Source organism: Polyodon spathula, chromosome 12 (genome assembly GCF_017654505.1).
Source record: "Polyodon spathula isolate WHYD16114869_AA chromosome 12, ASM1765450v1, whole genome shotgun sequence".
Lineage (NCBI taxonomy): Eukaryota > Metazoa > Chordata > Actinopteri > Acipenseriformes > Polyodontidae > Polyodon > Polyodon spathula.
In genome coordinates, this window is record NC_054545.1 from 15286665 (window position 1) to 15352001 (window position 65337).

General features: G+C 38.2%; 1 protein-coding gene across 2 annotated transcripts; it reads left to right on the top strand.

Moving 5' to 3' along the window:
* The first annotated feature begins 6850 nt into the window (after positions 1–6850).
* Positions 6851–47333, top strand: LOC121325045 (cysteine-rich motor neuron 1 protein-like). Of its 2 annotated transcripts, none has more exons than XM_041267348.1 (15): positions 6851–7794; positions 8611–8772; positions 9851–10027; positions 30342–30584; positions 33130–33309; positions 36299–36502; positions 37091–37219; positions 39601–39754; positions 40360–40481; positions 41523–41741; positions 42389–42607; positions 43883–44104; positions 45138–45257; positions 45740–45918; positions 46790–47333. In XM_041267348.1, exons 1-15 carry the CDS (start codon positions 7497–7499, stop codon positions 46979–46981), a joined length of 2820 nt encoding a protein of 939 aa, XP_041123282.1. In that variant the 5' UTR covers positions 6851–7496; the 3' UTR covers positions 46982–47333. The 2 variants fall into 2 exon arrangements, with proteins under 2 accessions (XP_041123282.1, XP_041123283.1); XM_041267349.1 differs by having other exon boundaries at positions 9854–10027.
* The last annotated feature ends 18004 nt before the right edge of the window (positions 47334–65337 follow it).

A 65337-nucleotide genomic window follows, 5' to 3' on the forward strand; every position in this document is an offset into this window, starting at 1 on the left:
CTGTGGCTGCTGATTTTCGTTTCAACCAATCTGTTACTTAATTGAACCAATTATTGGCATAATTAGTCAAGATTAACAGATGTTCCAGATCTTTAGCCACTGATGTTGTAAAGACACCTATAAAACCTGCTGGATAGGGGCTGTCCAGGACCAGGGTTGGAGACCCCTGCTGTACATTGTTCCTTGGCCCAGGTTAGTTAAATTATAAAGAAATAACTTGATGTTCTTTTGTTTAGCCGCTAGATGGGGCAGTTGTACTAGTCTGTCTAAACAGGAGTTTGGTTATTGAACACGTCTATTAAAGCCGCAAACTACCGTATAAACGAAATGGGTGTTTTCCTTCCTCAGCAACACTACAAAAATATCTTGCAGATTTAAGTACAAATGTGTGCAATACAATCATGAAGCACGAAGTAAATGTCGTTTTTAGCAGATTCAGTTCATTGTTTTACCCTGTCTGTCCTGAAAGGTTTGAATTGTTTAATTAAACTGTTTGTTTTGTATGGTTTACTTCAGGATATATTCTCTGCATTTTGTGCCACTCTCTATAATGCAATGAATGGTATGTAATTTACAGGAAGCTAGAAACACTTTCGCTTTGATTGTTTTGCTTGAGTGTTAAATTTTTTTTTTATTTTTTTTTTTTGAGCTGAACCCAAAATAAAGTGTTCGTCTGCATTTGGGTTTGATTTCTGCATGGTAAGATTGGTTATGGTTATTGGTTATGTCTTAATTCTAATAATTAACTAAACATTATTTATCCATTACAGTACAAAGCTGTTCTACAACAAGTAATGGTTCAGCCATAAGGAATACCAAATAATTTTCATGGAATTAAACTATCAAAAAAATAACTTCTGACATTTGGAAATAGTTACATTCTTGAGCTGTAAGTACTGTAAATCCTAACTGTTATCATATTGTTAGTTTGTTTTTATTCCTTTCACAAAACATGCCTTTGTTGCTAATATATGTTTCATAGCCACTCTTTTGTGTTTAAAATACATTTATATTTAGAATAATTAAAACATATTAAATATGTTATATATTAAACAAATATCTCAAAGATATTGGAATCACTGGGATCACAGCTTGACAAAGTTTGACAAAGTTTTGAGACCAATCTGCTACTAGGAACCAGACAGTCACAGGTAGACCAAATGGCCTCCTTTTTGTTTGAAAGTGCAGTGTCTCTATACTGCAGAAACATAGTCACATGACCTCAATATGGTGCCATATGAGGTCAGAGATAAATAACATGTTCACTAACACATTTAGAAAATACGACGTCACTTCCTCAAATGATTTGTGAGATACAACTAAGTCTCTGACCCTTTGGTGCTACAAAAACGAAAGGGTGAAATGGTTTATGTGACACACTAACAGCAGTTGCACTGTAGAACAGTATATTATGTGTACATTCATGCAAGCTCTCCTCACAGGGATGCTTCATTAAAGTTGGTAGAAGGAATATGATTTGCTTGAGTGATGACAAATCGCTTCCAGTCACATCTGTATATCCTGGCTCAGAGTCTGTAGCTTCCTTTTCTACACACCCACAATCTGCAGTTGCAGGTGCTACAGGGGCACTCCAAACAAAGGTCTGCCAAGCAGCCAAGTAGCAGAGAACTCCTTCTGGGATAAGTTTCAAAACTATCAAAATGCTTCTTTTCTTTCAACTTCCTTAACTTTACCATCTTAATTTGTTCTTCAATTTGCTACAACATGCCTCAGTGACAAATGAAACCATAGCATTTCTAGCACTACAACAACACTTGACTTTAAGGTCTGAAAAGTGACCAAAGTGACAATGTATCTTCTGTATCAGTCTTTGACTGATGCTCTGACAGTGGAGCATAGTGATCTGGTCCTACTCACAGCAGTGTTAGTGTCTGTGGCTTGGTTCTCAGTCTGTAGATCATTATTATTTATTTATTTATTAGCAGACACCCTTATCCAGGGTGACTTACAATTGTTACAAGTTATCACAGTACAAAGAATTGCATTGTAAAATATCACATTACAGTATATCACAGAGATAAGAGCAGATATGAAAGTACAATAAATTCAGAGCAAAATAAAGCATACAGTAACTTATAAGTAAGAACGAAATTGACTAAGTGCAGTTAAACCTTATAGTAACTATTTGCTTATATGGTGAGGTCCAGTAAGAACACATAGTAAGTACGGAAAATGGATGAGAATGATTTCAAATAAGAGCAATTACAGAAAACGTGAGTACAGATACCTATAGAGTAAAATCAAATACAAGCTATAGTAAGTAGATATAGGTAGGCGCAGTAGTTGAATGCAGCAAGGTATGGAGCAGTTCAGTGCAAGTACAAGCTGATGCAAGTACTGGTACAAGTGGGTGCCATATAATCCAGCATGGTTTGAGAGTTGTAGTGTTTACAGACGCTGTCTGAACAGATGTGTATTGAGGAAGCGCCGGAAGGTGGTCAGGGACGGAGCAGTCCTGATATCTGTGGATAGGTCGTTCCATCACTGAGGTTCAACAGTGGAGAAGGAGCAGGCTCTAGAGGCGGGGGAGAGGAGAGGGCGAGAGGGGGTGTAGGGAGAAATTATATTCTGGAGATAGGAGGGAGAAGCATGGTCAAGACAGCGATAGGCAAGTACAAGTGTTTTGAATTGGATGAGAGCAGCGATAGGGAGCCAGTGCAGAGAGCAGAGCATCAGTGTAGAGTGGGAGAAACAGGGAAGGAAGAAGACAAGGCGAGCAGCAGAGTTTTGGATGAGCTGGAGAGGACGGGTAGCAGAGGCAGGAAGACTGGCCAGGAGGGAGTTGTATTAGTCAAGGCTGGAGAGTACCAAGGCCTGAACTAGGAGCTGAGTAATCGGTGAGGAAGGGTCGGATTCTGTATATGTTGCTGAGATAGAAGCGACAAGAGCATGCCAGACAATGCTGTATGCTTAATAAGACTTGGGAATCTAATTCTTCAACATCCTCTTCTACCACCACTGTATGTATGGGATATTGCAGTCACAATCTAGGGATTACTAAAAATTAACTGGCTCCAACTTTTAGCACTTGACCCATCGTCAGTACACTAGCTGTCTTTCTGTATCCATCCTCTGCTTCAAGGGAAATTTCTCTAACTCAGATATGTGTGTTGCTTCATCCAAGAAAGCTTCCATGCTTGATGGTAGCAGTTGCTTTTACCCTGTGATGGCTGTCGCTTGCCCCTGCACCTTCCTCAGTTTCTCTGTTTTTGCCACATTTCTACTGCGGGCTAAGTAATGTGTCTTTAACTTAAACTGTTCCTCCCCTACAGCTGCATGAAATATTAGTAAACCAACAGAACTATGTGAATCTTCATTATGACATGCAGCTGCCTCCTCTAGGTTGCAATTGGACACTAGAGTCATACATAACAAGACACCAATAGTTAACAGATTCTTTTTCATTTTTTATTTCTCAAACAGTTTTTCCTGTGATAAGCATACTCCAAGTCTAGAGAGTCTTTTCCAATGTGGAAGAACGATTGTTATGTTGAAACTTCAGGTCTTTTGATGCAGTGACGTGAGAGAGGTTGGAAGAGCAGCAATGTCAGATCAGTTAGTGATTCTTCTACCTTTTCATTATGAGCGAGATAGAGAAAGCCAAGGCTTCTGTGCATGGTGGGAGGTAAGCAACAATGCCTTGTATTGTACATCTGCAAGTCATGGCAGTTCCAAGGGAATGGAACTTGAACTCACACATTTCACTAAACAACGCTGAATGACTGGGACTGGGGCATTCATTCTCTATTTTACCCCAAAAAACGTTTTTCCAGAGTGTTGATTGACAAGTCTGGTACAATATTCAATGTAGTGTTCTCCTTGGCAGTCAGAAACCTATTTTTGAGAGTAAAATGAAGAGAAAATGTGATACCCTGATGAGGCTAAGGTTTAAATAGCAATTAATGCTGCATTTTCTGTAATTTGACAGCATTTTTTTTAGCAGTTTATGTTATATCCTATTACAACTAATTATACTTAAGATTCAAACATCAAAATATTACACATTCCTATATAAGAAGACCCTGTAGGAATCTTCCAGAAAGTTCATAAGCCACACAAAACGACCTGTTTAAATGTTTGTTCGGGGTATCAGATCGGCCTGTAACATAAATGATTCTCTTTATGTTGGAGTAAGAGATTAGTTTGGTATTGTTTGAATTAATGACCAAGCAGTGTATGGATTTGTTGAGTAGTCTGTTAATAAGGCTACATGTGAAAAACAATACATATGATGAAATGAACAGGCTACATTAAGACACCCAGTGCAAGATTTATTACATTATTTTATATGCATGTACCATTGTCACCAGAACAAAAATAGTTTAAACTTTGTACTATAGGAAGGGTTGCATGGGACTCAGGGCATGCAACATAGGATTACATATTATAATCCTATTACATTCCCATATTGCAAATACACTCCCACCCAATATATAGGTTATACACACAAAAATACAACATACAAAAACAAGTGTGCTTGTATTACAGTTCTTAGCTTATTTAAACACATCTGGACTTACAGTACATACCATTTGTGACTGTTCAAGGTCTGAACGTCATCTTGCATCCCTCAATTCCTTCAATGCTTTTCCATGTTCATGGTTAACTGGACTTTTATTTCCAGATGGATTTAATAAGTATCCAGAAGCAGTCCACCAGCCAAGCAGATTGTGTGCCAATGTTAATTTCTCTTTAGTTTTTCGCTTTAATCAGTCTATGTTTTTTTTTTTTTGTTTTGTTTTGTTTTAGTTTATTTTCTGCAATATTAGTCTCCTTGATTATTTTGTTCCTGGACTTCAAAAATGTAATTTCATAGTTAGTAATAATCTCTTCAACTAAATGCAATTCAGCTGTCACAGCACACATGTTTAATGAGAATCCTACAAAATCCAGACTAAGAGAGAGAGATGAGAAACATCTTGAAAACTATAACATACGATTACTGTAGTCCATATATTTTAAATAATAAGTTTTGCCTTGGTCCAGCTTTCATCCACTCCCTTTTTTAATATACATGTATTACAGTAAAAAGAGAGTGCTGTATTAATTGTAGTGTGAAATTGCAATCCCTTTAACTAAACCAGGTATTGTTTGAATGTTTTCTCTGTACCTCAAACACATAACCCCACCCCACCCCACACCCACCCCACCCTACCCGGGGGTTAACATTTGTTTATCTCACAGCAAATGATTAGTCTCAGAAAGTCGTACATTGCATGTAATATATGTCACATTACTGTTGCTTGAAATTAACAGAAATACAAGTTTAAAGGAAAAAAAAACTTAGAACTAACTCATGTAGCACACTTATTTATATTAGAACATGTTTAGTTAAAGCAAATACTTTTAAAATACAGGCTACTGTCCTGATGTGCCCTAGCCAGCTGTACTACAGGTTGTGCGTAGCAATTTATTTCATGATGATAATAAGGTGAGAGTTCCACTGTCATGGTAAAAAGTGTGTTATTAATGGAAATGAATTATTCATGTGAGCTGATCAATTCAGAGCACAACTTTTAATTGGTGTGGCACATAAACCAGAAGACACAGTTGGAAATTAAGTGGAGATAGATAAAGTGAATACAATGGGCTGCCTAGTCATGTTGTTGAGGCAGAATCACTTGGATTATAGTTCCTTGAGTTCTTATGTAAAACAGTATTCTGAAATGACCACCAGTAATCTTCCCAGTAGACCCCCAGCACCCCCTTGTGGCCAATAAATCATTTGGCTTGGCTTGAAAACCACTAAACTAGCAGATGTTTGTTCACAGACATGCTGAATACAGTTTTCATTTATACACCAAACTCAATTTTGTCCAGGTGCATGTGGGATGTAGCTGAACCACTGTCGTTTATATTCGACCTTGACAGTTAACATTTTGCTAATCACTGGGACTCAAAATAGCAACAGTTCTGTGATGCACTGCCATTATGGATTCTGTGACCTGATGGTGAGATGAGATTATGTTAAAAGCTCTCTAACTATGAATGCATGAGGGCCAGGCTTGTTTGCACAGGGGTTAAAACGCTCCCTTGCAGTGTTCAGAGCTTGGTTCATTTGTATGTACATGTTTTATGCAACACTGATACAGGAATACACCAGACCACTTGCTTTTATAAGCACATTTTCACAAAGTTAATAGGAGAAGACAAAAACACAATCAAGCAGCAAAATGCCAGATAAAGACAGATAGCTATTGAGAGAGATATGGGTCCCATTTAAAAAAAAAAAAAAAAATTAAAAAACTAAGACTGTTATTTTTCTTAAAAAATAGCTTTGGTTAAACATGTACTTGGAAATGAGGATTAACTAATTCTTTCTTAACAGCTGAAAGTGTGTTTGGTAACCTGCAAACTGGATTTATTTAATCAGATATCTTTAGAACAGTACGAATTATTCATTAAAATAAGGAAAAAGGGTCGTATAACACAAATACACCATACATTTGATAAGAAGATTCCATAATTATTCACAATAAATCGTAGTAAACATTAAATTAAAATTTAGCTACGTATCTTTCAAATCCTTATTGTGATATTTAGGCAATCTATTACGTTTTACAACACTAACACGTATTTAGCCAAATGTTTTCCGCTACAAAGCCCACATAAATAGGTTGCGACACTACCCCCCCCCCCCCCCCCCCCCACCCCCCCCCCCCCACCCCCCCCCCCCCTCTGGCAAACCAGCTTTTGTTCCGTCGAAAACAAAGTGTATGTCAGATTGACATACAGTATATTGACCATGTAGTAGGACGCACTCTTGATAACCATTGTATTTAATGAGGGAATATATTGGGACATAAATAACGCCCCAATCCCTTGCATATCCTCAGACGTTAGTTTCGTCTCGTCTGCTTCCAGTGTGTACAGAGCACAAGGTCGCTGTGACCATGATTACTAATCAAGAACAAACCCAACTTTTAATTGTTTAACATGTAGCGTTGGGAACTTGTAGCGGAGAGCACCCATTGCTTGATGGAATAGTTGTTAGTGGACAGAGCCCCTGCCACTCATAGTAAGGGGCGCCCCTGATTTCTCTTCGTCAGTAATGTCAGGTTAGGTTTCAGATTGCATACCCGTGCAGGAGGACAGCGCCGTTCACTCAATGATATCTCCACTACAGTGTACAGGCTTGGATTGGATGTGTTGATTTCCTGCAATACTCTATAGATTTAGTTTGGATATTTCTTTACTATCTTAAAAAGCACTGGAGTATTCAACGAAGAAAGTAGAAGCTTATATAAGGTGCTGGCAATAGACGTTGTATTCAGTTAAGTATCACTTGAGTAAGCTGGCTTTCTCCAAATTATAAAAATATAAAGTGAAAGTGTGTGTTTTACCATGTGTGCTTAATTGCAACTTTGGAAGTAATTAGTTTGAATTATAAAAAAAAAAAAAAAAAAAAAAAAAAAACATTTATTCATTCGCTTGGAAGAAAGACTTGGCTGTAAAAGCTTTCAGCAACTTTGGATATGTACAGAAAGTATTTGAAAATCGCGTTTCTGAATTTGACATTTTTGGTGGGTGTGCTAATGGCTTATGAATGCACGCCATGTGAGCTCCGGACGTGTGTGAAGAGCCCCTCTACCTGTGAGGCTGACCGGACCCTAGCCCGAAACCCATGTGGATGCTGCGATTACTGTACCCGGCTGGAGTGGGAGCCTTGCGGGGGGAAGAACTGGGATGCGGGGTACTGTGGCTTAGGCTTGAGTTGCGCAACAGTGAATGGGACAGGACTTGTGACAATACCTGATGTAGGAATCTGTAAAGGTAAGTTAATTCTAATAGAAAAGTAATCCATGAAAAAAGTCAGTGTGTTCCTGTGCTTTTTCACAATGTTTTTTTTTTTTTGTTGTTGTTTTTTTTTTTTGTTTGTTTTTTGCAACCGCTTTACTTACGCGGAAAATAAATTCTTCAGTCAAGTATTTTACTTTCCAAAATACTTTATTTTATTTTATTGTAGTCTATTGCACATTTAAGCAAAGACAGTTTTCATAATATTTATTATTAATAGCATGTTTATTGTGTCACTGATAAATATCTACCCTCGCGTTATTGCAGAATAATGTGGCTGCTAAAAAGTTTGTATTGAAAACGCTGTAGATGCTCACCAAACATGAAATGAAAGTATATAATTATTTAATGGTAAAATAGAGTACGTTGTACATTGAGGATTTTTTAATACTGTTCATTTTGTCCTGGGTGAGGGATGGACCTCCTAGTACGCTCGCGATAGGGGTGGTTCGTCATAGGTAGCCACCACCGATTGGTCTAGACAAATCTGCAGGGTTTTCAAACCATTCCTCCTAAATTAGTCAGGAAAGTGTGTAAGCAAGCAGCACAGTTAGCTCTTTAAACACGCAGTCCTAAGATATTTAATACTAAAAGAAAGTTAAGATAGAAATGCCTTTGAAGTGGTGGTCTCCATCAGTCTATGACTGAAACTAACTTGCACCAGGTTTCAAATAAGGAATGCCATTTGCATAACAAACATGAGTTAACAGTGAGCGCCTGCATAACACTGTATATGGTCACAATATTAATAAAGGGTTAATGATCTTATTTTTATTATTTTTTTGTCTGCAGTTTTACCAAGAAATCCGAATGCAGGTTTAGAAGATGAAGACTGTCCTGAAATGAGTGGCTGTAACAGAAAAGCAGGATTGTGCTCTTGTGACACTCGACGCACCTGTATTTATGCATTTAGCTATACCAATTTAGAGTCTTGCATTAGAGCAACAGGATCAGGTAAGGTGGATATTATTATTATTATTATTATTATTATTATTATTATTATTATTATTATTATTATTATTATTATTTTTGCTTTTAGCATTGCTAACCTGTGGTGCCTGAAGTCCGAGTTTGAAGGTTCTCTGCCCACAGGTACAATATTGGCTGTGGGAAAGACTCTTGTGGGGGAAGCTTAGTCTCCAGGTCCATACAATCTTTCACCTCACTGGAAGCAAACAGCTATATGTGTTTAGTAATGTAGACACAGGGGTGAAAGTACCAATAGCCTCTATATTGGTAGGATTTCTAATTGCTGCCTAGTCAGGATGTGAACTGCTGACCCAGAGGTGAATGTTCCCTGTGCCATTGCCAATAAACTGAACCATCTAGCCTCCGATGATTTATTATTAATGACTAAAAAAATATGTTTTAAGCATTTACTGTGTAATAATGAAGCACCTGCCATAGTATTGTCAGTATGGCATAGGGCCCTGTGATCAGGAAGGAGCCGGTGCTGACTCTGTAGCCTTTTTCAGTGCCTTTTCAACCAGCTGCTGTGCGTGGTTCAGGAGTGACGTTTGGGCTTTGATATGCACTAAATAGACATCCGCATTTCCTAAGCGCAAATAATATCAACAGGAATTGTTGTAAGTGTCTCTTGGAGGACTGAAACAACCCTGCAGTTTAGCCACTGATAAAAAGTATAAATCATTGACTTTCATACCACATATTATTCTGTTTACGTGAATGTTTTTCTCAGGTATACTGCTCTTTTGTAGAATTGGTTTTATGTAGTTATCGATGATAAACAAAATCAGCCTTTTTTTTGGTTGTGAGATAGTTTTGCTTTGAAATGCTGCTTTGGTGTTGGCATCACCGCATTATATTTAATAGACAATTAAAGTTCTAGACAACTTCTTGATTTAACCATTGCCAGAGCTCGAGAAATATTTTAATACACTGTTAAATTCAGGATGCTAACCTTTAATTGGGAATAACTACAGTTTTGATTTTTCCACTGCACTTATACCTGTGTTTTTCATTTATTTTCAGTTTGCATTCTTTTTCTCCTGATAACGTTTTATGCTTTCAGAAGACCAGCATCAGGAAAAAGATCCTGGAATAAAATACAAGTTCTCCCGTGCCTCTGGTTCTGCTGCCTGCGTTTTCTCTGGGTGTAACTTGACTGATCGAGGTTGTGTGTGTGAATCGCAGAGCTGCCATGACAACTTTTCCTACTTGAACAACAATGAATGTCAGATGGCAGAAGGTAAGTTTTAATAATTATGGTAACTATAAAATGTTAACTCTGTGGAAACCAAAAAAACTACTATTTTAATATGTCCACTGGGAATGCCTATGTGTTTACAATCTTCAGGGGAACATGTTCCCCACATGAAATACTGCCCATCAGGTAGAGTAAAACTTCACTCTGCGGGGCAGCGGAATCTGTGTTTTCGTAGCTGTAAAACAGTGGGATATGGTATTTTAGTGTGCATGCGTAAGCTGACACTGTACTGTTTGGAACACAGATATAATATTGGACTGAAGTTCTCATGGTGCTCTGCAATTGATGCAGGTGGGGGAGGGGGGGCTGTGAAATGCGGTGAAATAAGCTTTTTTTATTATTATTATTTACAGTGAAAAAAATACAGTCCTAGCTAGAAGTATTGCACATATCTATGCCACAGCTGCAACTATAAAATGACGGTTATTACTGTCATCTATAAATGGGATTGTTAGTTTGGCATATCAATGGACGCCTCCGCTATATCACAGAGTCTTCCAGGTGCTAGGATGTGCTGTATGGATGAGAAAGCTCTACTATGTACGCACATTCTGGAAGTCTCGGGATGAGAAGCTCTGGTCAATGTCTTTATGAGATGGCAACCTGAGTTTGATTTAGATTTTTAATCGCTGTTGTTGATGTTCTAATAAAAAAAGTTTGATGTATTTTGCAATGTAAAGTACTTGTGGAGGCAGTATCGTTCATCCCCAGCATGATAATCAAATCTGACAGTATAATGAATGTAGGTGAGCATGGTGATGTACTCACTACTGTCCATGTGCACAATTTGCCATTCATAATTTCAGGAACACTGTACCAGTGATATAAAGATACAGTCTTCAATATGAGCTCCTATGAGTGCCCGCACCATGGCAGTCATGTCATTGTTAGTCTGGTGTGGGTCATGTGACAATCCAGGGGGGTTTTGTTATGTAACTGTCTGTTGTATTTTGGAACAATTTAACTGTTTAACCCATTAAGTACCAAATACATTTCTATGAAAAAAGCTGATGTAATTCGATGCATTACATTTAGACTTAACTTTTGTGGTTAACAAAATTAGAGTAAGCTGTCATAACAATATAGTTAAAGAGAATATTAAAAGAACATGTAGATGCCAGTTAAAAATGCTACAACACATACAAAGTAGCTTGTCCTCAAATTACACTATGTAACACAATTTTTGTTCCTGGGTAGTAAGTGTTATTTCCTAATTGCTTATGCCTCAAAAGTATAGAAAATGGCTATTATTCCCCACAAACTTTGCTTTTGTGACCAGGACAGTGATATTTCAAAATATCACTATTTCCAATGGGAAAACGGGCAAATGTGTGTCTTTTCGTTCACCTAAAGTCAGAAAAAAAAAATATGAATCCAAATTAACATGTATTTATACTAAAGTAATACAAAAATGACTACAAAAGATTTAGACGTGAGCAGTTTTTCGAGATTTACGATTATACTGTAAATACAGTATATGGATTCATATGTTGTTTTTTTCTGACTTTATGTGAACGAAAAGGCACACATTTACCCGTTTCCCCATTGGAATTAGTGATATTTTGAAATATCACTGTCCTGGTCACAAAAGCCAAGTTTGCGGGGAATAATAGCCATTTTCTATACATTTGAGGCATAAGCAATTAGGAAATAACACTTACTACCCAGGAACCAAAAAAAAAAAAAAAATTGTTACACGGTGTTATACTTCTAGGTAATGTTGCAACAACCTGCTATTAAACTACAACACAAAGCAGGCAATGCATAAGCAGCATACATTAGAATCACCAAACATCATTTCAGGGCTGTTTTTTCCTGCATAAAGCCCTTTCAGTGTCTCCGTCTGTTAGTCATTAGCCTGTGTTTGCTTGTTCTATAGTCAGAGCTGTTACTTCTGCTGCTATAGTTGACTGCCTGTTATCAATGCTTTGGATAGTGAATGGAGCAGTGTAGCAAGTAATGGTTTAAAATTCCTTGGGTGTCTCTGAATTTAAATTTAGGAAGCATTTAACTGAACCTTCTGTGATCTCAGAGGGAGCTGCCTGAGAGATACAGTACTGTGCAACACGCTTGGATTCAGAAGCTCTATTTCATGATCAGTAACACAGGGAAACAAACTGAGTGAATTTGAGTGTACGTTAAAGCAAAGGTGAGGTTATGCGTATTCACTTCTTTAGTAATGAATGTATTGCTCACTGACTGGAAATACTAACAGTCTATATACAGTGATGCAATGTAATATATATTATAACCTTGTTGCATTAGAATTTAGAATGCTAGAAAAGTATGATAGTAAGGTATTATTATAATATTATGGTCTTTCAGAATAATCGCAGATTTTTTTTTTTTTTATTATTATTCAATAGGAGAAATACTAGGGGGAAAATAACATTGTATTTGGTAAAGCCGTTGATTTAGCAGTTGGTTCCTGCTGGGATGTGACTTTTGACAAGTCGTTTTCAAGCACAGGAAACAGCCAGAGGCAGGTGGTCTGTATTTTGTTATGTAATGCAACATTGTTTTATTGCCTTACTCCAGGCTGACTTGCCTGTGTGCATTTTCCCGTTACAACCATATTTCTAAGCAATTCTGAAAATGCTCCAGTGTATTTCTACCACACTGATTTACCTGTGCATCAAGCTCAGTCCTCCTCTTTCAAGATTCTGAGGCTACCCTGGGTGCCAGGCAGTTAATAGCATGTGGTAGTTCTTATTTACCACAATGTATGCTCAAGCTTACATTAGAGTTGCATGACTTTTTAAAAATAAATATCTATTTTCTATTAGTAAACACAACTTAACTGTTATTATTATTATTATTATTATTATTATTATTATTATTATTATTATTATTATTGTTGTTGTTGTTGTTGTTGTTTTTTCATTATTGAATCACAAAAGTATCAAATGATGGTAAAGTGTCCTTCCCATACACCCCCTTCGTTCAAGATATTTTAATCTATAGAATTTTTAAAGCAATTAGTTTGAACTCTATGAAGTTTGAGAATTTGCCCTGCCAAAACTTTGAAAAAACATATACAAGTTACAAATAGATACAAAGATAGGAAACTTAACACGGTCATGCACACAGTGACTGAAGGGGATATGTTATCATTAATGATTTTGTCACGTTTGTGTTCATAACATTATGTATTTGTACTAATGTAATACAAAGATGACTACAAAAGAATTAGAAGTGAGTAGTTTTTCGAGATTTACAATTATACTGTAAATACAGTATAATTGTAAATCTCGAAAAACTACTCACTTCTAAATCTTTCGTAGTCATCTTTGTATTACTTTAGTATAAATACATGTTAATTTGGATTCATATGTTGTTTTTTTCTGACTTTATGTGAACGAAAAGACACACATTTGCCCATTTTCCCACTGGAAATAGTGATATTTTGAAATATCACTGTCCTGGTCACAAAAGCAAAGTTTGTGGGGAATATTAGCCATTTTCTATACTTTTGAGGCATAAGCAATTAGGAAATAACACTTACTACCCAGGAACAAAAATTGTGTTACATACTGTGAGGCGAGAGTGTATTAAATGGAATGTCCAGACAGTAATTTATGTGTACAGAAATAAAATAATTTATTTTTATTTTCTATACACAACAAAAGGATTAAATAACAAACGAAAAACAAAATGGTGTGAGGGAAGGAGTGCAGGGGTGGAATCCAAAACAAACTGTGATGACTCGTCTTTAATTTGTCTTCGTGGTGACCATACATAAACAAAAAAAAGACAAAAGAAATGTTAGTGTTTCAAAAAATCCCGCTGCACAAAACCAGACTCTCCCTCCACCCGTTACTCCTCCTACTTTACTTTCGGACCAACCCCGAACACAGTAGTACGTTCCCTTTAGTATGTAATGTCCCGCCTCTGTAGTCAGTGGAACACCAATCCCCAACCGACACGTGTCCTTCTCCTTCACTTGACTCCAGTGGCTGGAATTTACATACTCGTACTTCCGCCCCTCACCAAGGTGCCGCCCCTCAAAAGATGACTTTTGCCATGGTCACGAGATCTTGGTAAGGGAAGTCCCGAGTTGGTTTGATGCCATCTACTGTCGGGAGGCTGAATCACAGACCGAAAACCCTTTGACTCATCACATATCCCACCCCTCAGAGTGGAGCCGAAGGAACACTCGGAAACCTCTAACCCTTCCCTTTTACCTCCCTCCCGGGAAAAAAAATCAGCATTTTGATGTAACTTACCCGCACGATACCTTATTTGAAAGGCGAAGGGTTGGAGCGCCAGGTACCACCGCGTAATCCTAGCGTTTGAATCCTTCATCGTGTCTAACCACTTTAAAGAAGCGTGATCTGTGATGAGTACAAAGGGTCGTCCCAGAAGATAGTATTTTAAAGATTCCACTGCCCATTTCACTGCCAGGCATTCTTTCTCCACTACCGAATACCTCTGTTCTCTGGGCAGTAACTTCCGACTGATGTATAGTATCGGGTGTTCTACACCATCTCTCTCCTGGGACAGAACCGCCCCCAGACCAGTCTGCGATGCATCTGTCTGCAGGACGAACTCTCGGCTGAAATCCGGGCTTATTAATGCTGGGGCCTGACTCAAATTAGTTTTAATAGATTCAAAGGCTGTCTGACACTCTGCACTCCACTTAATTTTATTTGGAGCGTTCTTTTTAGTGAGATCAGTGAGAGGGGCGGCTATAGTGGAAAAGTGTGGAATAAAGCGGCGGTAATAACCAGCCAACCCTAACAGTGATCTCACCTGGGTTTTCGTGGTAGGTACCGGTGAATCCAACAAAGCCTGGACTTTTGAAACCAACGGTTTCACTCTACCCTTACCCATTATGAAACCTAAATATTTAGTTTCTTCTTTTCCAATAGCGCACTTTGCCATGTTCGCTGTGAGCCCCGCCCTCCTCAGAGACTGTAAGACGGCTTCTAATCTAGTCAAATGTTCTCTCCAGGAAGAACTATAAATGACTACATCATCGATATACGCAGCTGCATACTCTCGATGAGGTTGTAAAACCCTGTCCATTAGTCTCTGAAAAGTAGCAGGCGCTCCATGAAGTCCGAACGGCATAGTACAAAATTGAAAAAGACCCTCTGGGGTTGAAAATGCCGTTTTCTCACGAGAGGCTTTCGTTAATGGAATTTGCCAATATCCTTTCGTCAGATCCAGAGTTGAAATAAACCGAGCTTGCCCCAGTTTGTCTAAGAGTTCATCTACTCGAGGCATGGGATATGCATCAAACTTGGAGATAGCATTCACCCTCCTAAAATCGATACATAATCGTAGTGACCCATCTGGCTTGTCTATTGGTACTATTGGGCTACACCACTCACTTCGGGAAGGTTCAATTACCCCAAGTTTCAACATACACTCCACCTCCCTTCGAACAGAATCTCTCCGACTCTCTGGAATGCGATACGGTCTCTGTCTAACTCTTAGACCTGGCGGAGTGATAATAGCATGTTCGATCAAATGCGTTCTTCCAGGCACGTTAGAAAACACATCACTGAACATTTTAATTAGATTGCTTACCTCTTCACGCTGATCAGGAGTTAATTGTTCCCCCATCGGGACCTCAATTGCTGACTCTGACTCAATTGAGGGTCCAAAATCCTCTCCCTCCTGTACAGGAGATATAAAATGGACTTCCCGTTCTTTCCACGGTTTCAGGAGATTAACATGATAAATTTGACTTTCTTTCCGACGCCCAGGCTGTCGGATCTCATAATTGACTTTACCAATTGCTCGAATAACCTGAAAGGGACCCTGCCATTTAGCAAACAACTTAGATTCCGATGAGGGCAACAATAACAACACTTTATCTCCAGGTCGAAAGTTCCGAATTCTTGCATTTTTATTGTAGCTTTGTTGCTGCTTCTGCTGTGCCGCTTTGAGATTGTCATGTGCCAATCGACCGACTAATTCTAAGCGATCGCGTAACTGCAACACGTATTTTACTACATTTTTAGACTCCTTTGACTGTTCTTCCCAGCCTTCTCTTATGAGATCCAAGATACCCCGCGGCTGCCGACCGTACAAGAGCTCAAACGGGGAAAACCCCGTTGAGGATTGTGGTACCTCGCGAACTGCAAAGAGCAAGTAGGGAAGCAGTTTAGCCCAATTGCGTTTTTCTTGATCTACAAAGCGGCGCAACATATTTTTCAAAGTCTGATTAAATCGTTCAACAAGCCCATCCGTTTGTGGATGAAAAACTGAGGTTCTAATTGAACGAATTTTCAATAATTTATATAGTTGCTGAATACAGTCTGACATAAAATTAGTGCCCTGATCAGTGAGAATTTCTTTCGGGATTCCCACCCTAGAGAATATTTTTACCAATTCATTCGCTACAGCTATTGCATTCATAGAGCGTAAGGGAACAGCTTCTGGATATCTCGTTGCGTAGTCCACTACTACTAAAATATACCGATATCCTGACTCTGTTCCCTCCAGAGGGCCTACTAAATCTACACCAATCCTTTCAAACGGTACCCCAATAATTGGAAGTGGAACCAGAGGTGCGGGGCGAACTGACTTAGGGGCAGCTAATTGACATTCAGGACACTCCGATACATACTTCCGCACCAGACCATAAACCCCAGGCCAAAAAAACCGGGCCAGAATTCGTTCCTGAGTCTTTTCAGTTCCCAAATGACCTGAAAATGGAATGTCATGCGCCAATCTCATGATTTCTGACTGAAAAGGCCTAGGAACCAATAACTGTTTTACGAGCTGTCCCGTCCCGGGAGCCCGGGTTATTCTATATAATAAGTGCCCAGATACAGAAAAATGCGGAAATACCACCGGTTGTCCTTCCTGCATATCCTTCCCCTCGATATATCTAACCCGTTTCCAAGCATACTGTAACGTGGGATCATTTTGTTGTTCATATCCCAAGTCAATATCTCGGTCCCAATGGTTAGGTACACAGAGAGGAGTGTCTTTTATTACATGACCTTCCACCTCAGTAACCTCGCAGCCCCGGTTACACTGAATACCTACTCCCTTTCCTTGCCGTTTCAGCGATTGGTTTACTTTTGTGTCAGACCCCTCCCCTTGTCGTCTCAGAGTTCCCTCATATTTTTCCACCCGACGCTCTCTTTTTGTTTTTCTTGGGCGGATTTTAGGGTTAAACAGGTCGGATTGCAACGGAAAAATCTCGCCAATTGTTTTCTCCTGTTGCTTTAATTGTCCCCTGGTAGAAACTAAGACCATTTCCCGACCTAAAATACGATCAAAAAACGGCCAGTCTCTTCCCAGGAGAACAGGGTATGGTAAACATTGCGCTACAGCCACTTTAACGCAAGCTGAATAATCACCTACAATAAGTCTAACTTTAGTGGTGGGATAAACCCGAGTTTCTCCATGAATACAGGAGATAGCCACTTTACCCTGTGGCTCCCAGGCTACCCCATCCAAGAGAGCTTGCCGAATCAATGTTTGTGCACACCCAGAGTCCGCAAATGCGTAAGTACTCTTTCCCCCGACCTGTACTCTTAACTGATAAGGGCCCTCCCGACATTCCCCAGTGTTCCTACCTGTTACTGCTGACCAGGATCTTGTCGCCAGGTCCACCTTTATTACTGGACAATTCCTGGCAATGTGTCCAGGCTCATTACATTGGTAGCACACTTGGTTAGGAGGCATCAACGGAGTTAATCTGTCCTGCGAGTCCGCGACCGGCAGGTTAGGGGGATTCTCTCTCGCCCAGGATGGGGCTAACCTCGACCTCCATGGTCTGAAGGTCCGGTTACCCCCTCTGGGCTTCATTGGTTGGTTGGTCCGAGTTAGTTTAGGGGCAGGAGTGGGGTCTGACCCGGCACCTTCGTTTGCGTCTTCGTAGGCCTCCGCCAGGAGGAGGGCATCCTCGAGAGTGGTAGGTCTATTCCTCTTAATCCACTCTCGATTCCCTGGCGGTAGTATAGACGCAAACTGTTCTATAACTATTTTCTGCACCAGTTCTTGGGGTGTATGTTCTTCTGGCCGCAGCCACCGGGTGCACTGATCTAAAAGATATTGTCCCGCAACCCGGGGCCGCATCCCCTTGGACAGCTGGTATTCCCGAAAACGGCGCCGGTATGTTTCCTCCGTGATCCCGAGGCGTGAGAGAATGGCTTCTTTAACTTTAACATAGTCCCCTGCATTCGTGGCCGTCAGGGCTCGATACGCTGCCTGAGCTTCCCCTGTCAGGCAGGGTGCCAATTTCATGGCCCAGTGTTCCCTAGGCCACTCTGCAGCCTCTGCCACTCTCTCAAACGTAATCAAGAAAGCCTCGGGATCATCTTCCGAGGTCATCTTCTGAAGATTAGGCTGAGCTGCAAACATCCGGGCAACCGCTCTCTCTGATGTTGATATTGATAGTTTTTCTACCAGCTGTCCCAAGAACTGGGCGAGCTGTTCCAGGTGCCGTGTCTCTCTCTCCTCTCGCTTCTCCTCCTGCTCCCTAAACATTGTCAAAACTGTAGCTGGATCCATTTTCACTTCTGACACACGTGTGAGGCGAGAGTGTATTAAATGGAATGTCCAGACAGTAATTTATGTGTACAGAAATAAAATAATTTATTTTTATTTTCTATACACAACAAAAGGATTAAATAACAAACGAAAAACAAAATGGTGTGAGGGAAGGAGTGCAGGGGTGGAATCCAAAACAAACTGTGATGACTCGTCTTTAATTTGTCTTCGTGGTGACCATACATAAACAAAAAAAAGACAAAAGAAATGTTAGTGTTTCAAAAAATCCCGCTGCACAAAACCAGACTCTCCCTCCACCCGTTACTCCTCCTACTTTACTTTCGGACCAACCCCGAACACAGTAGTACGTTCCCTTTAGTATGTAATGTCCCGCCTCTGTAGTCAGTGGAACACCAATCCCCAACCGACACGTGTCCTTCTCCTTCATTTGACTCCAGTGGCTGGAAGTTACATACTCGTACTTCCGCCCCTCACCAAGGTGCCGCCCCTCAAAAGATGACTTTTGCCATGGTCACGAGATCTTGGTAAGGGAAGTCCCGAGTTGGTTTGATGCCATCTACTGTCGGGAGGCTGAATCACAGACCGAAAACCCTTTGACTCATCACACATACTGTAATCACATCTGTACTCTGTAAAGAGGTAAGCACTATTCAGCTCGCTTTCATCCCATTTCTTTGCTGTTGTCACAGCTTGAGATTGCATATTGAGTCCACCTACTCTGCCCTCAATGCCAGCTCCTGTTGGCCAGCCACAATGGCCACTTTTTTAGGACCCTGACTCCAGCTTTGACACAATGTGGCAAAGACTCCACATAGTGCTGAAAGGTGTTTTGAGGGATTTGATCCATGTAGTCCTTAATATCTCACACAACTAGTGTAGAGAGGTAGGCAGAGGTGAGAATTCCTCAAGTTGTTCATGTTCATCCCTACATGCTGAAAAGGATTGAGATCTGGGGATTGTGGTTTATTGATACCATAAGCAGGCCTGCCTTCACCCACAATGATCACGGAGCTCAGGGCTCAGTTCTGCAGTCTGCCTTCCCATGCAGCAAGTGAGGGTTGTGAGGATGAGACCCTCACTGTAATATGTAAATGCATGTTATTGTGTTTATGATTGTTACTGTTCTACTGGAGATAGAGCAGTGGGTTATGTATCATGCATGCTGCTGAGGAAGTGTATTTGATATATGACAGTATATTGCTTTATTTAGGTTAGGGTGCTTGCTTTAATGAAGACATAATAATAATAATAATAATAATAATAATAATAATAATAATAATAATAATGAGTAAACATAGAATAATGGAATTGTTTGCCAATCTTTGTTTGTAAAGAAAGACGGTATTCTTTCTTTACATTTTTTTAACAAAAATGTGTAAAGGAGGAGAAACATGGTTAATGTAAAATATATGAATGTTTATGGTAAATGGAATGAATGTTAAATAATGTATATTGTGTAAGTGTTTATTGAATAATGTTTCCTGTTAGGAGTAGGTGGGGCTGGGGCTTTAGTTCCATGTCTTTCCTGTGCAGGGGTCATTTGTAGTCTTACCTTTGTAGATGTCAGTCATTTTATGTATAACCTGTTAGTCTGTGAGCGTCATTTGTGTGAAATCTCTAGTGCCACAATAAAGATTTATGCCTGTCGACATTACCAAGTTGCTGTTTCTTGTGTTCCAAAAGCCTCCGTGTTCCTGAGTTGAAGAATGTGATTGTGGGTGGCGGTAAGCTCGGACTATAACAAGGGTTCTCAATTGAATTCTGTCAAATGATACAGTACACAGACTCAGTGCAGTCTACTCAACTGATCTAAACAGTGACAGTAAGGGTTTTACACTGCTTGTGATGGGCTGATCTGATTTATACTGCATTGTATCTATTACTTTCATTTTTATAGCAGCTCCTGAGTACAGCCTTGTTTTTTGTGATTTATAATCAGGCTATACATGTCGTGTCTCGTATAAGAAACATCATTGCGTGCAGTTTGAACCTTGCTAGAACAGCATCCTTTTGACTTAACACAGCAAAGCTATACTGAAATTACTTTGATTGTAATATTTAAGGATTACTTCCCCCTATCATTTCTTCATCCATTGCAATCTGTTTTAAAGAGTAAGTAGCAAGGTTCCCAAAAATATAACGTTATATGCCCCCACGTGTTTCTACAACTGTTTAAATAGCATACCTGGAATTTTTCTTTTCATTGTTAACATCCTGACAACTTTTTACACTTATAACTTTAAAGTCTGTTTCAAATCTCTTTTCAAAATGTCCGCTCCAGTGCACTGATAGTGTAAGGATTATTGCCCACATTGTTAAACAGGCAACACAGCAATAACGATCCATGATGTCGTGCGAAACAGAAAAGCCAGAGCACTTTTTATGTTTTTCCTGCAGTGATTTTTAGAGGACAGATCTCAAACGCCAGTGCACTAGAGCAGCCATTTTGAAAACCGCTTAAAAGTGTAAAAAAGTTGTCAGGATGTTAACAATGAAAGAAAAATGACGGGTTTGTTATTTAAACAGTTTGTAGCAGCACGTGGGAAGCCCCGATACTTACTCTTTTAAACTACCCATAGGTGACATCAGTGTCCTTACAAGATACACCATGAAATCATCAATAGATACTTTACCAGATGTCATGCTGATGTAAAGTTGCTTCTTAATACCTTGTTGGTATATATTTCTTCTTTAGGTGATATGCATAGGTGACAGCTCTGCCCTTCTGCATGACAAAGTTCATTTATATACACGTGAAATATCATTGTGGGCAGAAGACATTCCTCTGCATGTAGGAACTTTGTAAGGTGAAACAGCATGTGCTAACCCTGACTTTCAAGTGCTTAGCTCCAGTGATTAAACACAGAAGTAAACTTGGCTCAGACTAGCAATTACTTCTAGGTAGAGTGTCTTTGTAAATTGAGCCCATAAAATGGAAACAAGTAAAATTATTTTGTAAGCTGCTAATAACTTGACCCAGGTTATGATTTCCATTACACGAGAGTAGATGTTAAAACTTCATGCTGATTTGAACTCGGCTCTCGCCAAGATAAGCACCAACTAAGACGTAGCTTTACAGTAAACTAATGTGATCCATATGTGTCTCCATCCATTTGCATTTCCTTCCATATAATGATGTAGATATTCTTCTGTCTGGTGTTAATGGCTGAAGTGTAATGCTGGCTCCAGGGATCAGCTTATTGCCTTCCTGGCGCATCAGCACACACAACGGCTGCGATGCTGGCTCCGGGGATCAACCACAGTGCGGCCTCCCCAGCGCATCAGCATGGCAACCGTCTGGATTGAGCTAAGTAGGGTACATCTCTGGAGTCTTCAAGTGGGCACCGTCCATCCTCAGTGTTTCATCGACTAGCCCACAACACCTCAAGAGGGCCCGACGGTGATTCTGTCATCCCAGCATCACCCCCCTCCATCCCCCACTCAACTCAGCCTGGCTTACTTACCTGTATGTCAGCATTTCTTTCTTTCTATTGTGCTTGAGATCCCCAGCCAGAATATTTCCGTCTCAACCACAGCCAGTTGCTGCTCCTCTCTGCTGCTTCAGATAAGTTCTTCACTGTGCGACACAACTCTTGGCCACTGAATCCGACGTCTCTGAGAAACCGGGTTGTAGAATGTGCCACAAATCCTCGACAACCCACTTCCACTGGGTAAACCCGGACTCTCCATCCTCGCTGTTCCGCTTCAGTGGCTAGTTGAGCATACCACAGTTTATCTACAGCATCCTCCCCTGGCACTGTTAACTCTACCAGGTGAACAAGGTATGCTGATCCAGACCACAAGACAATATCTGGTCGAAGGTTAGTGGTGGCAATCTCAGGTGATAAAATAAGCCGTTGACCAACATCTGCCAGCATTTTCCAGTCTCTAGCAGCTTCCAGTTGTCTTGGGCGAGGATTGGTTTTAGCACCTTTACTTGGTGGTTGCTCTCCTGGGCGGAGGAATGTTGTCTTTTGTGTGTAATGTTTTGATGGAACAGGTGGCAACTTATTGGTCTGGTTACGCTTGTCTTCCATTGCTAAGGCCAAACATCGCAGCACCTGGTCATGGCGCCAAGTAAACCGACCTTGGCTAAGAGCCACCTTACATCCTGTCAAAGTGTGCCTTAATATTGCAGGTGATGAACACAAAGGACATGAGGGATCCTCTCCTACCCAGAGGTTTAGGTTCTGTGGTGATGGGAGAACATCATATGTTGACCTGATGAGGAAACTGATCCTGCTCTGTTCCATTGACCATAGGTCTTGCCAGCCAATCTTGCGTTGTTCCACACTCTCCCATCTCATCCATTCTCCCTGCTTGGCCTGGGAAATGGCCTTTATACACCTCATCCTCTCCTCCTGCTTTTGCACCTCGTTGACTAGCAGCTTCCTCCTTTGAGCTGGGGCTGCCTTGTGCCATGTAGGAGGAGCTGAACTGAGACCAAGACCCCCTCTTCCATGCTGAACTTGCCCCATGATCTCACCAATTCGAAGGGCAGCCTTTGCATCTTCCACAGCTTTCTTTACCGCCCATTTTCTTCCAGTTTTCAACACAGGTGCTGCCTCCCTTACGCATTTGTCGCGTGACTCTAATAATGTCATTTCCAGTCTGACCTTGGCGCACTTAAATTCCTCGGTTAGAGTGGAGACTGGTAGCTGCAGTATTCCTTTACCATAAAGTCCCACTCTGCTGAGGCAGCGTGGAACTCCCAACCATTTCCTGATGTATGAACTGATTAAAGCTTCCAGCTTCTCTACTGCTGTCAAAGAAACCTCGTACACAGTCAGTGGCCACAGCAACCTCGTCAGTAGACCACACTGAAAGCACCAGAGTTTTAGTTTGCCTGGTAGAGTGCAGCTGTCTATGCTCTTCAACTGCTTGTTGTCTAACTTCTCCCACACGAACTGTGTCCTTTAGATCCCCGTCGTACCATCTCCCAAGAATGTAATTAGTGAACAGTAGTGCACACTGTGCTGTGCCTTATTGTTATTATAACATGGCCCAGTGTTGTTAAGTCTAAATAAATGTGTTTTTATTCTCATGTAGGGTACTTTAAACAGTAATTGTATCTAATGTAGAGTACTGGTGTGGAGAGGTGAACTCACTAAGCTTCCCCAAACTCTAATTGTGTACTGTGCAATCTGTACATAAGTCTTTCTGCAGATGGGGCTTCAGTTCCTTATCAATGCTAGGTAGCCCTGCAGGTCTTTGAAGAAATTCACAGATATGAGGCAGGAACTAACTTTAATGGCTGTTACTCATAGAGGATGTACATGAAAAACCGTATTTATGTCATGGACGGGTGCAGTGATAACAAACAAGCCTTCAGACACAACTTTAGCACAGCACATTAAGGAATTCCTTTTGTGCTACAAGGGAATTTTAACAAACATTTAGCAAATGATTACATTTAACCATCCTTGGAGATAAACAGAGACAACCAGTAGAACGGCCAGTTACACCTGCTGTAAACGCAGATGGCCACGATTAGGTAAGCAAAACTGGAATGTTTACGTAATATTCTAAAATCTTACAAAGTCATTGTAAACACCCTTTTTAATGCAATGCACTTTAACTTATTGGTATGTTTTTATGATGCGTGATCTGAAATATTAGCATAACCCATCCTTAACTAACATAAAATGGCACCCACTTGTGCGGCACTTAGAGGTTTGTTGTAAACCATTGTCAAAATAAAAAGGACAGGATCTGAAGGGATTTTATTTCTGGAATAATAGGACGACAATCATAATGTTCCACCTGTATTTTAGGTTGTAAATTTAGCCATTCTGATGATTACCTAGACAAGATTTATTGTTAGTGAGAATTTGGATGGGCTAGAGACTGATAAGTTTGCTGTTTACCATGCTGTTTTTGACAGTGTTTTGTCTGTGTTTTATCATACTTGATAATGCTTCCCATGCTGTTATGCTTTGCATTGTAATCGGGTAAGCTTTTACCATGGTATACCATAATAAACTTAATCCAATATAATAATACTACCGGTACTGTTGCTTATATTGTATTGAATGCTGGAAACTGTAGTGATTCAGCTGCTTGGCAAGACACCACACTTTGCCCTTATTTCAATTGGTCTTCTCCCTTTTTGAATCCAAGACAACCTAAAACAAATATGGTCTTCTAAAAGGTGAGTGGTTTATAACTCTATTTTGCACACTCGTAAAAAAATAAAATTAAATAAAAAATATGAAATACCGGAAAATGTTAGCCCAAACTGTGTTTTTGTATGGAATTCTTAGTAAATGGATTATTGAAAATGATTTTGAATTTCAAGACGTGGCACTGTGGGAAGTTGTAGTTGGCAGCTGGTTGTTTGTTCTGTTTGCCGTGCATATCTCTGTCCATTTCTTAGTCACTGAACACAGTCCCTGTAAAATACAGCAGCGGCAAAACAACATAGCATCTGTGTTGCTGCGATACTACTAGATGTGAATCCAAACCATTGCTCAGATTTAATTTTTATACATGGGAACTGAATAAATAACTTTTTTGAATAATGAAGAATCAGGCGATACATGATTGAAGGAAATAGAGGAGACAAAGGAGAAACTTCATCACATAGAGTGGTGAGGGTATGGAATGGGCAACGTAATCATGTTGTGAGGCAGCATCACTTGAGTCCTTTAGACCCAGTTTGAGAAAGTTTTGAGATCAGTCAGCTGCTAGGAACATCCTCTCCTTTGTAATTTTCTTAAGTTTTTATGTTCATGGTTGTTTACTTAACGTGACACTTACAACCAAAGCGATCTTTGTAATTTACAGCCCATTGTTTCACAGCAGCCCGTCACCCAACACAGTACTATAAACATGGTTTTGTTTTGTCATGTTCAGAAGATTATTCCTCAGTGACATTTTCAATTGTGATTTTTAAAAATTTATTTAGAGACTCCCTTTTCAAATTCTGCTAAACTGCTAAGGATATTCTTTAGTACAAGTTATTGAGTTAAACATAATCTCAGGGTATCTGGGAGGATATTCAGAGTGTGAGTAGTAAGACTAATAATAAAACCAGACAAATATGTATTTTTCATGTTACTGATACTGTTAGTTGGCCTCCAGTTATAACGGAGGTGGATGAAGGTAGGCATATCACATATCTGGAGAACCGCTGGCCTTATTGTGAAGAAACTTGACCTTCTTTGGCACGAGCACAATCATAACCTCTGGGTCTATGGAGGCTGTCTGCTTGTCAGTGTCACACATTTTAAGATATCTAGAGAACCACTTCAGTTGTGATGAAACATGGTATGGACACACTCTTGAAGTATAGGAATCGGTGTAATGGCATTTGTCTATATCTGCATGTCAAAATGATTTAAATTTGTTGTGCATACAGTCGATTTATAGTAATGGCAGTTTACTTTTTTTACTGATTGCGCTAATTTTGAATTCACAGCCGTGTTGGGGATGAATTGCCCACACTGCAATGCATCAAACTCACAGATGTCTAACCCCTTCTAATGTAAAATGTTACTACTTTGCATTTTAATTATTATCCTGCAGAGTTTCATTTGATCCCAGCTTGGTAGTCCCTACGACAGACAGAAGCAGCACTCTGCCCAGAAAAAGATAACGGGATATAAATATATATATATATATATATATATATATATATATATATGTGTGTGTGTGTGTGTGTGTGTGTGTGTGTGTGTGTGTGTGTGTGTGTGTGTGTGTGTGTGTGTGTGTGTGTGTGTGTGTGTGGTGTGTGTGTGTGTGTGTGTGTGTGTGTGTATATATATATATATATATATATAATATATATATATATATATATATATATATATATATATATATATATATATATTATATATATATATAGAATAACTCTTAGCTTTCGACTTGAAGCCATATTAATTCCCTGTTCCTCTTACAGGCCCTTTCAGTTACTTTTGATTGCATAGTCATCCTTGACATCAAAAGTACATTTGAACTGAATGTATTTAATGTAGAATCCTTTTACCTGAAGCCTCTGCCATTAACATTAGATTTTTATTTTAGATATTTGTAGCAGGAAACACTGATCAAATGAACGAACATGAACCATTCATTACTTTAGTGACTCTACATTAGCAGCCCTGTCTGGTTGCTTTTGAAGGATGTTATTTGACAGGCAGTGTATCTAATATTTATTTTTACTGTCGCCTTTCCTGTGGGATAAGCTTGTTCTCAATACTGCTTTATGGTGTTAACAATGCTGAATTTTCTGAACTGAAAATGGCACACCTCCAAATTTATACGGCTTACGTGAAAAATAGGCCCGTTATCCCTTTGCGTACTAACTGTATAAAACCTGAAGACTTACCAAAACCACAGAGGGCAGCAGCACTAAGACGGCTTTGTTCTCTTCTGACTTGATTCCAAAGTCAGTCAGTGAACAGAACTTGCATTGTGTAGTTTTTCCATGAGTAAACTTTGGGCTGTCATCACAACCTCCTCTGCCTACAAGAGCACGAGTGAGCAGCAGAAGACTGCACCCTTATTCTCTACCATGTAAGAGAATACACACCGAGGACTGCTTCTTTCATGAGTGCAATTTAGAAAAGTAAGAGACATGCATTGTTTACATTCAATCTTTATGTGGTGATAAAACAATTTCCCTTTTGCCACTTTTTTTTAATATTTGCTGTTTTATGAGCTACTAAAAGTTCAGCCACTTAATGGCTTATAATGGATATAACAGTGAAGACATTTAACAGATTGTCTAGACCAAATTGATTTAGCTTTAGTGCTTACAAAATTGGTGGGTTGTGTCTGCTGGACATTACTACAGTACCTAATACTGAATCACAGCTGACAGGGTAATATATATTACTGTAGAATTAGTTCATAAAGCATTTTTAATTCTTACTAATGTGTGGCATATGTAGTTATAGTCCCTGACACTAAGAAAGTATCACATGCAGTCGCAATGTGGATTTAAATAGTGTTATGGGTGCAAACAAAACCAGATGTGCCTTGTGCATAACCATTCCATTCAGTTTTGTAAAAAGGTGCACATTATATTCTTAATTATGGCATACATTGTGGGGAAAGAGTAGAATAGTCATGTAATAATTCTGACTTGCCATGTTGTGCATCTTGAAATGTATTACTGCTGTTAATCTGTTTATCTTTCTTCATGCTTAGAAGTTCATGATTCTCTAGTGTGTAAAAGTATTAATAGTGAATGTAAACATTTCGACAGGTGTATAGTTTTTATCAATGTCTTTATATAGTCGTGCATCCACTGTTTAAAAAAAACAATGGATCAGTGCTGCTGCCACTACATATTTGCAGCATTAATTAAAAAATATAGGCAAAATGCGTCTGTGTTCTAGAAATGGACCTCTGATCCAATATGGCTGCTTAGGATTTAGCATAACAGAGACAGAACACTTTGAGATATTGTCTTCAAATTTGGTACACAGTTGTATGGGTGTTAAAATCCTGCCATGCCACATGCTTTGAGATAGTGGGGTCTTTTCAATTGATCTTAACAATCACACATCCTAATAGCACTGTCATTCAAACAAATACACATGTTAATTTTTTTTTTAAATCTCTGTTAGCAATGCATGCTTTCAAGTAGTGTTGACGTAGCCCGTGCAAGTATGACATATTGTGGATAGTGCAAAACCAGTAAGATTTATTAAATGATTGGTTAGCTACAATGGCTTTAACCAGCTACTTCCCCTAATGACCAACATTCCTTGCAGCCGTTGACATCCTTTAACCCCAGAGACACTGCTGATTACCTTGGAAGTGAACAGTCTATGTGAAAGTAAGATGTGCAAACTGAAAACTTTCTTTAACCTAGTAGTATTCCATAGAGCTATATATTTTAAATGAAAATAGATCTCCCCTGTACCTCTTTCAAAACTATGCATAGTAGATCATAATTCATGGAAGTGCATGACAGAAACCACTTCATGCAGACAGAGCTGTGTAGTAAACAAGTAGATGGATGTCCAGGAGAGAGTAATAAGGAAGCGCATCAGGAGGATTCATATTTAGTTAAGATGGGATATATTTAGATCTGTCACTGTTTAGATCCTTCAAACCCAATACTTTGTCTGCAGCTGAAACAATTCTACTCTAAAATCAAAACACTGCCATCCCAAACGTTTGACCACAGCACAATGCTTTTTTTTTTTTTTTTTTTTTTTTGGTGATGTAGGATCTTAAAAACGTAAGAAATCCTTAAGAATAATACTTGATCCAGTCTAATATAATCTTCGTGGAAATCAAAACTGTATGCTGTCTGTAAAAGGGCAACTATCCAGACTTTTTTTTTTTTTGTTTTCTTCTCATCTGTTTAAAAACTCAGGGGGATCGTCTTACGGAAACCCGAATATCATGGCTGAGAAACATATCCTCTACTGGCATCATATTGCAGGAGTGAATCATTTTAAAAAGCGACGGGTTACAAACTTGCTGTAGTGCAGAGGTGATTCAAATGCTAAATTACATGCACTGAATAGGTTTCTTTAAGTCTTCGTAACGTTGAAGGATCATTTGTTACAATGTTTAAATTAAAGCAAATGAAAGCATTTGTATGACGTTGTGATAGTGACTCCTATTGAAAATGTGCAGGTTACTTGTTGGTTGTATCACGGAGGTCTTAACTGAGGTTTGATTAATCTGGGACTGCAGATAGTGGCCATAATCTGGGGTGGTCTTAAAGGGTACATAAAAACCTTCTTATTTGATTGTGTTAAATGTTGCCATGTGTTGCTACAACTGTTTACCATAAGGTGTGTGTTGTTTTATTTATTTATGGGAAATGTAGTTCTGAGAGGTCCATGCTGGTACATGGGAAGTCATCTTGAGGCACAGAATGCAATTTAAAAGTTAAAGTGGTCAAAAATGTAAAAAAAAATAAGTAAATAATACACACCTTACATAAACAGTTGTAGCAACTGCTTTTATATACACAGTACAGTCTTTATACAGTAGTAGTACATTTCTGACTTGGTTACTTTCATGAATGAGTTCTTTGTAACTACATCCGAAGACAAATAGCAAGTTCATTTAAAAAGCATTCGGAATAGCTTGTTTTCCTTCCACAAACTTGTGTCCAGGTTGGTATTTTTTTAACCCAGCCATACTCCTGCAAAGATATAGAAGTACTGTACATATGAAGGCTAATTATTAAATAACAAGTAAACTCAGAGTTAAACATTTCATTAAAGAAGTCGGTGAAAAAATATACTTTATAGTGGCATGGAGGGTGAAATTGAAACCACTGATATCTGAAGTGTAAAGTGAACGGACCTTGAACGCACATCCCTGGAAATGGGGTTATAATTTAGATTACAGCATGTTAGAGCATTGGTAAGCATTATGAAGGCTGGAGAATTATGGTTAAGCTGATTTTTTTCACTCTTCTCAAGGATTTCTATGAAATGTACCCAATTCCCCGTAATATGTGGTTCCCTGTGAAAAAAATCACATTTCTGAAAACAATGTAGCTATACATATATTTTTTTTGTACTTAAAAAACAAATACAGTGAACGTTTGTGTTACTGACGCACTACCTGTGACAGGAACCTGGCAGCCAGTTTAGTTTACTTCTGGCAAATGATTGAACCCCTGTAAGATTTCTTTAAAATGTCTTCAATGAAAAAGACACCAGCTGCATCATAGATCAGAAATATTTCTGGAATCTATGTAGTGGTGACTCACTTTTTAAGTTCAGGGTCTTAGAATAAAATAATCTAAACAGTTTATATAAATGTGCGTTATGTTTTGTATAGAGCGTGGATTTTGTAAAGTGTTGACATTTTTGTATTGGTTCTTTGTCTATTGCAGATCAACTGAAGTGTGCTGGAGTGACTTGCCCAGAACAACCTATTTTGGATTGCCCCAAAGATTCTGTGCTGAGCAAGACATACACTCCACCCACAGCCTGTTGCCCTTCAGTGCCGCCATTCTGCACCTGCAACTTCCGTGTCTGTGAGGAAAGGGAGTGTTCCCGTGGATACCAGCCGGTCCTGATTGTGGAAGGAAAAGGAATCCCTGGAGAGTGCTGTGATGAATATGAGTGTCAAAGAGGTAGGAACATGTTGTAGTTTTGTAATGTTGATACTATTATATATACATATAGCAGACAACACCTGTAAAACTCAACTCTTCCCTTCTGGACAATATAGCATTCTGCCTTTAATGCACTTTAACTTGCACTTATCGGCTCCCTGTTTTACTGTATTTAATCCAATCTGTAGTATTTTGTATTTCACCTGCACTTGTGTCTAATCCTGATGTAACTATCAACACTGTTATCTGCTCTTGAACTGCCCCAAAATCAAATCGTACTGTGTTTTGTATTTGCTCTTATTATGACTGATTTTGTATCGTGATCTTAAATGTATTATAATTCTTGATATGTATTTTTGGTATACAACTGTAAGTCACCCTGGCTAAGGACTTCTGCTAAGAAATAAATAATAATAGCTATTTTTATATTAATATAGTATAAACGCTGTACACCTTTATATCATTTATTTTCAGTGCACCTTTTCTTCTTGTGCTAATTTGTTCAATTAAAAGTATATATTTGTAAATAATGCATTACCAAATGGGGCTATAGCAATAAACACATTGTTTTAACGGTAAGGCCATATTATTGATACAGACTATTAGCTTTCTGACACTTTACAGTACACTCACTTACTTTTCATTGCAGGGGATGTCGGTGAAATTAACCATTTCACTGCCACAATGTTTTAACATCAGGCCATTCCCATCAGATGATGACCTCTTGGATGGGATTTTAGTTCACAAAAATACCTATTCTAGTTTATTTTCTGCAAAGAGGATACAATATTTATTTTTTAACCCATGGCCCCGAAGAATAGGATTTGATTAGGCTTTTTAAATAATCACAGTAATAAAACAAGTGTATTGGCATTTGGATTAACAAATGTGATATATACAGTGCAATGGCTATACCAACATAACAAATTCACATTATGCCTTTCCATAGATAAATGTGTTCTGAGTCCTGAAATTAATGAATTTTATTTGGTCACTGACCATAAAACCACTAAGGCCATGAATATGTCAAAAAGTTTGTCTGGTCACACAACTAAAATTGAAAAGTTCAACAGTTCAATGGTGGGAATGCTTTTAATGTTGTTCCAGCTGAACAGTGGAAGCTAATTGTATTAGGCTTGTAGAGCTGAATTAATTGTGACAGGGAGGAATGTTTTTATAACAGATGTCGGCTGCTCTTTTCTGGCTGTGCTCGATGCCTTTTGTGTTGACCTTGCTGTAGATTAAGAGCACATGAATGCTCTGACATCAAAAGCAGACAGTTTGGAGAAGGCACGAACAAGAGTCCTTGCATTTAAAAAACGTTTGATCAGTTTTTAGGGCTATTCAAAGGGGAGACTTGACTAAAGTTTTTCAAATCCTAAAGGAGTTGACAAAGTTAAACCTTGAAAATATTTTAACACTGCATAGAGACCGAGGCCAGACAGCACAGTTGGAAATATACATGGTATACAGACTAAGAGTAAGCATCACTTTAAGTATGGTGGGTGTACAGAGAATGGTGGTAATCAATGCTAAATCACTGGTGTCTGTTAGGAATTGACAATACAAAGCCCTGGGGTCCATCTGCTACTAAGACCCGGATGAGCATTGATGGGCGGAATGATCTCCTCATGATAGTAACTTTTGTTTGACTCTTATGTACTATGAGGTACTAAAAGTACTTTACACAGTGCCCCCTACAGCTCTACAGCTATGGAATGTAAACATTTTATAAAACTACACCAGGATCTGACATAACATGCTTTTAACGGTTAGGCAGAAATGTGTGCTTCCTAAATTTGGTAAAATATTTGGGTGTAAAATTAATTTTATGCTACCGGTATGACTCATCAACAAGGTTGACACAATCCTATGTGAATTTATACTAAAATAGACTTGGTTATACTTTTATTTAAAACAATAAACTGTTAAAATTGCCAATCAAAACATACTTTCATAAACAATTTTAAAGCACATTTTAGCCTTGAATGATAATGTTCTTAACCAGAAGCTCATTAGTGGGAGGTTATTTTGACACCTTCTACCAGTGATCCATACATTATCCAGCATTGTTCCCAACCCAAATCTAATCCCTAAGGCTTGGCATGGAAACAGCAAGAGTTTCCGGTATTTATATTAGTTTTACTGCTCCTGTGTGCGGCCTACACGTGGCTATCCTGTGAAAAGAGATGTCAGTCTCAGGGAGATATGTGCTATGTGCTGCACTATGTAGAAAGTTTTAAAATACCTTTGTACAATGGTTAGGATTACCTCTTCCCCACTTTTCCGTTGTTTTCTTTTCAGTTGGTTTCCGACAGGATTGTGGCTTGGAAATGGTGACCCATTTTAAAAAACTCTGCAATAGTTTAACCTGTTGGGTCCAAAGTGCAAAATGGTTGGGTGGCAGTGTAACTGCACTGAATGTAATTTACACTGCAGTCGTGTAACATTGTGATATATTGTGAAGGTGAACCCCTGAAAAGCCTGCTGTGTTTGTTTGTTTCTTTTGACTAAAGTGATTGATACATTGATTCATTAATGCGTTGTGTTGTTCCTGCTGCAGTTTCACCAAAGTGTGTGCACAATGAGAAGGAATACGCGGAAGGGCAGGTGTATCGGATGGATACCTGCTGGCTGTGCCAGTGTCGAGGGGGAATATCTTTCTGTTCCAAAGCTGAATGTGCTGAGCTGGAATGTGAGAGTTTCTACATCCCTGAGGGAGAATGCTGCCCAGTGTGTAAAGGTAAAAAATGCTGCCCAGTGTGTAAAGGTAAAAATAATCCAAGTACACACAGTTGTTCACTCTGCTAATGCACTAATGCCATAGTCGCCTAATGTAATGCTGATATTTTTATTTGAGGAGGTGCACTGGGACTGGTTTTGTGCATGGTATTGAGTAAAACCAGGGGTTCATTGCACAAGACAATGCATAGTAACTGTATTTAATCCAATTTAAAGATTATCATAATCATTAACGTATACATTGACAGTAATATATTACCATTGAAATGAAATAAGCCGCTTGCTGTTTAATTACATTACAGTAAGAAAATAAGTATCATACTATTATATCAAACTGACAGAGAAAAATACTTTTGTACAATGCCAGAAGCAACCGGTCAGTTCACTGTTTGGTGATTTGAAAAAAAAAAAAGAAGAAGAAGAAATATAAAGAACATTTCCATTGTTGTACAGTGTTTACTCCAGTTTACTTGAGTGGATTAAGACCATTGTCAATTTGGTCACATTGCAAAGAAGTCAGGAACAAAACTGCTTTACGTAGTTTCGTTAAAGTAGAATGGCATTACTATAATCGGCTTCAGTATTCATATTTTTTTTTCCTGGCAATTTCAAACTGATTTGTTTTTGGCTTTCTATGTAGTTTACATAAAAGAATTAATACATTTTAGGGCAAACCAATGTTTTTGGGACTGATTGGTAACTGGCCTATGTTGGAATGTATACATTCCTATTGTACAGTAGAAATAAAGCCGTTTACAATTGTTAGAATTGCATTCTAGTAGTAATGGATTCATTTTGGAATCAAGATCAATTGACTCAATCTGCTGCTGCGTGTGTTCACCATAACGGCAGTAAAACAGATGCAGTGTGCACTGACCTGTAACTGCTTTTTGTGCTGGAGGAAGTAGCTTTGTTTTATTTTATTGCATCTTGTTGGTTTCAACTTTGACTTCTTGCCGGAGGACTTTTATAGATTTCAGAGCTCCTGAGCAGTCAAACTCCTCTCTGATGCCTGCCGTCTCTATAATCGGAGACATGTGTGTGACGTGATGACGTCTGGCTTGGCTATGTAGGAAATTTGCTTTGATCATGCCCTTGGGTAGTGTTGATTTTAGACTTTGGTGATTTTTCAAAATGCTTACAGGCTTGCTGATAGAATTTCACTGTCCTCCATCGTGACACCCATAACGATCACATATTACACAGGGCTAATCAGCATCCCAAAGTCCCCGTATAGGCAATGTGGATGACAAATGGAGCCCTACAGGAACTGCAAGGGATGCTTCCTGACCTGATCAACCTTCTTGAAAATCAAATCAGCAAAAGGGTTTCTTCAGTGGCAGGCATACCTAGCTTATCGCCAACAGTCCCTGTAAAAAAAAAATTTAAAATAGTCCTATAATATTATTTGAATAACCCAACTTTAGACTAAGCAAAATAATCCAAGGAAAAAAGAAAAGAATCTTTGAGGCTCCTTAATCCACAATTCACATGACACCGCACAATCAATCTATAGTGAAAAATACTTGAACTAACCAGAAAACCCCCAATAACTGGGACAGCACAAAAGCAAAATATCTCTGAACTGAGTGAATGTTGCTGCACTGCTCCCTTCAACATTCCACCTTGAGCTACAGACAACTGCTCGAAATAGACCTGGCAGAGGAGAAGCCACTTAGACCTTAATTAGACGGGTATCGTAATTACCTCCTGCTCTGTTCAAATAGAACATGCATGAAGTTATACTAAGGTTGACGGTATTATAGTAATAGCTAATTATAAGAATCACCAAATCATTGATCAATTTTTTGAGTATTAAGGAGGGAGTGTGGTCCAGTGGTTAAAGTCCAGGGAACTTGTAACCAGAAGGTTACCACTTCAAATCCCACCTCTGCCATTGTCTGACTTACTGTGTGACCTTGAGCAAGTCACTTCACCTCCTTGTGCTCTGTCCTTCAAATGAGATGTGAAATCAATGTCCTATTATAAGTGACTCTTCATAGAATGCACAGTTCACAGCCTGCCCCTGTAAAGTGCTTTGTGATGGTGGTCCACTATGATAGGTGCAATATGAAGATATTGTATTATTACACAGTGTAGATGTGTAGATACAGACATCTATTCATTATTTTGATTACTATGGTTAAGCAGCTGCACACTTTACATCCACTCTTCTGTAGACTTTGGAGTGTGTCATGAATCACAGTGTGAATGTAGTGAGTACAAACTGTTCCAGATGGCTATGTGAGTGGTTGTCCAAACTTGTCCAACCATGACTGCAGAACACTATTGTGAGATTTTGGATAATGAGCCAAAAGTGTTGCCTGATAAATCTTCTGCTGGCACAGAGCCCTCGGGTTAAACTGCATGCATTTGATTTGCTTTCATTTCTGTGTAGCGTGCACGGGGGAAGGCAGCAGCATGGCTGGTAGGTGATGTAATCACATACAAAGACATAAGTCTGATATATGCTCCTTGCAAAGGAACCAGCTCTTTTGTACAGCAATATTGGTGCTATGTTTAGTGCGAGAGGTCCCGGGTTCGCGACCGCCCTCCACCTGTGTGTGGATTGCCTCGCTCTGTGTGATGCACCTGCCTGTGGGAGCCGAGATCGCTACATTAGTTTTAGAAGTGGGGTGCAGGTGCCCCGACATGCACTCGTCGGACTGTAGCCTGGTGAGCAAGTCCAGGGCAGACTTGAGGCAGGCAGGGGAGAGTGCAGCCTGCATGGGGAAAGGCAGCAGCAGGGCTGGTAGGTGACGTAATCACATACAAAGACATAAGCCCGATATACGCTCCTTCAAAGGAGATGGCTCTTTTGTACAACAGTATCGGCGCTATGCTTTAGTGCGAGAGGTCCCGGGTTTGCGCCCACCCTCCGCCTGTGTGTGGATTGCCTTGCCCTGTGTGAGGCGCCTGCCTGCGTTAACCGAGATCGCTATATCTACACTTGCTGTACACTGTATGACTTGCGCTATTTTTCCTTTAAGATACAGGGTTGTTTTCTCTCGGGAGCAGTGGAGCTAGCTGCTGGGTAAACAGCAAACTGAGGCACCACGACGAGCAGTGGAAAGAGGACGACTGCACCTTCTGTCAGTGTGTTGATGGGGATCCTCACTGCACTGCCATGGCCTGCAAACAGACCTGCCAAAACCCAGTCAAGATGCACGGAGAGTGCTGCCCATTCTGTGAAGGTGCACTGAATACTTTGTATTGCTAACACATATATGTTGAAAAAAATTAAGTTTGACCTCACAGTAATTAACCTTTTTAGATACATAGTGTGTTCGTGTCATGAATTTAAGCTCATGAGTTAAATTTTGATGGATCAAATAATGAAGTGTCTAAAAACAGACGACAGTGAATAGGATCCATTGTTTTTAAAGGTTACAGAATGCCCAGTAGATCTTCATTCCACTAGGACTCCATTCCATATCCATGCTGTAAATCACATTGTTAGCTTTGCCTCCCTAAGCATGAAATGAGAGAAATTAACCTTAAAACATCACCTACAGTCCTTCACTTAAGGAACAGGAATTACTAATGCAATTTGATATGACATTAATAGCATATTAACATAAAGGGGACCTTAGCAAGCCTCTCCTCGCTTGTGGTGAAAGGTTTGTTGTATTACAAAGACTCATTATGTATCCGTGTATGTATGTATGTAGGAATGTACAGTATGTAGCTATCTATGCATATCCATGTATGTTTATCAAATAACGTTGATATTTGTATTACTGCTTTATAGCTTAACACATCTTGCATATTGCTTATTTCAGAACCTACATATGAAACAGTTAGTCCAATTATCTGTCCGAAACTTGAGAACTGCACTCTTTCAGAGAAAGACTGTCCATTCGGATTTATGCAAGATAAGAATGGATGCTTGCTATGTAAATGCTTAACAAGTAAGTGTTAATATATATATATATATATATATATATATATATATATATATATATATATATATATATATATATATATATAGTTGTAGTCAAAAGTTTACATACCCCAATGGAAATTTATAAGTTCTAGAAATTTCTCCAAAACAAAGAATTTTAGGAGATCTTTTGTAGCACACGTTTTGCTTTTGTGGATGAGGAAAAAAAAGTTACAAGAAATACATGTCTACAGTTATTTATTCCAACAATTTTTTTGCAAAACTGAATAGCTAGTTGAAGCTCCTTTAGCAATAATAACCTCTTTTAAACGATTAGGATATGTGTCAATGAGCTTTTAGCATGATTCTTCTGAAGTAGATTTTGAGGTGTGCTTTGGATCGTTGTTGTGTTGGAATGTCCAGTTGCACTTCAAACTAAGTTTTGTAGTGGAGGGTTACAGGTGATTGGCCAGTGTCTTTTGGTATGCTATGGAATCCATTTTCCCATGTACTGGAACTCAATTTCCTGTACCATTAGAGGGAAAACAGCTTGACAGTAGGTGGTATGGTGTTCTTTTCTTTGTACGCCTCACCAGACTTTCTCCAAATGTAATGACTATCAGTGTGACCAAATAGCTCAAAAATTCTCCTTGTGATGTTTTCCTAAGAGTGGCTTTTTCCTTGGCCTGCAAACATTGACACCTTCACCATGCAATACCAGACCTATGATTGAAATGGAAACCCCAGTCCCACTTGCAGCCTATTCACGTTGAATATATTTGGCAGTCAATCTCGGATTGTTATTAACCTTCCTCACAGTTCTTCTACTTGTTCTTGGTGAAAGAACCTTCATTCTTCCAGACTGAGGGAGCATTGTGACAATAACATGAGTCTTGCACTTCTTGATTAATAGAAACAATAGCTGAAATTGGGATACTCAAATGCTTGAAAATCTTCTTGTATCCTTATCCGGCTTTATAACAATAAATAATTTTCTGCTTAAGGTCTTCAGATAGCTCTTTACTTTTTCCCATCTTGACTTATTGCTAATGACAGCAATCATCCTATGCCTAACCCTTTTATACTCTCTAAGAATGTTTACCTACAATCCAGGATTTTCTAGACTTTTCTAGAATTAGGTTCTGCGTTATCATATTGAAATTTCTAGTACCTTGTAGACAATACTATCACAGCATCAAAGGGTATGTATACTTTTGAATTAGCATTTGTGGGGTTTTGCAAACAAATTGCTGGAATATATAATTGTAAACTATTTCTTGTAACTTTTTTACTCATCCACACAAGCAAAACTTTTGCTACAAAAGATTTTTCCTAAAATTCTTTGTTTTTCGAGAAATTTCTAGAAATTATAAATTTGCATTGAAGTATGTAAACTTCAGCTGTGTGTATAGATGTGTTTTGCAACACATTTTGCCATTCAGCATATTTGTATTATTTGTTACATTATTGTCAACCCTTAATGGGAAGCATTAAGCAAGTTGCTTATATTCAGATGTACATAAATACTGACACCTTGTGGTTTTAGTTAGTGGTTAAACTGATACATTAATACAAAAACAGTGTTCAATGGCAATATATATTTTTACCACAAGCACAAAAAACAGTAGTAAAAAAAGGACTGGCGTGATCATATGTACTGATACAGTTCAGGTATCTTATTATATTTAAGACTTTTGAACAAATTATATTTCAATATCTGCAGCCATTTCATGACCTTATAAAGAACGCATCATGGTACCTTCTGCAGTGCAGCCTGGCCAAACATGGTGGGCATGACTCACTTCCTTTACACAGATTTGCTTTAGAAAAACAATGCATTTATACATTGAAAAAGAAAAATTTACAATTTAATACATTAAAACAGAAAATCCACTTCAAATGGTTTTGTGCTTTTTAAACTTAGGTATTTAAAAATCTGTCAATTACCTCCGAGGCCAAAAGGGTCCCATTATGTCTAAAACCAGATTAATGAAATCTTCTGCCCCCTGTTCACCCCTTCTGTTTGTAATGTGGCTAAAACAGATCACAGCACATGTGGCACTTACTGTATGCATTCTATTCTTCTGGATGCCAAAAGAGCTAAGAATGTGAGTCCAAAATCCTAGAGCCATGCTGAATTTATGTCCTCCAGTAGCTAGTTGTCGGTCAAATCCTGCACCCAGGGACTTGACGAGCTGAAGCACACTGTAACAGCTGTGTATCCTTGGGTTGATCAGCTGGAGGCCATGATAGAGAGAGAAGCTACAAACAGGATATGTGTGGTGTCTGCATTATTACAAGGCAGTAGACTTTATGGAGTCTGTTTTTCAAGAAGTCCTTGGCAGTGATAAATGTGACTTTTAGAGGGTAATAAATGCAGTTTTGATTATATTAATGCTTTTGTTTCAGATGAATCTTGTCCAGCTCTGGACATGTACTGCTCACTCCAGTGTCCCTTTGGTTACGAGACGGATGATTACGGCTGTCCTGTATGTGAATGTACTTCTCAGATACCTAAGTGTCGTCCAATGTCCTGCAGTAAGACCTGTCCATATGGATATGTGTAAGTCTTCTGATTAGGACACACACAAATATCAAAGTCAGTACAAACAATGTTAACAATCTATCACTGACATCGAGAAATAATTTGGCCTGCAAACCACCCTTCAGCTTGGATTGTATTAGTCAAAATTGTAGAAGTTATAATACACTGAAACCAGGCATTGTGAAGGCTGCCACCAGGCAGTGTCTGGATACCTCATGCAACAATATGTACACAAAGAACATCTGTGGAAAAGGACCCCCCATCCTTTAGCACTGGCCGTGTCAATGTTTTTGTAAGAATTTACTTTGACATTCAGTATTGATTTGTGTTGCATTTTTACATTTAAAAAAAATAAAATGTCCCTTAAATGAATAGTACTAACTCAGAAATGCAACTGCATGGATCTATTTATTTGCTGCAGGTAATGCAAAAAACTGGGAACTAAGCATTTCAGTCTTCAAAAGCGCTAAATTTTAGTATCAGCTGATCCATTTATACGTTTCCCTTTTTGTGCAGTAGATTTGCATTGTTGTATGTTGATCTCTTTATTCTGACTTGCACTGTACTGTGTTTGGTCAGCTTTAACAGATCTAACATGACCTTTTGCTGTTCTTTTGACACAGGAGAAACAAACATGGCTGTGAGATGTGTCGCTGTGTGAAATGCCCTCCTTTTACTTGTGATAAGGAGTGCTGGGAGGGTTATCAGCAGAGTAAGAAAGGGTGCTCCATCTGTCTGTGCAAAGGTACAATTCATGCATGTTTTACAGAATGTCAAATAAATAAATGACACCTACTTTAAAGCAATCGCTCTGTTTTATAGCTCCAATGTTCAGAATCTTTTAGGGAAAGACCCCTTGGGTTTGATGATAAAGAAAAGCAACAACAAATAAAAACATGTGTCACTGTGCTTATTTTTGTAGTTTAATTTTTCCACCTTTCTTGCATGTGTGAACAAGTACAAAAATAATATGTTGATTTTAGTTTGAACCTCAGTCATAATTAATTTCATTAGTTCAGAGTAGTGACTATCATATCATTTTAGTTTGAGGTGTAGACTTTTTTAAATACGGTACCGGTTATAGAACTACATCTTTATATTAAAGTCTAAGAAGATGCAAATCATTTTACTTTCTTACTGGTTGATCATCTACCGTAGGCTTAATTATGTGATCAATGTTATATTTAATCCATACTGTATTTATACTTGAGACCCTTTTTTATAGTGCAGTAACTAACTTGTTTTAATGAGATTGAACAACTGATTAACGCCATAGCAGAACTCAACAAACTGCACGGCTTTAACATCTTGGCAAATTACACAGTTTCATTCAGATCTGCAGTTGTTGCCCCTACCATGTATCTGAAGATACAACACTGCACTATAGAACATACTACCTTGATTGGATTGTCAAGATTGCTTTGTAAAAAATAATATTTAAGCTTAAATCAAGTAACGATTCAATCTTAAACATTACGGACTGCGTTTATACAATTTAAGAGGCTAAGCAATACTAAAAAAAAAGTCTCGCTATTGCTTTCTATTTTTTTAGTTTAGATAGACAAAGAGAAATAAATACATTTTATTGGACTAACTCAACAATAATTAATCACAAGCTTTCAAGACCTTAAAGGTCTCTTCAGGTGAAAGTAGAAAAGATTGATGTTTACGTTCAAAGGTAGCATCAGAACTTTAACAATAATTTAGTTTGAAACCATTGTGAAAGACAATACAGTACACTGCAATACAATGAAATACTTCTAGTTAATACCATGTTTTTCTACAGATACCAAACATATTCCAAGCACTTCACTTCCTGCTCCCAAAGCCAACTACTGTCTGACGGCTACCGGTGATCGTTATGAGGCGGGCGAGAGCTGGCATGACGGCTGTCGGGATTGTTACTGTCAGGCTGCCCGGGAGATGTGTGTGTTGATTACCTGCCCTGTTCCAAGCTGTTTAAATCCTGTGGTCCAAACGGGACAGTGCTGCCCGAGCTGTGAAGGCAAGTGCAGCTTTAACGAAGCACCCCTGTGAGGGGGGGCGAGTCTTGTTCGGTCCTGGGCCTCGTAACATTTTAATCTCTAGGCTCCAAAGGAAGGTAGTACACTAGTTTGAAAGTAAATATATATATTCATCATGTTACCTTTAGCATTTTTTACTCAGTAGGCAAAAAATGGAAATAATTTCCACCTGAGGTTGCAATGTAACTAGGTACCCAGTTTACCCAAGCCAAGATTGGTCAGACAAAAGGTCAAAGGTTAATATATGGTTGCGCAACTTTGAGTTTTTTTTTTCTTTTAACTCAACCCTTGCCATGTGAAGCATGGATTTTGACATAGATTACGATGACTTGTATTCAGTCTTTCTCTTTGCTAATTGTGATTTTAAGTAAGCAGGGGGTCAGTAGGGTTCAACGATCAGCCGAAAGTGTAATGCCTCTTATGATTATTATTTTAATATAACGTTGGTACTGAATAATCCTGGGTACCAGGCATAGCTTTCTTGTGATCCTCTGACTACAGAACAGGATGGTTGGGCTCAATCTGGCAAGGAAAAGACAGCATCCAACTAGTGCAGGGAAGAAATGTCAGATAAAGTTTGTATAGAAAAACTAACTGCCGCTGCTGAATAACAGTGTTTGGTTTCCAGATGAATCGGGCAGTGGACAGCAGCCTGATGCAGTTGATCTTGCTGTGTGCAAAGCCCCAGGAGGAGAATTCTATGTGGAAGGAGAGACGTGGCAACTTGATGAGTGCACCCACTGTACCTGCAGGAAGGGCCGTGTTCTGTGTGACACCGAGGTCTGCCCTCCCGTTCTCTGCCAGACACCTGTCAAAAGCATGGATACATGCTGTAACATCTGCCCAGGTATGCAGTGTTATGTTTTATATAAAGGTTCATTACATTCGGTCTGTGGCGGTTTTTGTGCAGAAAAAGATTTCAAGCATGTGGTGTTTACATTATAATTGAACAACTATGCATGTACATAGTGTATGACACAGTCAGAAATCTTTTTCCTTCGAGACGTGGCGTCAAACTGGTATGTATTGGCTGTGACTCCTATACCTGCTTCCAGCAGCAACACTTCATTACAAGCTTTGTACATAAGAAAGTTTCTGAACGAGACGAGGCCATTTAGCCCATCTAAGCTCGCCCGGCACGTTAAACCTCAGACCTTTGTGACCAGCTTGTTACGCTTTCCATTTGTTGGCATTTCATGTTTCTGCCCAGTTCTAAATGTGGTCTAAACCTTTACGGATTTCCTGGGTGGCTGTGTTTTAACCAGTCTTGTATCCACTTGCATGCACTACCTTGTATTTCCACGGATTGCAGCTTAAGGATTAGCCTTTCATATGGCACTTTGTCAAAGGCTTTTTAGAAGTCCAAGTAGATGATGTCCTAGACTTTTTTTGAGTCCATAGTTGCAGTGGCTTCTTTGTTGAAGTCTATGATTTGTCAGACAGAAGCGGCCTTTTCTGAATCTGTGTTTACTGTCTCCTGTGATGCCATTGCTGTATAGATACTGGTCTAGTTTCTCTCAGACACTTGATTCTATGATTTCACATGTTATGAAGGTGAGACTGATGGCTCTGTAGTTTCCTGGTTCCGCTGTTTCCCTTTTTAAATATGGGTATTATAGTTACAATGTGCCAGCTGCGATATATAAAAAGAGGAATGATTCTCAGCTCCACAACATATATGCAATATGAGAAGAGCAATGCAGAAATTCCTGTGCTAAGAAAACTGACACGTTTAATTGACATTGTATTTGATATCTGTAGAATATTCACAAAGCATGTGACATGTTTTACTGTATGTTTTGGCATGAAAAAGAAGACCAAAAAGGACACTTTAATGCAGTGGTTCTATGATATACTATCGGCAAAATGAAGCATGACATAAACCATACAAAAAGAAAAGTCCCAATATTCATGTATTTTTAGTCAATCAATTCTATTGGTTTTAAAGGGGTGTTTTGTTTATTATTTTTAACTAAATCAGCCATGTCTTCTAACAGCTGCATCTGTTGTATTTATCAACGACTGCCATTAGATGTAGTCAAACAAACTGAAATGGGATGATTTGTAAGGTGATTTAATAGGCTGAAAAATCATAATCCTCAACCCAACTTTATCTCCACAGATGACCATCTTAAACCACTTTTACCTGTAAACAGCAGTCAGCCTGAGTACTGTATATCCAACGAAGGAGAGATTGTTTTGGCTGGAGAATCTTGGAAAGCTAATCCCTGCACAAGCTGCACATGCAATAATGGAATCATCCAGTGCTTCTCTCAAAGCTGCCCTCCTGCATTTTGCAGAGTTCCTGTCTTGCGTAAGGGGCAATGTTGCCCATATTGCTTAGGTAAGTAAGATGTTTAATACAAATCTGACCTGCAGTGTGCGGCAGTGTCAGTGATTTTAGTATGATAACTTCCTAAAGAATATATAAACAGGTCACCTGAGCAAATCAGATTCCAAAGAGAGCAGTCATTACTCTACAGTAGATGCCTTCTAGAGGCTAAAAGGACTTTAGAATCTTGAAACTCACTTTAAAAGCTAAAGCGGTCCAATCCAGAATAAAAACTAAAAAACATAGTTTAAAAATGTCCTTGTATATCTTCTGCACAAATTATCTGGACAGGGGGATAATTAGTAAGCTTGTGAAATGTGCAGAGCAAACAAAGTTAAGGGGGCTGTCTGATCCGTATGAAGAAATAAATTTCGTGCTGAGCTAGAAGAGTGACCCGAGAATGTGAAAGTGTCTGCGCTTATATTCGCCCCTTTGTTTTTAGACACAATAGTTATAGTGCTGTCAGAAATTATGGAGGCATTTCATTCAGATGTTTTATAGTTGTATTATTTTATTCCTGTAAAAGCACATTACATTAAAGTAGTAGAAAGATCTTGCTTTATTTGTTTTATTGATATAACAACTGTTTACTCCACAGTCAGTACCTTGCTGTCAGGGCTTTTACTACAACTTGGTATCTAATGTGCATTTTATCGTGCTTCAGTGTCAAGCACAGTCTGTTCTTCTGAATGTTTTCATTTAAGTTTTATAATTTCGTGCTTGTCATTACTTTTTAAAACATGGAAGTTGAAATATACCCGTGACCTCGGATGAGCTCTTAGAATCATGTCTGACAGGTACATCTGACAGGGGGCCATTTACTGGTTACACTCTGGTGTGCCAGATATAAATAGAGGTTGGATGTGATTCTGAGAGCCACATTGAGGCCACACTGGTACTTTGAACACCTGAGGTTAAAAAAGTGTCACTATAATGCTATGATTGAAACTGAAAATCATACAAAGTGAATCTAACCAGCACGGAGAACTTCATAAACATAAGAAGTTGCTTTATTTTAACGGATTCCTTTTTTCCTTCCATAAAGATGGCACAACGATCTTGCCAACGGTGCTGTCATCTCTTGCCCCCTCTGTGAAAACCTATCCAGAGGACACTGAACAATGGTTGTCCACAAGTGAAGTGCCACACGTTATTTCAAATACAGGTAAAGTGTTAGTTACAGTCAAGAGTTTAAAAGCAATTTTAGCTGTGGCAAGTTTTTCCCACAACCGCAGTGATAAACCTGTTTGCTAAAATTTCTATTGCAAAAAAAGTTTCTTAGAAAAGCTTGTATTTAAAAAATAAATAAATAAAAAGGTTCAGTAATAAGAGCAGCCAATTCAAATGTATGTAGAGGTCTTATTGTGAGAGATTTTAACATAAGCAAATTCATGTGTGTTGTGTGGTGTTAATATTTAAAATCGCTGGATTACAATAATGCATTCTTACTCTTCTCATCTACCACGTAATTCACAATGATAACAGAATATCTATGCTCACTCTAAGTGTTTTTTTGAAAAGCATAGAGTGAAAGTATTATAAAACATAACACAACAGGACATGATTAATGCTGTGTAACTGCATCTCAGGAATCCGATGGAGATTCATTTGAAATGAAATAGTGTCTTCTTGTGTATTTCATTTCAGAAGAAAAAATTCTAAATGAAGATTATCCAAGCCAGACGGAGGTTGCATTGATATACCAATCTGCAGCCTGGATTCTAGCCGGTATATTACTGACTACAGTCATATTCCTCATAGCTGCTCTTTTAATAAACAAGAAGAAGAAATGGGTACAAATGCCCTGCTACAGTACACCCAAAAAGGTAAGAAATATATTAACACCTTCGGAACACACAGCACTTTAAAACATACAACACCATGTGAATGACATGTTTACAGTGCCTTACACCACGGGTACAAACGCATTGGAGAGCAATCGGCATACCAAAGGAAATCGCCAACAAATATCACGTAAAGGTAACATTACAAGGAAGGCAGGACACTACAAACAATGCATAGAGATACACCGATCATAAATACATTCATCAAGCTAAGACACTTGAAAACATTTTAAATGTAATATAAGGGCACTGAATTAGGAAGAGCCTGAATCAGAGTTTATGAACAAGTCACTTACCATCCTAACAATGGCTGTCTCTGTTCTACAGTTTCTGCAGAACAAAATTCTAACTTTTCATAGCAAACTGTCCTATAGTTACTAAGGAAGCAAGCTTTGCCACAGCTACCTTAAATGCAAAAGGAAATAGACCAGAGATCCAATATAAAGACAACTGTATTTAAGTATTGCACATAAAAGCATATACACTTGTACACTGAAGTGTTTTCACGTTCAACACATCCCTCAATGACACTGCTGTGATTTTTCCAATACTGACATTTTCATCCAATTGGAAACAGAAACCCAAATATGAGAATAATGTGTCTGACATCAATTCTTTACAACAGGTTTATTATAATAAGTGAATCCTTTCTCTTGTGCTGATAATAATAATAATTATAATAATAATAGAGTAGCTATGTACTTACCCTCAATGTATATTACACAATATAAAATAAATTATAAATACATCATAATATTTTTCACTGCATCATTAGATTATTTTTTTTATACATTCAAATTACTATTTGTATGTAATCCTAGCTTTTTTTATGGCTTTTTTTTTTTTTTTTTAGACCGTAATTTTGAAAAAACATGTGAACAAAAACTCTGTCGTATATATGGAGCCATCAAAGGAGAATACATTTCGAAATGTCAAGAATGAATGCAGAGTAAATTTGACCACAGAAGCAGGTTCAATCAGCAATGAAAGACACAGCGATCAAGCAGAAAACCAGAAGCAGCAGCCATGCCCTCTGCTGGGATAGAAACACACACGGGGGCCTGGGATGTGTGTTTCATTTTACAGCCCATTGAATAGACACTCATTAACTGTCCATTAAAATGGATATTGCAATGCAAAACGAAGTACATTTGCAATCTTATCTTGTGAGCTCTTTATATTTAAAATTTACTAAAGCTTTAAATAACCCAAACTAAGACAAACTTTGTATGCAACAGTATGACTTGAAAATGTGATATTCATCAACCATTCCCACACAGCCAAATCCAGCATACAGTCGACACTCATATATCCGACCATGTGAAATTTGACTTCAGTGATGGTTAAAAAGAATGCGACGCATATCTGATTATTTCATTTTGTCCCGTTCCAACTCTTGTCCTTTTTTCAGGGAACACAAAAAACACTGTCAAAAATACATAGCTGAAAAGACTGTCGGTCTGTAAAATAAGTAGGCTTCCATTTAGATGTGCTGTAGTTGGTTTTGTTGGTACAGTACTATATTTTCAACAGGAGTAGTTTAATTCAGAATGATATGATTCTGAAAATATCACTTGCCAAAAAAGAAGACAAGTGGACTGTAATACAGTACATACTTTTAAATAAATCTTTAATAATCTATTTTTATATAGTGCCTTTCATACTGGATCACTATAACAAAATGCTTTACCAGATATGAAACTAGGGTGTGTGAACTATCCATCAGCTGCAGAGTCACTTACAACAATGTGTCACCTGAAAGATGGAGCACAGGGAGCTTAAGTGGCTTGTTCAGGGTCACACAATGAGTCAGTGGCTGAGCTGGGATTTGAACTGGGGACCTCCTAGTTACAAGCCTGTTTCTGTAACCACTGGAACCACACAGCCACCTATTTTATATAGCACCTTTCATTGTGTACCACCGTCACAAAGCACTATTCAAATTACTATTGTAGCAGTATGTAAAATTCCCCATTAACAACCCAACAGCAAAATGAAATCAAAATGTTACCCATGGACAGAATTGTATAAAACTTAAAAATGGAATGAAATTTAGCAAAAGATAACAAAAAAATAAAATCCATAATCAAAACAATATCCAAAGTCAGGATTCCAAATTGCAGAATATGGTGCTTGATAAGGCCCTAATGTCACAGTTCAATTGTAAATGAAAATGTACAAGCAACTAAAGATCACAGACTGTTTTACATTACAATAGCTGGTCTTGTTCACTCTTTTTGCTGCATTTTCGTCAGGGAAAACTGGAGGAAGTGCCGTGTAACTGCAAAATAAAGACAGACTGACTTGAAGAAAAAACACGTGGCTGACGTGTAGTTGAGTGTCGTATATATCCGAGTGCTGACTGTATAACAGTACAATTCTTAAAAATACAAATGTACGTCATTGTTTATACTGCCCCTGCATTGTCTTTTCACATTGCTTTATTAGAAAGGAGATCCAGAACACCTTTTACTCAACTTTATTTGACAGCGAAACAGCACAATTAGAATTGATTTTAGTATTTCTAAATTCAGCACTATTGGATGTTTAATAGTTATGGATACTAAAGTATTACTTACCTTTTCCTCATATGTCCTGTGTTCTCTGTACCCATATTTGGAGCATTTTAACATAACGCTTTCAAGAGCATTCAACTACCCTAACCTAAATTTACCAGCAGAATACAGCAGGCCGTGCCTCTTTACCAGTGTATTTAACAAGAAGTCGAAACAGAAGCACATTTTATTTAACACAAATTCTGCATTACCAGGTCACGAATTTTGTATGAAGTAAACTACAGAGGACAAAAAAAAAATGGTGACAAACAGTTAGCAGCGTTACAGTTCTTAAAACGTACTTTATCAGGTTAAATTGTATGTACATTCATTCTACTGGTACAGGCTGGGAGTGGGGTAGCTTTGATTACACCGTTTGTGTATTGCAGCAGCTGTGGAATGTTGGCACTGTAGTTCTATAGAGGATTGAACCTCTCACACAATCACAGGGATCCCTCTATGTCGTTATCTGACTTGCACATTTTCAAAAGTGCCATCGGTATAACAAAAAAGATGGGCGTCAGAAAAGGCTGTTTTTTAAGCATCTTTAACAAAACGAGGACAACTGTTTTAGGCGGAAGTCTAAATCATTTCTATTTTTAGGGCATTTAAGTAAGTAACTTGTACACACCAGCATATGGTCCCTATTCTTAAAGCCCTAACACTAGCAGATTGATTTCTTCTGTGGATATAGGTTCTGTAAATCAGAAGCGCTGCTGATTTTAAAAATGAGAATTGTATATTTGTGGTTCATTGCAACAAGCTGCTTCTACCACATGCATGTTTCACAAAACTGTTACATCATTTAAATGATTTTGTAAAAAAAAAAAAAATAACAGTACAAAGCAATGCAGAGTTTCTTAAATTATAAGGAGAGCTGTGAAAGATGGGTGCCACATTATTGTCGGCTGGAGCAAAGGGTTAGTAGTTGCATATTTGGTTTTATATAAAAGCACTACTGTTCTGATTATCCTGTTTTACATGTAAAATGCATTACAAAACTATTGTTATTCTATTATATTATTATTATATGGTTTACATATAAAGAGATTTTTATTTTGGGGTATCTTACTTTTTTGGACAGTGTGCTTGTATACTAATAACATAGACTTGATGTGATGATGATGATATTTAAAAATATTACTAATCTTAACTTCTTAAAATGTTTTCTAAGGCATGGGGGAAGCTACATGTTAAATGCTTTTGCAAATGCTTGTAAACTCCTGTGTAAAAATAAGCAGATCAAAGTAGATGAAAGAAATAGTTCCTTATTTATTTTTTCACATAACTTTATTTATTATTAATAAAACTAGTTTTAAAAAGCTAATCAATCAGAGTGCTCAGCAGGTAAAGAGCATAAAGCTCGAGGGAGCCAAACCTGCTGTACATTTTTTTAGCTGTGTTAACCTTGTGTTAGTTGCGTTAACCTTTTCTTTCTTTGCCTACTTTACTGTTCAGAACATGTAAAGTTGCTTATTTATTTTCCCAACAGCAAATGTTTGATTGTAAAACATTTTTCCTCGACAAATAAATAATTTGTGATCAGAATCGTTGTTGCCTTGTAGAATGTGTATATTCTGTGAATTGTTTCATTCTCAAATGAGTACAGTAATAAAGCAAATGCATTTAGCAAAGTTTACTGCACTACATGTATTACTGAGCCCTTTCAGGTCCCACCTTATCTTGGTGCCGTATGTTTTCATAGGCCATAGGAAATTGTGATGGAAACTCTCAGAACTCCTAGGTCCCAGTCGAGGTGGTGTATAAATAATTGAGGACTGAAAGGGTTAAATACCCCTAGTTTGAAAACTGATTGGGCTCTTATTTGAGTCTTGTTTTGAAGTCTTGTTTCCGGTCCATGGATGGCAATTTGCTTAGGTTAGCTGGGCTGTTAATGAAGAGCAGAGAAAGCTCTGTGCACCACACTGTCAATGCCAGTGTTAATACAACATTAATAGATATAATTCAATGATAAACACTTTCACAGACCCCACATTGCACAAATCTGTTTGAGCAGCCTTGGACTGCAAGTACAGACATTGCCTATCTGCGCTAGAAAACCAGCAGAATCTGTTCTGTTTCTGAGATGCACTGCTGCATTGCCAGCGGATGGGCAAGCACAAATGGTTTTTAACAATGTCCATGATGCCGTCTAATACTGTCAGTACCAAAAAAAAGACTCTCCAGTCTTATCATCCTGGAACCAAATAGTAACTTACCTGCAATACACCAGCCTTTACCAGGGAATAAAAGTCAAGTACAGGTTGCAATGAACAAAATCATTTAAAAAATCTTATCCATCACAGGTGTTTATGTTTATTCATTATATAGGTTTCAAATGTGCAGTTCTGAATAAACACATGTTTTACAAAAACCTCTCCATTTGAACCCTTTCCAGTCCAATGTCGGACCCTGTCCAACATCATCAAAAAGATGAAGCACAGGTCTCAAGTTGTTTTTTCTCCGGAAAAAGCCAAAAAAAACCTTTCAATGGCTGAGCGCTCAAAAAATCAGACATTTGCAGAGCTTTTAAGAATTGTTATAGTAATACAATAATGACTTGGATCGCATTATTGAGGAGCTTGGTGATAAAACGAATGATCAGGGGAGGATTTATCAGTATACAAGTCTATAAAGAGGTATACGAAAAATACAGTGAACAAGGGGTGGGGCTTGACTGTAGATACTGTACTGGGTGTCCTTTTGAGATTCAATGCTTTTATTTTTAAACCCGTTTTATTCTGGGGAAAAAAAAAATTAAACAGTGCGTGTAAAAATAAATTGGACCCGATGCGCCTGACAAGCGTTGAATAAATGGACTGCAAAGGGTTAAATCATGACATCTGGTACAAGTTAAAGAAAGTGTGCCTGCCTTGCCTTCCAGGAAGTCTGTTGCTGCTTTACTTCCCTGGTCAATTCCCCGTTGCAGTGCCTTCAGGGTCAAAACATGACAGCCATCAGACAGGGGAAGTAGCTAGTTGGTTACTGACAGGAAAGAAGGGACTCAAGGGGTGCGGACAGTTTCACTTCCACCTAGTGCAGGGCCAGATATGTTTGTTAGCTACAATTACTTTACTTCAGCCTGTAAACTGTGAAGAATTCAAATCTAAAAGCTTGCTATAGCCTATGGACATCCAAACACCAGAGAACACTAAGGATCTTGTTTTTGGAAATCTGTTTCGTTAAAGCTTAAAAGAGAATCTTGTAGTAATCATCTTTATAGCTGTATAAAACCAGCACTACCACCCTAAAAACAAAGAAACACACATGTCAGTGCTGTTGGATGTTCACACTACCAGCTCCAATAACAACCTTGACTTGCACAAAGAAAGAAAAACATTGAGTGAAATAGCTCGCATCACTCGATTTTCAAGGTGTGGTATCCAAAGCATAATCAACAAGTACAGAAAAACACCTGTAATTGACAGACCCAAGACTGGAAGACCCAAAAAGATGTCTAACAAGGATGAGCAATACTTGAAGATAATATCCTTAAGGAATAAAAAGATGACAAGCGTTGAATTGGCACAGGTGTCCTACAGATGCTTGATATCCATTTCCTCTGTAGAAAATGCCTAATACAACCCTTAAAAAGAAAGCAATGACACAAATTAAATATAAAAGTAGCATACCTCCGTTTCATATCATTTTCTTGTGCTGGCAGATAATTTTTCAGGCGCTACAACATTCACATTCAGCACTGTGCTGCTTCCATATGGCTCAGCTCCTAGAACAAAAGGAACAGCTGTTCTATCTGTTTGGAGGAAGTAATCATCATTTCCCAAGTAATACTACAAATGGGGAAACACCGTTATGGAAACAGATATGTAACAGGCGAGGTTCCAGAAGACTGGAAACTTGCAAATGTTGTGTCAGTATTTTAAAGTGAGGCAAGACAGATGCAGGTAACTACAGAACCATTCATTCAACACCCAGAACATGCCAACTGAGGGAAGCAATATAAAGGGCAGGCAGAGATCCAGCTTGGATTTATAAGATCAAAGGTCAATCCTGACATTTGTGGAGTGCTTGGATCTTTATTGTTCCTCAAGTATATAAAGGACTTGCATCCCTGCTTTGTAAATGTGTCCTTGCATCAACATCCCTCCACCTCTTCTCTTTCTCTACAGCAGTCCCTAGGCTCAAATATATGGGGGTCTCCAATCTCCCTGAAGTATCAATTAGGCGATTGCCTCACTAAGCCTCGCAGGCAAGAATCAAAATATTGTATCAATACACTGTTGCCATTTCTAATGTCTGTTGTATTCACAAATCACTTTCTACTAAATATTGGAGCATTTGTCTTGACATTCTGAACTTAATAAAATGAAGTGTAAATGTTCAGAAAAGAACTGAATGTGCATAAACATTTAAGATACAGTATAAGTCAACAACTGCACTAGACAGAGATATAGTGGACTCCACATTAATGGTATCTTGCCAATGTGGCAATAAACATGGAAGCAGAATGTCAGGTTAGCTAGCCAAGAGGTAGAATAGCTGTATTAAAATTAGATCATTTTAGAGGAACGGGGTATGAAGGAATGGGTCAAGAAGTACAAGAAATTCAATTGGATGAAGTGATGAGCAGAAGTGATGTTCTGATGTTCTGGAGGGCACCATTTTCAGATACATCTCTAAAAACGCAAAAGAAAAAGATACATTTAGAGGAAAAAAACTCATCTTTCTGCATCTGTTATACCATCATACTATAACAACTGCATTTATACAGCGTGTTGGAGTACTTACAAATTTGAAGACCTTGAATGTTGGTTGATTTGAAACACATTTTGATTTTCAAAGACCTGCAACTTTCAATTTACTTTGAATTTATTACTAGTTGACAGGAATCCAAATATACTTCTCATTTTTCATGGAAAAGGGAATGACTGCAGGGCTTGGTAAATCCTACACTTAGAGTAAAATAATGCATATGTGGCCTTCCATTCAGCAACAGCACACGTCCCCTTACACTTCTGCAACATTTACACCATGTAGCTCACTAAAAACTTGGTCTCTGAAGCAGATTCCCATTTCCGTGGGACATCATCTTTGGAAACTCACACATACAATTTCAATTTATCTTCCTAGTAAACCTGTCATCAGAAAATTTGGTCCTGAATTTTTGAATGAGATGGTGCACTAAATCTGTCTCTAAAATCCACTTAAATATAAAAGAAACAAGTGTGCCTGTAACTTGATTCAGTATATGTCAAAGACATGCATTATAAAAATTATCAACTATTTGGACACAAGAGTCACTCCCTTCCAAAATGTTGACAAATTAATTTGAGCCCTGATATGTTATATTCAGAAATGATCAAGTTGCTGGAAAAACTCACAACTACTAACAATTCTTTAGGGTCTAGTTTAAGGGAAGATCACTCGACAATGCATTAAGACCTCTGTTTCTAATTGCATATGCTTTGTTAACAGATTCAGTTTTTTTCAGTTTCAATATTGATCAGTAGTAGATCACACATTACCTTGATGTAGTTTCCCTCTTTTTCAGAAACGAATGCAATTCCAGCATGTTTGCAACGTTCCTGCACAGCTTCTTGTGGCTACAGGTAGAGAAATAATAGTTTACTATGTTATGACTTACAGTAGTATACATTATGCATAATTCACACATATGGATTATTGTACAAATTGTTATATTACTAGCAAAGAAAATTACTTCGACACTTTATCAAGCTGCTGCCGACAGCTGTAAAACAAGTCAGGTTTCACTTGATACTTCCAGTTAGTTTCCAACTGTGTCCTCTGGTCCTGATTTATGTGCTGCACTTGACCAAAGTATTAGGTCAGGGTTAACTTTGACAACTCCTTTTAGGATCACTACCATCACTTTACAAAAGGAAGACCCTATAGCAATTACTTACCTGCGACACCTCGTTTCTGAAGGATTTGAATAGCTCTATCCATCGACGTCTGGGCAACAGAAACCACCAGCACGTCGCAGCAGCTTATTGAAGGCTAGTTTATAAGAGAAAACAAAAGCGCCAGATTCAATTAACATTTTAGCTGGGTAAAAAGGGTTTTGTGAAATCTGAAATTCATATTCAATATATGGGTAAAATGTGGAGCAAAATAAATACTAGAAAACTTAAAGAATACCAATATCACCTTGGATACATGACACCCAATAAAGAACACTAAAGAAAATAATTTATTGTACAAGTACTGTTTACTGTTGCCTAAGGCATGGTGTGTCAGATTGGGTTTTCTTCCACTGTATATAACCTATAAAGATGCCATTCAACTGCTCCCTCAAAGACTCTGTTATTTGATCTTAGGAATGTCCTAACCAAGTTTCACACAAAGAAAAGCAGTTCTCCTGCTCAATGAAATCCCCTTCAGTACTTACCATGTGTTTTAAAGACCCTGCTTACTGTTTCATATACATATTGCTGTAGTTTGGCACCATGGGATGAATAGCTTCCCTAATAAAAAAAAAAAAAAAATCATCAATATGTATTTCACCATCATACAATCACATACTGTACAGACAGTAGATGGAACATATCCACTTAAGCATGAAATGGTATGTTATAACCTTATTTATTAACTGTTGCCAATACTCGCTCAGCCCTCAGCATAATACTTTCCCCAGTTACCCCATTAAATACCTTCAACATGGTCTGTTCGATGAAGCCTCATTTCCTCTGTCCTAAGCATCTCCACTTAATTCCCAACTGTGTTCTCTGGTCCTAATATGGTACAATATATATATATATATATATATATATATATATATATATATATATATATATATATATATATATATATATATATATATATATATATAGATAGATAGATAGATAGATAGATAGATAGATAGATAGATAGATAGATAGATAGATAGATAGATAGATAGATAGATAGATAGATAGATAATTTCTTTTCAAAAGAGCACATGTGGGGCTTTCACAGCTACGACGGGTGAAGCGGTTTGCTCCTGGATTGCCCCTTGACTTGCACGCCCATCCAGTTTTCAGGGGTCCTGGAACTTTAAACATTCAAAACATGAAAATAAAAAGAAGAGGAACTGCAGAGGTCAATGTCATCACTGGTGAGATATTTTGTGAGAAGAGCAGATGGAGCATGTTGCGGTAGGCTTTTCCATTCAGGTTAGCCAGCATGTGGTGCAGCACCTCATGCAGCTCAGATTCCTCCATCTGGGATGGAGGAAGGCGCTCACTCGCTTTTCAACAGCTCCGCGGCTGTCGGCCTCAGAGCTGGATCGTGTTCCAAAAGCCAAGTAATGACCCGTCTCTGGGATGAGAAAAACAAAGGAAGTGCAATACAGGAAAGACCGCCATGCTTACATTTTACGAAGAAAATGCAAAAGCTTAATAGACATGATCCGAGTGTCAAAAGAGCTAAAGCGGTTCTCTTCTATGCGTGATACCTGACTGTCTGTACCATATCACAACCACGTTATATTTTACACTGCTAAAATGACTATTCCTCTCTGAAAGTGTGCTGTTATTCAGATTACGGTTTTTGTTGATTGTCTGTATTGTTCTTCCTGAGCATTTTCCTGCATCAAACTCCGATTGTGGTTGAATGTCTTTATTTTATTGTCACGCCAAAATAAAAATCAGCAAAATGTAGCTACTTGATCTGTGGTTTGAGCTCTGAATCCAGTGCTTTTTCTTAGCTACTAGAGTTCAACTGCTGTTCTTCATGACACTATTGCTGTCCATCTCTTGTGGAATTGGTTATATCCATGCCCCCCCCCCCATCCATCTCTAATTACAAAGCAGTATTCTGTACAGTTTAAACAACTGCAGCAGACATTCCAACAAGTGAGCAATCAGCTGCTATTCTAGACCTGATGAGCCAAATGGCCACCTGTCCATTTTCTTTTCAATTGTTTACGAATACATTCAATTGCCTTTTATTAGAAGAATACACAAATTTATGATACCGAATCCTAAACAAATTACCTGTCTTACCTATAAAGTTCAGTATTATGATTATTATGTGCTGCTGTGAATTTGTTGTGACTTGCCAAGTTGTTCTCTGTAGACATCCCGCCATGTATTTTGATTTTACTAATCTGTTTATTTCTGTTACATTGGGTTCCAAAACCAGTCATGCCAAACCTGTAATGTAAAAAACACAGCAAAAGAAATGATGGCTAGAAATACAATCGGTAACGCTTTTCTTAATGCACCTGTACCAGGATGCACTAGACCATTATTCAATGCAGCTTTACAAAAGCAGGACAGGATACTACCAGTAAAAAAAAAAAAATATATATATATATATATATATATATATATATATATATATATATATATATATATATATATATATATATATATGTATTACACATTACTCATAAGGGTCGATTTCTGAAAAGTAAAATGTTGCACTATTGGTGAAATTACAAAGCCTATCTCCAAGTGTCTATACGTAACACACTTATTTAGTCAATCAGCTTACAAATAGATGCATCACATTTATGTTTTGAATGAGGTGGTTGAGGACTCTGTTTTTAATGGACTTAAGGGAATACAGAGAGTTGTGATTTTTTAACCAAAGCACATTTAGAAAGCTGTAAGGTACAGGGTGTAGATGTGCAAACAATACTCTCAAGAGAGGATGTTTTACTCCTCAAAACAAGGAATTTAGAGGGTGTGGAGACTTGACATCACTTGACCTTGTGCAATAAAGAATGAACCACTGTTGAATTTAAGAGAAACTTGCTTTAGAAAAGAGCAGCCATTTGAGAACCAATAAAGATCCTCCATAAACAGCCAGGTTTTCCGATGCTTCTAGCAGAAACTGGTAACATAATTGCTTAACTTCTGCTAATAACTTGTGGTCTCATTACTGTGTCCAATGATAATGACTAAGCACTGAAAATATGAAGTTGTACTCTGCAACAGTACTTCTTAAAACACACTGAACTAATCCATAAGGTTCAAAGTAGTGTAAAAATGTGACTATCAAATAAATGTGATCAATAAAGTTGAAATAATAATGCTACGTTACCATATTGTTTGAATACATGTAGAATTACATACTGCTTTGTAGTTTTTCATTAGTACTTAACAAAAAAGTGACAAAAATGGACATTTTGAAATCTAACATGAAATACTGTACTACTATTATGGCTTCTGGTAGACACTTACGATCTAACTTTGTAGTTTCTTTAATTACATGAAGTAAAAAAAAAAAAATGTTCATACAGTTTTTTAATCGCGTCTCAATCCTGAAATTCTAGGTGATGCAAAACTTTTGGCCACTGCTGTAGAATCTCACAAAACATAGATAACATTCACACACTTTAGAGATGAAGTGAAGAAATGTGACTGACCTGAATGTACAGATAGTGGACTGTCAGCAGGACTGGTCTCTCCTCCTCGCTGCTCTCTGGAGCAGACAAAGGGCTAGCAGCATTCCTCTTACTATCTTCCTCCTGGATAAGTGGGGAAAAAAGATCTGATTGTCACTATGACACAATGAGAAAACAAACCAGTTACTGGTTTTAAAATGTGTACTAATCTGTAAGACTAAATTTAGAACTACTTTCCCCTCTATTTTGTGATAATTGTCAGAGTGGGTGAAGGGCTCTTTGGTGGTAGCACTGAGTTCTATCTTTAACTCAAGGTACTGTGAAAGCACTGGAATTTTGTGGCTAGAAGCCTGTCTTGACTGACCCTGGAATACTATCCTGTTAAGGCTAATGGATGGCAGTATCCAAGCCAATCCAATCATTTGTTCCCTATCTGAGATTGCCTGCAAAGGTGCACGGCGTTGAATTGTACAACTGAGAGATACTGATCATTGACAAAAACCAAGCATTGCAGTGCCTATATTAAAAAAAAAAAAACACTTTCCTGCACAGAAAAATGGTATTTCAAATGTAAATGTTGTTCATGTTTTGTTTTTTTTATTATTTTGTAAAAAAAAAAGGAAATACACATCACCTGATCGTTCTTCAGGTGATTTTTTCAAAAATGTAGTTGATCCATTTTTAATATAATAATAATAATTTTAACACGATACTGAGTGTTCATGGGACCCACTGTAGCATCACCACCCCAGAGAGCTAAGCAAAATTAATAGATCTTTGTTCCAAAATGTACCGGTGAATGACTGTCTCTGCCTCCATCCCCATTTGTAATTATGATGTCTCTGTCGGGAGTCACTGTTACAGGCGCTGTAACATATGCATCCATGTTAGTACCTTTAACCATATCCAGAGAAAACTCTTGTGTGTGCGATTGACGTGATTTTCATCCATAACAATTTTGCAAAGGAGAACTTACCGGAAAGAGGCACAGAACACATCTTCATCATCACTGGACTGATCTTCTCCACCACGTTTGGCACTCGAGGATTTCTCAACAGTGGTGCTCCACTCCACGGAGCTCACCAAAGCAGGAGGAGGGGCATTGTCTTCCACCACAGTTCGGTTACCTTATCATGGGGAGGACTGGCATTGGAAGTCTTCTGTTCTGAGCTTTCATTGCTTAGGACACCACTAGAGGGTCTCTTTTTTCAATCCACGCATTGTAGCAACGCACAATATTTTCACGATTGAGTCGAGAAAGTAAAGTGACTTCTCCCTTTATTCTGTGGAACTTCTTGCTGAATTCACTTGAATGCGTTTTATAGCGTAGGAACAGCCATCCAGTTTGTTCTGGACCTGCAGAGTAAATACAGAAAACAAGCTCATCCCTAGGGGTATAACGTAAGGGGAATGGTATCCCAGATGATTATATATATATATAGTTTGTATGGCAGTTTTCTGTCCAACCCCATCTTAATCCCTCTGGATTTCCTGAAGTCAGTCAGTCACTTCCACCTGCTTCGTATGCAAATCTTATGGACTATCCCTGGAGTCAAGGTCAGTAAAATATTATTATATATATATATATATATATATATATAGATATATCTATATCTATATATATATATATATATATATATACACACACATACATACACACGCACAGTACCAGTCAAAAGTTTGAGTACACCTGCTTGAAACCAGGATTTTCATGATTATCTATGCTTTTAATTGTATAAACTTGTCTATAAACACTTAATATTTCATTATATGATACGTGTACTTATATAAGCTGATAATCATAAGTGAACTGCGTACAAAAATTGATTTTTTAAATGAAAATGTAAATCTTGTCAATTTCAATGAAATGGTCACCCAACGCAAGGGGATTTCAGTCTGAACCCCAAGTCAGTTAAGTCTAAAATGTGTATAACACGGTGTTAGAACACTGGCCTAAGTATAAAAGTGTCTTTGTTAGATGTTCTCCGAGTTAACTAGCATGTTACCTAATTAACCTTTTGTCACCAATTATTGTTAACAGGTGACGTTCCATGATTTCTATAAATATAGGTAGCATAGGCACAAGTTTGTCATTCCTGAATGTAAGGGTGCAGACAAGTCTGTGAAACCGGCAATTAACTGCCCCTGAAATACAAGCTCAGCTAAATGCTACTAGAAGTACAGATGTTTCAACATCAACTGTTCAGAGGAGATTGCGTGAAGCTGGCCTAACTGGAAGAATTGCTGCAAAGAAACCATTGTTAAGAGTGCAGTATAAAAGGAAGAGACTTGCCTGGGCCAAAAAACACAGAAACTGGACATTTGAGGAGTGAAAGTCGGTCTTATGGACCGATGCGTCTTTGAAATATCTAGGTCCAACCGCCGAGTATTTGTAAGGCGCAGAGAGGGCGAGCGCATGAGTTCTGCATGTGTGGTTTCCACTGTCAAGCATGGAGGAGGCAGTGTCATGGTCTGGGGTTGCTTGAGCTGGAAGCTGGAGCTTCCCACAATAGTTAAATGGTACTTTTTTTTTTTTTTTTTAAGAATGCATCCCAAACCGATGTAGGCACATGCAAATCAAGAGGTAAATCAGGGAGACAAGCAGAGCTAAGACAAGAAGTCCCTTTCATCAGTCAAATTGGAATCTACCTGTTTTAAATCACGTTCATTATTATAATTTTTATAGTTATTTACTGATTTAGAGGGAATTTTAATGGTTTAAATTATTGTTCTCCAATGTAACCCACGACATGAACAAAATGGGCTACAAGTTTAGCAGCTTTAGTTTTGAGTTAGTTGAAATGGTTTACCGCAGGGGTGCCAAATCCTGGTCTCGGAGGGCCGTTGTACCTCCTGGCTTTTATTGCGATTGCCACAAATTACTTTATTGGACCAATCGATTGCTTATTAGAAGTCAATTAATCAATTCAGTGTACAGTTCGAACAAAAACCAGGAGGGCACCAGTCCACTAGGACCATGATTTGGCCCCCCTGCTTTAAAGGGAGTTACTTTATACCTCATTTGAACACAAGAGGGAGACTTACAACTAAAAAATAAGCTCACTGATTCCCCTGAAGCTTAGCTAATTGCTCCTAAAATCAGCCAAAGCAGTAATAGGTTATTTTATGCCAGTCAGAACTGAATCTTGCAATGAAAATGAGAAAGTTTCAACAGAACAGCGTTAAGAAAAATCACTGCATACATATTCACTTTGTCAAAGTAAAAAATAAATAAAAATATTCTCCACCAATCGCTGGCTCAAGTACATACATCCTTGGCACTCTGAGAGGATCAATGTTATAACCTAAAAAACGTTTAGTATCATTGTCAATAAAAAGCAGCCAGCAGAATCAAGGGAGCTTAAAAGGAAATATTATAGGTCTTGCAGTTTAACCAAAAAAGTTTACCACCATTGTGGGCAAGGTTTTCCTTACTTGGTGTGTTTATTGGTTGCAGATTGAACATTAAAACAATACTGCGTTATCCTGAATTGCGAGTTTTATTTGTACCCTACTTAAACCAAGTAAGAGCTGAATACAAACTCTGAACTACACACTCATTTCTAGTATGCATATTCCATGCTAGGCCTGTACTGGTGTCTTGATGAGAACATACCACATGTACAGGTATGGAGGGTGGATCGTTGGCATTTGCATCTCACCATCGCCTGAGATCACGCAACACCTGTTTTGCATTCTAATGAATGGATGTAACATACAAATATTCTTAAAAAAAAGAAAGATATTTGAATCCATATCTTACCAATGCACTTTCCTCTGAACACAGTGATCTCACTCCTTGATCCAGCACTAAATTGCAAAACTTCAAGTGGTCTGGTGCTTTCCTCATTACTACAACAGGAATGCTGTCTGTCCCTTATAGAAATGGAACAAGAGAGACACATCTTCAATATTTATACGCCCTTGAAATTCTTCCTGGCATAAAGGATTTTTTTCCAGTGATATGTAAATAATGAAATGGCTCCTTGTGGCAGACAGACCACCTAGAGCTCAAGTCTTTGCCCTTCTTTGCTATTCTTGCCTGCTGCTTGTGTTGAATGCAAAGCTACTCTTGCACAGATCTCCACTGAAACAGTTTCAAGCATGATCTATGCATAGAAAGCTCTTAGTCTGATGCGTACACAGCTAGCTACTTCGGCACCTTCTTTGTTCAAATAGGATTAACTCAGAAGCATTACTAAAAAACAAACATTATATACATTTTTGTATACTAGTTTTACTTTGTTTCAAATTCAACAGTTGTGCTCCCAGGTTAAATAGAAAGACTAACAAGAGGTTGAAGAGGTAAGTGTGTAAATGGGGAGAGAGGTAGAAGAGCTTACAACTGCAATCATGACTTACTAAGCCAGTGTACAAATGCAGCTCAAGAAGCAGTAGAAACACATGCCTGGAACGTCCACTGGAGTGGGCTCATCTTTGATTGTTCCCCCCTCATTTGGCTTCATGTTGGTCCGCTGTTCCTCCACTGGCACACACCAGCTTGGGGCTTTCTGGTCTGGTCATAGCAGCATTTTCCAAACGTTCCTGTACATTATACAATACAAAATCATATACAATATATTAAAGTAATATACAAAATACTGAATCAGAGCTATTGGTAACATGGAAAACAATCATTACCATGACCAATATCCACTGTATGTAGAAAAAGAAGTGTGACACAGACAGATGGATAGATTCCTCCCTATGCTTCCAATAACAACAATCTTGATTTTTATATAGCGCCTTTCATGTGTGGACCACCATCACAAAGCGCTTTACAAGATACGAGACTAGGGTGTGTGAACTATGCATCAGCTGCAGAGTCCCTTACAACAACGGCTCACCCATCAACTCTCAAATACTGCTACTAATGAATAGCTGCTTCACTTGACAGAAAGACAAACGGAGACAGCCTTCATTGGCCTCCATTACCCCAAATAGCTGTGCTAGATTGTCCTGTTAAAGTCCTATCATAATTGGACAAGCAGTTCTGTAGATATATTTATGTGTGACATACAGACAGACGGGCCATCTGTTACCTGTATCACATAACAATAAATCATCATGAAGTACATACACAATAAGGGCCTTCACAATTGCACAGTTGACTGTAATGCTTAATAAAAGCATGCACACACTTTTGTCCCAGTCCAGTGTTGTTATACACACACACATATATATATATATATATATATATATATATATATATATATATATATATATACACACACTGATAATCACAATGTTTTAAAGTAAAAGGTCACTGCAGCACCTGTTTAGCCATTTCTTTCCTTTTCTTTCTTCTCTCGTCTCTGTATTTCAGCCAGAATTTCATTTTGCTGTAATAAAAAAGCACTGACATTAATACACTGTGATGGGGCCAAGTTAAAAACCAGGGCTTACCTCTCCAATGAGGGCTGCTCCCAACTTCTTCAGCTCTGATTGGAGGTTCTGCAAGTTCTCAGTGGACAGCCCTTTGGCATTCTTTAGCTCAACTTCTGGGCGCCTGAAACATTAGTATATAGCGTAATTGTCGATCTTGGCTCAACTCCCACACTATCTTAATAAATTGTCAATTGCCTCTAGTTGCACCTGTAACCCTAGATCATTGTCATACATTTTATTCCTAAAGTTCACACAAAACTATAAAAAGGACATTCCTTATTTTTTTTCAAAAAAACATTTATGCAGCAGAGACACAATCTTGCCCTATACAATGCGTCTAATTGTTTAATAACATGTTCTATGTCCCAGTACTTTGTTTGCCATCATCCAGAAACTGGAAAATTGCACAAAAAATTATTATTCTTCCAACCCTAAAAAGAAAAGCGAATTGCTTTTGATGTTTATATACTGTCAAGAATTAATTTTATCAGCATGCCATTCATTTTGGTTAATCCTGTTTGTTCTGTTAGTCCCAGCATAAATTAAACTCTTTATTATCTCATAACACACATGGTGGATTAATAAGTAAACAAAAAACTAAAGATCCAGATAGTATAAAGTGCAGGTAAATCATTGCCAAATTGTGCAATGTACAATACACTATCCTGCACACCAGTTCACTGTGTGTCCTATCACTAACATTATGGCATTTGAAAAAAAAAAAAAAAAAACCACTAAAAAACGAGCTGTGAATATCAGGAGGATTTCAGAACAATTTGCAGTGGGTTCAAAGTTAATTAGGAAGTACTTACACACCAGGGTATGTAGGTGGGCATTGTACCCACAGATCAATGGTGACATAAGTCTCCTGACGACCTGTCAAACCCTGAGGAAGCAGGGATAAGAAAACCTCTGGTAGATGTTTAACCTAAGATATAAACAAAAATAATAAATAATAATAATAATAATAATAATAATAATAATAATAATAATAATAATAATAATAATAATAAATGCAAAAAAATAAACAGTACCACGCATATCCCACACCACTGCTGCAAACACTAGTATAGAAAGTTTTACCATTCTTGGTACGCATAATATTGTCTGGTTGTGGTCCAAAATCCCAGAACATCAACACTTGATTAATATCCTTAATATAAGGTGGAACGTCGTACACAAGAGGCTGAATATGAGAATCTTCAATCTTGGAAATATTTTCCGTTTAAGAACCATTACCAGACATTATGGTCTAACTGGACGGTTTTCCAGTCTTGTGTATTTTAGTCAGTAGATATATACCGTAATGGTATATGTGGTGCAGATTGTAAAATCAAATCAAATGTGGTGTTAGTGATTAAACCATCATCAGATGGTGCAACTGTCCCTTAAGTGACACAGTCTCTGTGGCAAACCAAATTATCATTATATCGCCAAATGAACAGGAAGTTACTTAAAGATATTTCTAAATAATAGAGATATCAGAAAATGATTTAAAGATATCTCAATATGCATTTTATATCTTCCATTTAAAGTTCCATTTAAAGATATGTGGAAATCCTTTTGAGATATCTCAATGTATTTTAGATATCATAAAATGATTTAAGCCCCTTTCACACTGGCACACCTACCCGTGTCCTGACCTGGTTTCTGGCTACTCGGGTCACAGTGCCGTGTAGTATGAAACCACGTACCTGGGTCCCTCCAGGGTTGACCTGGGTGCAGGCGAGCCACCTCAGGAAGTGGGTCAACATATTTTGACCCGGGTTGAGCGAGACAAAATACTTGACTACCGATGAAATAACAAACAGAAGTCGCACTTCCGCAAGATACGTTTTTGTTTGTTCTGTTTAGCCATATTTTTGTGCTTCAGCCACAACATGAGCCAGATTTCAGCAGGGAGGAAGAAACGTTTGCTCTAATCAACATGTGACATGATGGTACTAGTTGGCACAGTTGCTGTGTCACAACATACTGTAAGCACTCGTACTGGTTGACACAGTGGCTGTGTCACACTACAGACACCTGTATCGCAATATGCAGATATGTATCATGATACATGTGGTGGTGCTGATATGCTACTTATATGATCCATAATGCAATCAAATGGTCATTTCATTCTGTACTTTTTTTTTAATTTAAGAT

Excerpts from the sequence above, each read along its gene's own strand:
- LOC121325045 (XM_041267348.1), top strand. The coding sequence starts at position 7,497 with ATGTACAGAAAGTATTTGAAAATCGCGTTTCTGAATTTGACATTTTTG. Across the intron at positions 7,795-8,610 it reads TGATGTAGGAATCTGTAAAG|TTTTACCAAGAAATCCGAAT; the intron begins GTAAGTTAATTC and ends TTTTGTCTGCAG. Across the intron at positions 30,585-33,129 it reads TGAATATGAGTGTCAAAGAG|TTTCACCAAAGTGTGTGCAC; the intron begins GTAGGAACATGT and ends TTCCTGCTGCAG.